Here is a 72,089-nt window from a genome sequence, read left to right on the forward strand (position 1 = left end):
TCCTCTATCCTAATTGTTCATACACCTGGCACGCCACATTCTCTCCAGAAACTCTTTCACCGCCTCAATCATCCTTTCATTCGCCTCTCTACACAGTCCTAGCAACAACACCATCCACTCTTTTCCCGTCTTCTCCACTCTTTAATTCCTATCATGCCCTAACTCAGTCAGTATCACTTGCATCATCTCATTCCTGTCTCTGGCATACTTCACACACTCCAGCACCACATGTTCCACCGTCTCATCCTCTCCCATGTCACACATCTGGCACACTTTGCTGCGGGACTCAGACCACCTGTAACTCCTTGCATTCACATCCATACACTGTGCCCTCGCTCGGAAGAGAAGATCACCATCCAGGCTTCCATCATACCACCTTTCATACCTCGGGGCCTCTTTCTCCTTGTACCATTCCAAGGTCTTCTTTCTTTCCATCTCATTCTTCCATTCATTCAATCCCACACATTTCACTTCTTTGTCTATCTCATTCTTCCATTTTCTCACATCCCATTCGGCTCCCACTCTGCCTCCTCTTGTTACCACCCATTCACGCTCATTTTGATTCCTACCAGCCATTCTTATCGCCCACACAACTTGCAATCCATTCCTGTCTGTCATTCTCATGCATCTCTTCCTCCATTTGCTTCCACTTTCATTCCACAGGTATACCTTCCTTGCTATTCTTGCATCATCCATTCTCTCAAGCCTAATCTTGTACCTAAGTGTGGCTTTTGTGAGTCTTTCTCTAAAGGTGCTCCATCCCATGTCACCTCTCAAGGCTTCAACTGCTGTGCACCTCGGTGCACTCAGTGCCATCCTTGCTCCTCTATTCTGGCCCACTTCTAACTTATCAATTTCACTTTCATTCCATGCAATCACATCCATACCATGCATTATACATGGCACAGCCACACTCTTCCACACTTCTCTCAACACATCAAACTTACTTGCTCTCATCCTTGCTGCGCCTCCCAATCGACCTACACACTGGTTTACCATACTTATCTTTTCATTCTTTCCCTTTGCACACCCACTAGGACTCATCCACATCCCTAAGTACTTGTATTCTTGCACCTGTCTCAACTCATTCTCTCCAAGTCTCTATACCACATTACTTTCATCCTCTGACCTATTCACAATCATTACTTTACTTTTCTCACTGCTAAACCTTAATCCAAAGTCTTTACCATAGCCATCCACTACATCCAACAAACTTTGAAGCTCACCTGTTGATTCACTCATAACAACTATGTCATCTGCATAAAGGAGCACACATACTTTATCATTCCCCACACTTACCCTTACATTCATTCTTCTCATCCTGGCTGCTAGCTCCTCTGTATACAGTCTAAAAAGGGTTGGTGACAATATACAGCCCTGCCTAACTCCTCTCTCACTCTTCACCCAGTCTGTTTCTATGTCTCCTAGTCTGTATCTAGCTCTTGTGTCCACATACATATTTTGCACTATGTTAACTATCTTTGCACTCAATCCAATCTTTTCTAAGACTCTGCCTAGCATTTCTCTGTTCACTCTATCATAAGCTTTCTCTATATCCAGAAAACCTAGGTACAATTTACTCCCATCCTTCTTTTTATTCTCAGTCATTTCATTCACCACAAACATATTGTCCTCAGCTCTCCTATCCACACAAAAACCATTCTGTTCTTCACCCAGCACTCCAGCTCTCTCAATCCATTTACACAGTCTCTCATTCAACACTACACTGAAAACTTTACCTATTGTACTCACTAATGCAATTGGCCTGTAGTTCTTCAGCTCATTCTTACTCTTAAATCCCCCCTTATGGAACAGACACACTCGGCTCTCATTCCACTTTCTTGGCACTCTCTCTTCATCCCACACTCGGTTGAATAACTCAGTCATTCTGTCTATCACTACCTCCCCACCATTCTTGTAGAGCTCATAGGGTATATCATCTGGACCTGCTGCCTTGCCATTCTTCTGCCTTCTCACACACCTCTCCACTTCATCCCTACTGATTCTTTCATCCAGTTCATCTGCATTCTTCCTTTCCAGTGCTACACATCCTTCTCTCACACTAAACATCTCACCTACCCCACCTACTTCTTCCCAGAACCCTTTGATTGCCTCCCTGATTCCGCCCTTCTCTGTTATAACTACACCCACCACTTTTAGACTCTCCACACCAACACTGCCTGACATATTCTCACCTCTCATGAATTTTTACTATTCACGGCCACCTTCCATACCTTTCTCCCTTAAAGATTGAATCACACTCCTTTCACTCTTCACTTTAGCATTCATTATCATTCGTCTTGTCAACCGCTGCTGCTTCACATACGCTGCCCATGCATTCTGATACTCATTCTCTGCCTCATCGCTTTCATGCCTCTTTTTCCTCAGCCATCTACACTGTCTACTCATTCTCTTTTGCTCCTTCCTAGCCGCTCTGATTTCATCATTCCACCATGGTTTACGTACATTATTTCTTCTACCTACTCTCACAAACCCTACCTGGTTCTCAGCATCACCCCTCACGTCCTCAACCAGTTTCTCATTCAGATGCTCCACGTCATGCACACTTTCGTCTTCCCAGCTTCTCTCACTCAGATTAACCTGAAAGTTCTCCCACTCTACATCTCTCAGTCTCCACTTCTTTTTCTTACTTGCCACTTTCACTTCATTCCCACCCTGCATCAAGCACTCCACAACCAGCATGTTGTGATCAGACACAATATCAACCAAACCATTCTCATCTATCCACATATGCGACACAATTTCACGCATTCTTCCATTCACCAACACGTAGTCAATTGCCGATTCCTGTTCTCTTGCACTCCAAGTCACACGCCCCTCAGCCAAAGTAACATTCAGATTTTCCAGCTCCAGTTCATCAACAAACTCTCCAAGCATTTCACCATTCCTGTTCACCTGTTCCCCCAGTATTCCCACATGTGCATTCTTGTCACCCATAACTAGCACTCTCTCCTCTCCATGCTCTCTCACAACTTTCTTAAGTATGTCATACTTCCTCCTATTTCCCCTCTCTGCTCTTTCACCCATGACAGTCATGTATGCTACCACCAGTACCACCTTCTCTGGTCTGCCACGACCATCCATGCATTCCACACTGACTGCAAGCACATCCTCACTACTTGTACACTCCCCCACATCAATCTCCTCTACTTTCAGTCCTCTTTCTTTCTTGTAGAGTAGGGCTACGCCTCCTCTCAGTGTTTTCTGTGTCTTACACCCCTTTCCAATCATAACATACTCGCATCCCTCCATTCGTACATCATCTCTCAGGTGAGTCTCAGTGAGCCCGACTAAGTCGAACCTCCACTCCCTGAGCTCCTTGCATACATCCTCAAATTTGCCCACACCCCATCCTCTCACATTCATACAGCCAATCTTCACACATTTACTTGCCTGGTTAGTCTCTTTTCTTCCATGTTCGCTGACATCAGTGGGTCCTCCTTGTCATGCCTCGTCCACACAACACACCTGCCTCGCCCTCATCCTCTCGGCCAGTCGACGTCCTAGCCTCTCATTCCCGTTGTGGTTGAGGTGGACCCCGTCTCTCCCGAAGAATTTGTCCTGGTTGAGGATCCCATCCATGTCTAGGAAGCTCACGTTGCCCTTCTTCTCTGCCATCCATTCCATTTTGACCTTCATGAGTTCCATGCATATCTTGCGGTTCGTTTCTCTTCTGACCTCATACTGCACTCCTTCCCATGGGCGCCGCAGGACCCCCACCACAGCCACACAAATCTTCTTTTCTTCTGCTGCCCTCACTGCTTCTATCACTTCCTTTACTGTGTCTTCAGCACCTGCCTCTACTAAGTTGTTGCCTCCTTCTTGGATAACTAGCAGGCTTCTCTCTTCCATTTCTTGCACTTCTTCCTTGACTTACCTCTTGACGTCTTGGATCTTAGCACCTCCCATGCTGGTGCACTCAATTTCCCTTCTCACAAAGTCGGGAGTCTTCCTTACCATGCTGTCTCCAATGACACATACTGGGCTTTCTTGATTACCATTCTCTTCTTCCTTGGGCGTCTGTCTGTTCTGGCCACTTTTACCACTTCTTGCTGGTCTTTTCTCTCTTCAGTCTTCGTCGTCTGTGCTTCTGCCTCTTTCATCAGGTTTTCTGTCTGGGTGCTCTGCTCCACTCTCTCTTCTTTTTCCTCATCCTGGTTCCTCCACTCATTGAGGCTCTTGCTCTGGCATACCCTGCAGAGGAACACCAGAAGCTCGAACCCCAGCGCCTTCATGTTGGCCTCCTTCATGCCCACACAGGTTACATGGAACCAGGCCATGCATCTCTCGCATGCCACAGCCCTTTGCCTGTTCGCCACACTCTCCACGCATGAACCACACACGCTCATCACCATTTTCAGGGTATTTCAGCACACAGGCAAGGGAAAATAAACCATAAAACTCAGAGAAAACTCAGAGAGCAAGGCAAAGCCACTTGTACACACCGCCACTGCTCGATCTTGATCTTGATGGTACAGGTGGCACGGGATCACTCCTGAGCCAGGCCTTTGGATCGGCAACTCCTGTAGAAGGGAAAAAAAAGAGAAACGAACAGCATCCTCTATCCTAATTGTTCATACACCTGGCACGCCACATTCTCTCCAGAAACTCTTTCACCACCTCAATCATCCTTTCATTCGCCTCTCTACACAGTCCCAGCAACAACACCATCCACTCTTTTCCCGTCTTCTCCACTCTTTAATTCCTATCATGCCCTAACTCAGTCAGTATCACTTGCATCATCTCATTCCTGTCTCTGGCATACTTCACACACTCCAGCACCACATGTTCCACCGTCTCATCCTCTCCCATGTCACACATCTGGCACACTTTGCTGCGGGACTCAGACCACCTGTAACTCCTTGCATTTGTAGTGCTGGGAAATTAATTATGTATATTTCTACTTTTTTTCCTAGACTAAGACCCATGGAGTGTGCGAGGGTGACCAGAATCTCAGTACCATGTGACTAACCCCTCCCCTTCCCCTCCTCTCCTCAGTGTCCTTTTGTCCTTGCTTTCCCCCCCCCCCTCTCAGCGTCACTGTGTTGACCACTTCTATAACAAATTTACCCCGTGAATAAACGTAATTTCTCCTGCTTGGCCAGGTTATAGAGGCGAATTTTTCACCTAATCCCAGAGAATGGGGATCCCTTAATACGATAAAATTAGTTCTATAATGGTAAGGTCTTAAACCAGCTCAAACAAATCCCAGATAATTACGCCGCGCCAATGAGGTTGACGAATCTGATAAATCTTCTTTGCTTCGCCGTCCTATCATTCCTGTTGCTACGCAAGCCGGGAAGAGATACCAGACTTTGACTAATTCCCCAATTGATTTCAAAAGTCCATTGAATTAAACTTCTTAAAGTAACAACTATAAAGTAAACAGTAACTTAATTATTCATATTTTTCATCCCTGAACTCACAACCTAGTCGCTTCCCCCCTACTAAAAACAAAATTATAACTTAATAAATTTCCCCATTGGAAACCTTTATCCTTAGTTTCCCGCCGATTCCCTCACAAGCAAAGCCAGTCTCTCTCGGATTCTCCTCAGGTGAGCATGCGGTCTGATAGTCTCCCCCTCCATTCCTGTAATATTAAGTAAGTGTTTATTTAACAATAATTTACTAAAGCAGTCTCTCTCGGATTCTCCTCAGACCCTCTTGGATTCCCCTCAGATATTCCTGTTGATAAACTATTTCTGAGTGGATAGATATTCGCATTTTTTCGTTCTTTTTTTGTTGGTTTTCTCCACGGGACTAGTGAAACCACCTGGTTCGAGATCACCGTGTGAGACTGTCCTCAGGTATATACATACTTTTTGGGTATATATTTGTTATTTATTTATTTATTCTCTGGTCTCCCCCACAACTCAGTAGTCGCGAAAATATCTCCATCGTAGTTTTTTATGTAATTGAAGAATACGCTACCATTTATTTTGTATTTCTGAATTATGTAACTGAAGAGTACGCTACCATTTATTTTGTATTTCTGAATTATGTAACTGAAGAGTACGCTACCATTTATTTTGTATTTCTGAATTCCTTTCTTTTTATTATTATTATTCGGATTATTCCATTATTTATTAAAAATCATAAAAGTGTCAGTACTTGTATTTCTCTTAATCCAGTGATAGGATTTGTAATTATCGTGTGCCACAAGGGAACATCACACTCCCTTAGAGGGCACTAAACTGGTGGCAGCGGTGGGATTTATTTCGCGATTAACCGAAAGAGGTGGAGACTGGAAATAAGTGTAAATGTTGAAGGTGGCACTTGTAGGGCATAGCCAGATTCCCCGGCATCTAGAGGTAACAAATGTGCAAATTAGGATATTCAGAGCCCCTGGAGCAAAGGCTAGGACTTTCTTTGAGGATGATCGGTTAAATCGAGTACTCGAGTGGCAACATGACTTGACCATCTTGTGGATAGGCAGCAACGACATAGAAACATCTACCAATCCCGCTAGGATTTTCTCCGATGTTAAGAACATCATCAAAGAAATCACTGCCAAATGCCAATCACTAGTGCATGTCTGCCAAATTGAACCCAGGACCAACCCTAGGGGAATATCAGTGGAGAGATATAAGAAATTCCAAGTAGGAATCAATAATAGAGTAAAGAGAGCCCTGAAGACCCCAAACATTCATTTTAATAATATTCAATTTGTACAAGAACTGAGCGAGGATGGTGTTCACTGGGACGAGAGAGGCCAAGCTCAAGTAATCAGTAAGATCAAAAGAGTTATTGAAGGTCACAGTAGCGATAGAGAGGCAGTGGAGTAGAACACATTGTCCTGGAAGAAGAAAACCTGAGCGCATACTGTGTATCGCAGGTCACCTAACAATCACCCTGAGAGGTTGTGTTCTACACCCAGTACATTAAGCTTCCATGTGAGCAAAGATGACTGATAATGTTCGCCTCCCAAGGGGTGGATTAGACCCGTGGCAGGACTTAATGGATCATAACACCAGAGAGAGCCTGGGAGCAGTTAAACATGAAAGTAAAGGGAAAGACTTGAACACTTTAGAACAGGAAGTAGAGGAACTAAAGCAAATCTTAAATCAACAAAATCAGGTAATTGGGCGCTTGGCTAACATCCCTAATTTACACAGAGCACCTAGCACTCCCACTAAACCCCGAGATATCCCAATTCTTGAACTCCACCACCTACAAGGTCTTGACTCAACTACCCAATTGCAAATTTTCATTGAACTGGTGGAGCAAAGTAGCAATGAGGACACCCGCAAAGTGCAAATTGCAAAGAGTAGGGTCAGCAGCGAGCTCGCGGCTCTCATACATAACCATCAAACCTTACATCATTGTCACACCTGGAATAGTATTAAACAATTGCTTCTATCACAATTCTCCCAAGAGGTTAACTTTGACAGGGCGTGGAGAGACATAGACGCACAGACATATGATTGGGTAGAATCTCCCCAAGCATTTGCCAACAAATTCACTTGCAAATATGCCACTCTAGAGACGAGCTTTCCAGGAGAGAAACTCCCTAAATGTAAGAAAATTATCAAAAGAAAGTTGTGGCAGGGCTTAACCCAAGAAGCAAAGGCTAGACTAGAAGATTTCCTGGATGAGGATTATCCTCTTAATAAATTTATTGACAGGGTAGAACATGAGCGCCAACTGCTCGAGGCTGCCCATACTTCCCCCATTGCTAGAATTAAACCTGAACTGGAAAAATCTAATTCAAAACTCATTGGTAGCCCTGACCCAATAACTCAAAATCCCCCAGACCTAACAAATGCAACATCCAAGGAATCAAAGGAAATTTGGGAACTTAAGCAGCAGATTAAAAGTCTCACTGATCAAGTAGGAAGGTTGAGAACCTCCCCCTCTCCAACACAACCCGCTAAATATTGCTCACACTGTCGAACCCATAGTCACACGCTGAGAGAGTGCTGGAGAAAACCTGCCCGTGGATCATGTTTTGACTGTAGACAGCATGGATGCTGGAGAGGAAATAAAAACTGCCCCGGAAAACCAAATCAGAATATATGACTCACCCAGGGATTCACATCCCCCGCTATCAATCTCATAGTTAACAAGAAAATTCTTAAAGCTGTCATTGACACTGGTAGTGGCTATACTTTAATCACAGAGGCTGCGGTAAAGAAATTAGAAGGAGCTATATCACAAAGGCGAGCAGTACCTATACTACAAGGGGTAACTGGTTCACCCTTACGAATCTTGGGGATGACCTTACTAGAGATAGGAGTAGGTGAAGAGACTATACACAAACAATGGTGCCCTGTAGTCCCGAATAGCTACCTTGACGCTGACGTCTTACTCGGGACAGACATACTTTCACAAGCTCCTTTTCAATGGAATGGTAAAACAAATACAGTAAAGTGGGGTAAAACCACATACCTTGTTAATCATATCAAAAGGCAGAAAGGCAAGGTGGAACGAGTTCACGAGGTACCTATTCTTCCTACCACTCCCAGTCAAACAGAACACATCCGTCTAACTCATACCATCAAACTCGATCCCTACCGAGCTCAGTTTCTTCCTATCTCGGTGAAAGAAAACCCAGGAGAAACTTTGTTAATCCAGCCTCAGCCATGTTTAACGCCTAATCATCACCCCTTGATTGTGACAGTAGATGAGAATAAAAAGGTCCCCCTCCCATTTATTAATGATACTAAGGGCCGGAAAACAATCAAACCAGGAACCCTATTAGGCACTTTTGAAAACATCTCCTCCCCGATGATCAGAGTCATCCACCAAAAGCAAGCCACTCCTTCCCTAGAAATCCACAATGATCTGTTGCCACACAACGACCAAACAAGGTGTCAGGAATCAAAGAGTAGGCCACAAAGACTCGAGGAGTTGATAAGACAACAGAAATGGAGTAACCTTACTAGAGAGCAGAAAACAATCTTAAAAAATATCATTCTCAATCACCATGATTTATTCATAGTAGACAAAAACGAACTTGGATTAATGAAAGGGCCTCCTGCTAAAATTAATATCTCTAATCCAGAGCCTAGTCGTGGTCCTAGGTACCGATACCCCGAGGAAGCAAAAACCCTGATATCAAACATGTTAACAGATATGGAGAACAGAGATATCATTGAAAAATCTACATCTGCATGGCTCTCTCCTATAGTATTAGTCAATAAACCAGATGGAAGTAAAAGAATGTGCCTTGACTACCGACATGTCAACAAACACCTAACTACTGATATTTACCCGCTTCCCCGCCTAGAAGAATTAGTTGAACAAGCAGCTGGCCATCAGTTCTATGCCACGCTAGATATGAGGGAGGCTTATTTTCAAATTCTATTGGAGGAAGGTAGCAGAGACCTCACAGCCTTCAGTGATGGGGTGACTCTCTATAGGTTTAAAAGGCTACCTTTTGGATTAAGCTGTTCTCCAGCTATCTTTACTAGACATATGGCCTCATTGTTAGCTCCTCTCGTGAAGAAGGGTTGGATGAAAAATTACTTAGACGACCTAATCATTTGGGCTTCAGACTTCACCACACTCAGCGAAAGACTCAGTGAAACTTTCGCTTTACTTAAAGAAAACGGAGTCAAGCTTAACTTATCTAAATGCGAAATGGCAAAGACTGAAGTTACGTTTCTTGGTCATAAAATTTCACAAGAAGGTAGTCAACCCGACCCAAAGAATGTAGAGGCAGTATTGGAAATGAAACCGCCCACTAAGGTCAAGGAAGTGAGACGATTTTTAGGTATGGCAGGATTTTATAGGAAACACATCAGTAATTTCGCTCAAATAGCCACTCCACTTACCAACCTAACGAAAAAAGATCAACCTTTCCTTTGGACAGACAAGTGTCAGGAGGCATTCGATACCTTAAAAAGATCTCTTGCCCAGGCCCCTATACTAGCGAGAGCGCAAAGTAACCAGCCGTTCATGTTAACAACTGATGCCAGTAATACCCACATAGGAGGCGTCTTAAGTCAAACTCAGGAGGATGGGTCCGTCAGACCTTTGGGCTATTTTTCAAAAAAATTAAACTCCACTGAGAATAGGTACTCAGCTACAGATAAAGAAGCCTTGGCAGTACTTCTCTCTTGTAGACACTTCCATCATTATTTGTGGGGAACTAGCTTCACTATATTCACAGATCATCAGCCCCTTACTAGTATATTCAAAAGAAAGACCAAATCTGCCAGGATGAACCGCTGGATACTAGAGATGAGAGAATACCAATACAACATCCAATATGTGAAGGGAAAGTATAACTACGTGGCCGATCAGCTCTCTCGCCCAGTGAGGATCATTCAGCGATGTCCTACTCCAAACTATTTAGGCCTGACTTTAGAACAAATCAAGATTCAACAAAGGGAAGAAATTAAGTGGAGAGACATGATAGAGTATCTGGAAGGAGGGTCTATACCTACCAAAAAGTATCATAAGAGTATATTGCACCAGTTCACTATAATTGATGAGTTGCTGTACTACGCTAAGGAAAACATTGATGGCAGCATTCATTATTCATTGGTAGTTCCTCAGGTTCTGATTCCTAAAGCTTTAGAACATGCACATGAGCTTTCTGGCCACCTGGGTCAGAAAAAGACAATTAAAAAGGCCGAAGAATTGTTTTACTGGTGTAATCTCAAGTTTGACGTAACCCAGTACGTAAAGAATTGCCTTACCTGTCAAAGATTTAAAACCTCTCCAGGGTTACAGCAGCCTTATCAGGAATTACCTTCAGTAGAGAAGCCCTTAGATAGGATAGGTATAGACCTGACGGATATGATTGCAGGCAGTGGTGGCTATCGATATGTGTTGACTATCGTAGATCACTTTAGCCGATTTGTGAAGTTCTATCCACTCAAAAACAAACTATCAGAGGGAATTGTAGAGGCGCTGCAGCAGTACATTACCGACTTCGGGACTCCTCACTCCATCGTCCTGGACAACGGGGGCGAGTTCACCTCCCAGATCTTCCAACAATTCTGCCAGCAACACCTCATCACCCTCTGTTACACCACTCCCTACCACCCGCAAGGGAACGCCATCACCGAACGACTCCATCGCACGCTCAAATCCATCTTGGCTTCCATGTGCCGAGGTTACCCGCTACGGTGGCCTCGCCTACTCCCTGTGTGTCAGGCCACTATGAATGCCGCCGTCCATACCAGTATCGCCCAACAACCTTTCTTCGCGTTTTTCTCCCGGCATGCGCCCCGAGTGGTGGGTGCCAGGCTACCCGCAGTTGATGGTGACGAGCAAGACGTGGATGTGGTCCGCCGGCTGATCCGGGAAACACACGAGAAAATGACTCGGAAATACCGTAATGCGGCCAACAGGAAACGCAAGGAGCAGAAGGTAGACATTGGGGCGTTGGTGTGGGTGAAGCGAGAAACTACAGAGTCAGGAGTGTGTAAGAAACTGTGTGTTCGTTGGGACGGCCCATATAAGGTGGTGGAAGTTTTAAGAGGAGGCGGTGGTTATGTGGTGAAAGACCCTTTCTCGGGGAAGATGGTGCAAAGAGCGGCAGAAAAGATCAAACAGTTTCACAGTGAGGAAGAGTACGTAGTTGCGGCTCAAGACACAGTGTTCCAACCTGATATAGAAACTGAAGTGTTACCGCCTAGAGTGCATAACCGTCCCAGACGCTATATTGAGGAATGTTAATGTTGCTGGAAAAACGGTATAGAAAAGAGCAGAGTGCTTGGGGTAAATAGAGTCTCCCCCTTACTTTTGCATGGTCTGGCTGGACTGGTTGTAATGAATCGTGGTATGACGGGTATGGGTACTATGTGAGAGGTGATGTAAGAATTTGAGAAGGAATAAGGAACCACTTTAATTCGCAGACTACTACTGCACTCGACAATCCGTTCGGGCCATTCTGTGGTGGATTACTTCAGGACGTGGCGAGCGCTTCGCGTAATCATCTATAGTATCTCGTGGTATGAGTGAATGTGTGGATGAGCAAATGACTGTCCGAGTGGAAGGAACCGAGTACTGGGGTGGCCGAATCTCGTTTCAGAGAGTGACGGAGTGACTTAAGGTTAAGTCCTCACACCACAAGAGGTCAAGAGGCTGGTTGGGGTGGAATTTCTTTTCTTTTTCCTTGAGATGAGAGAAAGAGCCGAGTTATGTCTCCAAGGGACATTGTGGTGATATGGCCCACAAGCCATTGTATGGGAGAGAATGTCAGAGTTATTTCCCGACAGAGATCACGTGCAGTTCGTCAGCCTGGCTTGGTTATGTGGTGGTGAGGGGAGTTTCTAATTACTCGGATGTGAAGGTGTTATGTTATTTTATTTTTTTTTTGGTAAGGAGAAAAGAGAGAGGTGAAAAATTCTAGAACGGATGAAAGGCTCGTGTAGTGCTGGGAAATTAATTATGTATATTTCTACTTTTTTTCCTAGACTAAGACCCATGGAGTGTGCGAGGGTGACCAGAATCTCAGTACCATGTGACTAACCCCTCCCCTTCCCCTCCTCTCCTCAGTGTCCTTTTGTCCTTGCTTTCCCCCCCCCCCTCTCAGCGTCACTGTGTTGACCACTTCTATAACAAATTTACCCCGTGAATAAACGTAATTTCTCCTGCTTGGCCAGGTTATAGAGGCGAATTTTTCACCTAATCCCAGAGAATGGGGAGCCCTTAATACGATAAAATTAGTTCTATAATGGTAAGGTCTTAAACCAGCTCAAACAAATCCCAGATAATTACGCCGCGCCAATGAGGTTGACGAATCTGATAAATCTTCTTTGCTTCGCCGTCCTATCATTCCTGTTGCTACGCAAGCTGGGAAGAGATACCAGACTTTGACTAATTCCCCAATTGATTTCAAAAGTCCATTGAATTAAACTTCTTAAAGTAACAACTATAAAGTAAACAGTAACTTAATTATTCATATTTTTCATCCCTGAACTCACAACCTAGTCGCTTTCCCCCTACTAAAAACAAAATTATAACTTAATAAATTTCTCCATTGGAAACCTTTATCCTTAGTTTCCCGCCGATTCCCTCACAAGCAAAGCCAGTCTCTCTCGGATTCTCCTCAGGTGAGCATGCGGTCTGATAGTCTCCCCCTCCATTCCTGTAATATTAAGTAAGTGTTTATTTAACAATAATTTACTAAAGCAGTCTCTCTCGGATTCTCCTCAGACCCTCTTGGATTCCCCTCAGATATTCCTGTTGATAAACTATTTCTGAGTGGATAGATATTCGCATTTTTTCGTTCTTTTTTTGTTGGTTTTCTCCACGGGACTAGTGAAACCACCTGGTTCGAGATCACCGTGTGAGACTGTCCTCAGGTATATACATACTTTTTGGGTATATATTTGTTATTTATTTATTTATTCTCTGGTCTCCCCCACAACTCAGTAGTCGCGAAAATATCTCCATCGTAGTTTTTTATGTAATTGAAGAATACGCTACCATTTATTTTGTATTTCTGAATTATGTAACTGAAGAGTACGCTACCATTTATTTTGTATTTCTGAATTATGTAACTGAAGAGTACGCTACCATTTATTTTGTATTTCTGAATTCCTTTCTTTTTATTATTATTATTCGGATTATTCCATTATTTATTAAAAATCATAAAAGTGTCAGTACTTGTATTTCTCTTAATCCAGTGATAGGATTTGTAATTATCGTGTGCCACAAGGGAACATCACACTCCCTTAGAGGGCACTAAACATTCACATCCATACACTGTGCCCTCGCTCGGAAGAGAAGATCACCATCCAGGCTTCCATCATACCACCTTTCATACCTCGGGGCCTCTTTCTCCTTGTACCATTCCAAGGTCTTCTTTCTTTCCATCTCATTCTTCCATTCATTCAATCCCACACATTTCACTTCTTTGTCTATCTCATTCTTCCATTTTCTCACATCCCATTCGGCTCCCACTCTGCCTCCTCTTGTTGCCACCCATTCACGCTCATTTTGATTCCTACCAGCCATTCTTATCGCCCACACAACTTGCAATCCATTCCTGTCTGTCATTCTCATGCATCTCTTCCTCCATTTGCTTCCACTTTCATTCCACAGGTACACCTTCCTTGCTATTCTTGCATCATCCATTCTCTCAAGCCTAATCTTGTACCTAAGTGTGGCTTTTGTGAGTCTTTCTCTGAAGGTGCTCCATCCCATGTCACCTCTCAAGGCTTCAACTGCTGTGCACCTCGGTGCACTCAGTGCCATCCTTGCTACTCTATTCTGGCCCACTTCTAACTTATCAATTTCACTTTCATTCCATGCAATCACATCCATACCATACATTATACATGGCACAGCCACACTCTTCCACACTTCTCTCAACACATCATACTTACTTGCTCTCATCCTTGCCGCACTTCCCAATCGACCTACCCACTGGTTTTGCATACCTATCTTTTCATTCTTTGCCTTTGCACACCCACTAGGACTCATCCACATCCCTAAGTACTCGTATTCTTGCACCTGTCTCAACTCATTCTCTCCAAGTCTCCAAACCACATTACTTTCATCCTCTGACCTATTCACAATCATTACTTTACTTTTCTCACTGCTAAACCTTACTCGAAAGTCTCTACCATAGCCATCCACTACATCCAACAAACTTTGAAGCTCATCTGCCGATTCACTCATAACAACTACATCATCTGCATAAAGGAGCACACATACTTTATACTCCACAGAAACACCTTTCTCACTAGTCTCGCATCATCCATTCGCTCTAATCTAGCTTTGTACCTCAAGGTTGTTTTTGTATGTCTCTCTCCAAAAGTACTCCAACCCATGTCCCCTCTCAAGGCCTCTATCGCTGCATACCTTGTTGCATTAAGTGCCATCCTTGCTATTCTATTCTGTCCTACTTCTAACTTTTCTAATTTATTCTCATTCCACACAATTACATCCATACAATACATAATGCTCAGAACAGCCACACTCTTCCAAACTTCTCACAGCACGTCATATTTACTCACTCTCATCCTTGCTGCACTTCCTAGACGACCCACCCACTGGTTCACCATGCTTATCTTTTCATTCTTTGCTTTTACACAGCCATTCGGACTCATCCACATTTCCAGGTACTTGTATTCATCTGCCTGTTGCAACACATTTCCTCCCAGTCTCCACACTGAATTTCTCTCATCCTCTGACCTGTTCACAATCATGGCCTTGCTTTTCTCACTGCTAAATCTCACACCAAAGTCCCTTCCATACCCATCTATAAGCTTTGAAGCTCATCTGCCGATTCACTCATAACCACTACATCATCTGCATAAAAAAGCACACATATCTTATCATTCCTCACACTCACTCCCATATTAATTCTTCTCAGTCTGGCTTCTAACTCCCCTGTATACAAGATAAAAAGGGTTGGTGACAAAATACAACCTTGCCTAACTCCTCTCTCACTCCTTACCCAATCTGTTTCTATATTTCTTAGTCTGTATCTAGCTCTTAGTGTCCACATACATACTTCGCACTATGTTAACTATCTTTGCACTCAACCCAATCTTTTCTAAGACTCTACATAACATTTCTCTATTCACTCTATCATAAGCTTTCTCTATGTCTAGAAAACCCAAAGTTTTACATCCTTCTTCTTTCTTTCAATAATTTTATTCACCACAAACAAGTTATCTTCTGCTCTTCTGCCCACACAAAACCCATTCTGTTCATCACCTAACACTCCTGCTCTCTCAATCCACTTACACAATCTCTCATTTAACACTGCACTGAAAACTTTACCTACTGTGTTCACTAATCCAATCGGCCTGTAATTTTTCAACTAATTTTTACTCTTGTATCCTCCTTTATGCAGCAGAGTCACCCTGCATTCATTCCACATTCTCGGCACTCACTCCTCCCACATCTGGTTAAATAACTCAGTCACTCTATCAATCACAACTTCCCCTCCATTTTTGTACATCTCATAAGATATTTCATCTGGCCCTGCTGCCTTCCCATTTTTCTGCCTATTCACACATTTCTCCACTCCCTCCCTGCTGATTCTTTCATTCAACTCCTCTGCATCCTTCCTCTTCAGTGTCATACACCCTTCTCTCACATCACCTACCTCACCTACACCTCCAATCTCTTCCCAGAACTCTTTTATTGCCTTTCTCATTTCTTCCCTATCTGTCACCACTGTTCCATTCACCTTCAGAGTTTCCACATTCTCACTGCCAGGCATTCCCTCACCCCTCTGGAATCTATACCATTCCCGGCCACCTTCAACACCTTTCTCTCTTAGGGACTGAATCATACTTCACTCACACCTAAGTTTAGCATTCATTAGTTTTCACTTTGTCACTTCCTGCTGACTCACATACACTCCCACTGTAGTGGGAGCATTTCTGCTTTTGATCTTGATGGTACAGGTGGTCTACTGCGTCGATGTGTTGTCTCCTACACTCGAAGCATAAAAGGTTTGCTCACACTCTTATGTTGTGAAATATATCAGTTACCACCAGACTGTCACACATATCACAAGCTTTTTTGTCCTGGAAATTATCATCCATGGCAAGTTCATCAACTATTTATCTATACTACTGCATACAAGCTACAAGCTGTACGATATGCCATAGAACATGGTAACATAACTGAGAGTAGTGATGATTCTGCAGATGAAAGTTTAGAGCTTTTACATGAATCCAGCAGTGACGAGTAAAATTTCTTTTATTGTTATATCTTTACATTCATATTTTTTTAAATTTTAAAATAATTTTTTGAAAATAAAACCACCCATGGACAATGAAAGATGTATAGTACATTTACTAATCACCAACCAGCTTGTCATCACCATACAAACAAAATTGGACAAGTGATTAATGTAAACAAGACATGCCACCAGTATGAGGGGGATGCACTGCTTCACTGTGTGTATTTACATATGGTAGTTTTATTTACAAAGCTGTACTTGTATTTGTATTGAGTGCTCCAGCAAATTTGTGATGAGTGCTGAGACAATAGATAGTTATATGAAAAGGTTAGATAAATTCATGGATAACGATGATAGATGGTCAAATATAAGTTTACAGGAGCTGCCTTGTGTAGGTCAACCAGCCTCTTGAAGACTTTTTGCTCCTTGTGTTTTTATTCTCCATGGTCAGGTATATGGTGAATGTGTTCTTGTACGAGAATGACTTTTATTTTTCTTAGAAATTTCTTTCCAATATTAGGGTGTGTCTTCCAAGATGCAGTGTCTTGTAAGCTGTAAAATATGGTACAAATATAAATTGTTTGGTGTCAAGCCTATTGGGACTTAAAGACTACCCAAAGAACAATAAACCAGATGTGATATATTTAAAGGAAACTAAACTAAAAGAGGAAATAAAAGTGAGATTTGCAAATGAAGGTTATAGCATAGAGAGAGGACAGAAAAGGAAAAGGAGGAAGGGGAGTGATGATATTGGTAAAAGAGGATATTGTTGTTGAGGAAGTGGAATATGGTGATGTAATGGTGGAAACTTTAAGTGGAATATGGTGATGTAATGGTGGAAACTTTAAGTGTTGTTATTAAGATAAAAGGAAGCAAAAAAAGTTGTCAAGTACATACCACCAAAAACTAATGCATGGGAGACCAACAGATATAAAACTATGCAACTAGAAACAAGCAATAACAAAGAGGAAATGATAAGCAAAATTAAAGTGCTTTTAGTAGGCGACTTCAACACTAAAAGGGAGGAGATGGAAGTGAAAGAAAATGTCGTGTCATGGAGCGAAGAATTTATGCAAATCATGAGGGTGAATACAATGAGACAATGGGTGAATGAACCTACAAGATGCAGAGAAAAACCATCATAGTTGGACTAAGTGTTTGCAAACCCCCCAGAAAATAGGCCAAGTATACACTGAGTCCACTGGGAAGAAGTGATCATGTGACAATAGAAATAGTACTACAAGAGGAAAAAAATGTTACACAGGGATAAACAATTTACAAATGGGAGACAGAACTATGCTAAAGGAAACTTTGCAGAGCTTGATCATTTTTATGGAAGAAATTAACTAGAAAGAGCTAGTTGAAGGTAAAGTAGTGCAAGAAAAACATGAGGTATTTTTGAGAAAGTATGGAGAGGAGGTGCAACAGGTTCTGCCAAGTTATAAAGCAAAAATTGGAAAAGATGAATGGTATAATGCCAGGTATGTAGAAACAAAAAAAGAAAAAAGACAGGGCATGGAGAAAAATTATATAAGAAAAAATAACACAAATATAAAGAGCTGGAAGTTAGAAAAGCTATGGAACCAGATCAAGTAGATGGATGGATACTAAAAGAATGCAAAGAACAAATGGAGGAACCCATATGGGATATAATTAACAGCTTGTTGAAGGAAGGAAAAGTGCCAAGGGAATGGAAAAGAGTTACCTTAGTCTCAATATATAAAGGGGGAAATAAAATGGAACCATAAAATTACAGACCAGTGTCACTAACAATTATTGTAAGCAAGCTTTGTGAAATAGTAATAGATAAAGATAGTAATAGTTTGCTCCAATATGTGGGAGGTTGTCCAAAGAATATAGTAAGCCTCATAGGTGTGTGTCCTTTGCCCTAGCTGTGCCTCCTTTAGCATGTTGTTTGCAATTTTTTCTGAGCATATTGAAGTTTATTTGGCATTTTTTATATTCCCTTCTTGGTCAGTGGGTTAAACTGAGTGGCAATCTCAGAGGTTTGATAGCTGTGGAGGACCAGTAGGTGCCTGGATTCATCGTGTTTATGCCCACAATAGGCTAGAGGGAGCTAGTCTAGGAAAAGCTGCCTCAAGTATTTACTTAGTTGTATTGTACAGGGCACAAACCAAAGTTAATTTGTGAAAGCGCTTGTCGTCAAAATGTGACAACGTACGTTTTCGCATACGAGTGGTACAAATTTGTCCTTTCACATTCCTGATATTATAGCAATCCACCATCCCACATGCGACATTATTAAGTGTTTCCCTATACTGCTGATGCAATATATTTTGCTGAAGGTGAGTTGGAATGCCTTTACCTCGAGATACTTGCTTGTCATCTTCCAACAGCAGCGAATACATCTTTGGCTTTAATATAATCACCTCTTTGATGAGCGTGGATCCGGTTTCAGATTTCAGCAACCCTAGTTGACCCTTCCGCTCCCCATTAAAACACGGGTGATCTGAAGCAAAGTTACTGGTGTTGAGAAAATTTGCCATGGGTCCATGTTTCAGTTCATCATTTAAGTTTGTAGGTATGTGCAGACTGAAAATGAAACTGTCAGTATCTTCATAAGCTAATTTAGCTCTCTCCCCATAATTAGCTTTGATGACACGATACCAAAAGTTGTACATGTACTTCTTTGCCACTTCTAAAATATGGTATCCCAAGTAATTTGGCTGCCTGATTTTAATCGTATTCTTACTGTTGACACATATGACTCGGTCCTCGCCTAATTGGTGGACCCTTTTAAAGGATGGATTTCTTGCATACTTCAGGAAAGACTTTCTTTTTGTCACTAATTTCTGTTGGAGGCCATACTTCACTTCAGATAACATGGATCTACCATAAACTGCGTTTGACATCAGTTTGCAAATGCGATTTTTAATGGCGCACGTCTCATTTTTACGCTGAGCGACGTTCCTTTCTATGAAAGGTTTCAGGTATGGAGCCTGTCTGAAGCTATATATAGCATGAACACATTGTATTTCCAGTCCAAGTGAGAGTAAAAGTTGCAGCAATTCCAGACTGATGAGATGATCTTTCAGTCCCTTATGACTGGCCACGAGTTTACGATTTTTCCTCCCCAGCTTACGACCCTCAGCTTCTAAGTCTTTTACTGTACGGCGAGATGTCATCTTCTGTAATAGTCATGTGTGCAAGGCACAGAGGGAACTCGTCTGTGATCCGAGCCACGTCGGGGGAAACGTCACAGCTGTCCAAATGCAGCCAGTAACTGACGTCACCATCTGTCGCATGATTCTGGATGCCAACTTCAAAAAAATCATCCATCTCTGACTGAGAAAGTTTTTTGATGTCACCCATAGGCAGGGGGGAACACATAACGCTTGCATATAATGAATTATAGTCCAGATAGAACACATAGGTGCCGGGTCCACCGTCGGGTTCGTGGCTTGACTGCAGGTGTGGCCTGACGCAAGTTACAAAGCCTCCTCGTACATTTCTTTTGATCAGGTGATACATGTTAGGGTCGTAAGGTGGATCAAGTTGAACGCCTGTCGACTTTAAAAAAGCGTCATAAGCATAAGAAGACAGTGACACGTAATGTGCCACGTCCAGCCCGTAAAATTCATGCAGGTATGATCTATATTTGAGATATGTGTCAGCTAATAATCCCACATCAATCTCACAATACAGTCTTATGTAATCGCCTAAAGTGTGGCAGGATGTCATACTCCACACGCTTTGAACGTGTTCATATTCTCCAGGTGACAGAGCCTTCCCCTTGAGCGTGTCATAAAATGCCTCGCGAGGTGGCAATTGTCGATCTTCTAAGCGGCCAAGGTCGGTGATGTACTCATAACAAAGAAACTGTTTTTGAGTGCAAATTACACGCCTTACATCCTCGGGGAGGTAATTCACCATTTCCTGGGCGTAACGCGTGCTATAACCCACATGCACGTGACTCTGAGCGAGATGACCGAGGCCGGAATTCATAATGGAAAGCGTGTCCTGAAACTGCAATTCCTTAATCCTTACTTTCAATAAATGTGATTCTGACTTGGCAAGTATGTCCACGTGCGACTCTGGCAAGTGAAGGTCTTTTATGATTAAGGAGACGTCAAAGCTCATATTATGTGCCAGAGTGATGAGATATTTCCTCATGTCATGACACTGGAGGTTGCATCGCGCGCACAATGCCCCCTTGTAATTATTTTGTGGTAATGAGTGGTCGTGATGTTTATGAGGTGGGGTTTTCACATTAAAGGGTTGATGGCAGAGCTCGCAGTGACGCTGACGTTTGAAGTGGTCTTCATCCTCCGCAGACATGATAATTAGATAGCTAACTACACTTTCCTTGATGATTCGCCAAGCTTCGGATAGGCTATCAATGAAATTATTCACGGGATCTTCACCGAAATAACTTCTCTTTTCCACGACATCTCCATGCCTATTGATGATGAGATACGAGTATCCAATTGGGTCATGTTCAGCTATCACACTCCTATTCTCCTTAGGTTTTATCATAGTTTCAAAATCAAAAAATGCTAAGTAGGCAGGCTGATAGGTGTAGGCAAAATTTTTTAATTTTACTTTTTCGCCGTCACCTGGAAAGAGAAGAGTTTGAGTGAAGTCGCAGTGACACTCGTGATCGCTCAAACTGACAGACTTGGGAACTGAGCTGAAACATATTTTGCAAAACTGATGACCCTCTGGGGTGGGGCAGCTTCTCGTGAATTTCCGGTGCAGCTTCTCCACGTCTTTAATGAGCGTCATATGTCTTCCGCCTAGTAAAAGGAGTGAGACTACAGTTTTATACTTCCGTGAGCCTTTTCTTGATAATGTTAAATAGTATATCTCACCGCTTTTGGTCAGTGTATAAACATCCAGAGACAGGCGATTTAACCTTTCTAACTGACTCAAGTTCTCCCAAGTCACTGGACTGTCTACTTTTCCGCGCGTGACGTATTTCTCTCCGCCATGCCGTCTCCGTAATATTTTTGGAATTCTTTTCCAAGGTACACCTCGAGCATGAAGTCTGAAAGCCGCCAAACACTGAATAACACAGGATGAATGTCGGCCATCAGGATTGAAAATTTTATTCCCACCTCGTACGCCTCTAGGATAAGCAACATAATCTCCTATGCCACTACATGCGACGTGTAAGCAATAGTTGATGAAAAAATTCTGTACTCTTGAAATGATAAAACCAGATCCTTCAGTCTCGCTGGTAAGGCTTTCCAGCCGACTGTTCAGCTGATGGATCCATAAATCAACAAGGTCAGGCACATCTTGATAGGTGATCAGTCGTGCTCTAAAAGCAATATGAATGACTCGATGTTCATCCTCGCCTAAGGTAGAGAATTTCACTAGTAACAGAGAAATGTGTGAAAATATTTTCAGGGTGGGGGGGAATGGCGAGCCGTGTGACGTGAAATATGATCTAATTTCCCGTATAAAGAACTCCCTGCATTCGGTAAGTAGACCGAGTGGATCTCTGCTTACATGATCAGGTATGTCATATTGATGTCTGGTGAAGCTCCTCATAAAATTTTCCCTCGAGTCAATTAACCGCGGTTCTTCCGGCATCCCGCACTCGTCAAGGTCTGCATCCGCCGACTCTCCCGCCATCCTGCACTCATCGTGGTCTGCCTCCGCTTGTGGCGTGTCTGGGAAGAAAAAAATAGAAGTAGCAGCGGCAGTTTATTATTATTATTATTATTATTATTATTATTATTATTATTATTATTATTATTATTATCATTATTGAATTGATATTTACCTTGTGTAGGTAGTGAAGGACTTGAAGTCTCGGAAGAATTGAATACGTTCCCCGATAATCCACTCAGTCCAGGCCGTGGCAAGTCTTAAAAAAAAAAATATTAGTAGTGGCGGCGGCACCGTATTTATTGGTTTATTATTTGTAGTATTTTTTTTTTTCTCACCTCTTCCCCCGCCTCCGCGTGGGATGCTGCCTTGTGACGTCCGCCGACGTGTGCCTTCTACGCCGCCGTTCTGCTCAATCTCAATCGAGTGTGAGCCTGTACAGGAAGATGTGCTCAGAGCTCAAACTTGTAAAGATTGACAGTCATTTCATCTTTATTATTATACATTCCCGCCAAAATAAGTAATAATGCTTACCAGAAGAAGCAGGATTGCCAACTTCGCAGGTGTGTTCTGGTGGTGGATGTGGAAACAGAAGTCCACACCGCTCGCATAAATCACACTGGTCTTCCACACATGAGGGGCAGGATGGATTAGTGCGCCATCTCCCACACACTTCACATAAAAGCCGCGCCTCTGCTGTTCCACAGTGAACACCCATTTTCTTTTCTTTTTTTTTCTATAACATTGTCAACACTTTTGTCCCGGCCGCCATGCCGCGCGGGGAAACACTGAAGCTTCCCGCTCAGATGGTCGCGAGACGCGTGACTTGTCTCGGAAGTAGGCAACACCTGCCTATTTCATTATCCTCCACTCCACCCATTATCCCACCTTGATCGATTCTCTTCAAAACTTTACATCCGAGACGCAAAGTTAACGTGGTCTTATATGTAACACGCAAGTAACACTGTTTTCCCCATCTTCAAACTGAATAGGTTTGCCTCTTTGATTAGCAATTTTGATGGCCACACTCTCTATAGTTGATACAGAAAGTGGTTTATACGTAATTGAATTCGCACCTTTACTGGTGCTGTCGCCAGGGAATGGTATGACGTCTAATATATTAACTAGCTGGTTACCAAATCGCGTGGGGGAAATGATGTCGGTATAAACGTACATATAATCCGTCCCTGCATCAGCTCGCGGTACGTATTGAGCGAATAATTTTATGGGTGATGAGGAAGCTTCGCTCGCGCTGGAAGATGAAATGACATCGCCAGATCTTTGAAAGTAGACGGTGTAGCGAAAATTTGGATTGAAACCCAGAATGCGAGCTATATGCGATGCAAATTTTATACTTATATCACTGTAAATACGATCGTCATTAGGAGGGACAATCGCGTTATTCACAACGACCCGCTCCAAGTCGTGGTCATAATAAATGATATCCGAGTAAGGGAAATAGATCTTAAAGGAGTCATTCATGATTGCTTGAAGTTCTCTCACTATCTGTCCATTAATCGCCTTAGTTATGGCCGGTATGTTCTTATCGGTAAAATTGGAGATGATATTCCTTTCCGGTAGATAGGTATACATATTATATTCATACATATCAAAGTCTGACTGCTTAACCCGACCATAGAACGATATACTGGAATTTGGATCCCCTTCCGTAATGCAGTAGAAATATTTAGGGAATAAAATATTACACAGGCCGACTTCATAATCCCTGCCGGTGTCTAAATGAATGGGTAAGATTCTGTTTTCAAATTCTGTTGTTGTGTTTTTGGGAAATGACCTACCACCTGCAAGAGAAGATAGGTATACGTATATATCATCACTATCTCTCAATGACATATTTTTTAAACCCTGTCAACTAACAGACTGACTTTAAACTTTACTTTTTCATGACATATATACGTCGACAGACTGGAGATTATAGCGGTACAGCGTGGATAGTCGCGACGACCTTGACTATAGGGGAATGTACTGAGATATCGGAGGGAACACGTGCCGGCTATAATAATAATAATAGTAATAATAATAATAATAATAATAATAATAATGATAATAATAATAATAATAATAATAAGGCGACCATCCGGCATAAGTATTACGTCAGCCATGCCGCTGGTGGTCGGAGAAAGTGGAAGAGGCAACTGCCCCGCTCCGGCTATCCACGGACGCCTCGTCCAGGTAAAAGGATGACAGGTAACGGGATCACGTGGGGCGGCCGCGACGACCTTGACCATAGGGGGGAATGTACTGAGATGTCGGAGGGTACAGACCGTCCAGGACCCGTGACCGCCCATTCTATAGCCCTCAACTTTCAGTGAAAGTGCGAGGCAGCCGCCGCCCGCTCCGGCCATCCACAGACGCTTCCTCCAGGTAAAAAGGATGGGCAGGTAACGGGACCTCGTGGGGCAGTCGCGACGACCTTGACCATATGGGGGTGTACTGAGATGGCGGAGGGAACACGTGAGTGAAAGGGCGACTTCCATGGCAGCGCCGTCAGAGTCCCCTAACCACGCGTGTGTGGTGGGCGGCTTCCACGTCTGGCCGCCAGTCCCCCCCCACCCTCCCCCCCCTTTCACTCAATTATTTTCCACCCACCATCATTGATTCATTTAGTCATTCCATCGTCGCCGAAGGATAAGGACGCACGCCCCCCACCTCTCCGTCAGTGTCGCCATCACCGTCCCGCTCCCCCCCTTCCCCCCCTCCCCCCCTGGTGTTGCCGTCGTGAATCACCCCCCTCCCCTTCCCAAGCCTGGGTCTCCATCCTGAAATGAACTGCCACTGAAGTCTACGGAAAATTGCTGCCAGTTTTCCCATTTGCAGCTTGATCAGGTCCCCACTCGCAATATGGCATGCCATCAGAGTCGCTCTTCCCCCCCTCCCCTCTCCCATCCCCCAACACCCTATTTGCAGCCAGGGTCTCCATCCTGAAATGGATCGCCACTCCGGGTAATTGCCAGGGGGGTCGACGATCCTTATATGGCAAGCCATGACGGCCCCCCATGAAATGGGGGCCGTCATGGCTTGCCATATAAGGATGGGCGACCCCCATGGCAATTTCCCAACTACTTGCTGCAAGGGAGGCTGGCGCCTGGCTCTCTGTGGCAGCCGCCACTTGACTCCTGCTGAACAAGGGTATGCACCTATGGAAGGTGAGGCACTGGCGGTTGCATACTGCTTCCACAAGGCCCGCCTTTTCCTTCTAGGCTGTCCCAATCTCCTCCTGGTGACTGATCACCGTCCTCTGGTGGGCCTGTTGGGTGACAAAGCTCTCACGGATGTCGCCAACCCAAGGCTGTTCAGGTTGAAGGAGCAGACGCTGCAATTCAAGTTCACGATCCGCTACCTCCCGGGAAAGAAGAATTGCGCGGCCGACTTTCTGTCTAGGTATCCATCCATGAAGGCAGCCCCTGGTGCCCTGGAGGAGGAACAGGATGAGGAGCTGTCAGCGGCCATGGCCATCGCCACTGTTGCAGCGCTGGAACTTCAGGACAGCCTCACCCTCGACGAGGACGTGGTGCTGCAGGCATCAAGAAACGATCCCATGTACCAACTGCTGCTGGCCAGGGTGTTGGCTGGTGACTGGCACCCACAGAAGTCCCAGAAGCTGGTGTGCTTGTGCCCCTTCTACAGCATTAGGGAGAGGCTGGGTGTGTCGTGAGGCCTGGTGACGTACACTTTCCACAGCAACCATCCTCGCCTGTCTATGCAGACAGGCTCACGGGTTGGCTGGAGGTGTCTCACCTGCCTGATGGCACAGAATCAGGCAGAATTAAGGATGTGCTGCGTCACCACTTCTCGAAATGGGGTGCCCCAGAGCAGCTCTCCATGGACGGAGGTACCAATCTAGGAAGTGAGAAGATGAAAAGTTTCCTCCAGAAGTGGAGGGTAGGAGTTCGGGTGTCCTCGGCGCACTTCCCACAGTCAAACGGAAGGGCAGAGGTGGCCGTGAAGTCCGCCAAGAGGATACTACGGGGAAACATTGGAGCTGATGGCAGTCTCAACAACGATAAGATCTCTCTTCAACACACCTCTACGGGACATCAATAGGTCACCGGCTCAGCTGGCAACGAGCTGCCAGCTACGGGATGGAGTACCATCAGTGAAACGGAAGCTTGAGGTGGACAATTTTGGGGGGAGGACGCTGCGGCAGCGGGAACGTCAGATGGCGGACCACCACGACAGTGGTGGCTGACAGGAACGTCACACGCTCCCGAGTGCCTCTTGCGCCTGGTGACAGGGTTCTCGTCCAGGACCACCAACACGGCAGGAGATGGAACAGAGCAGGTATCGTCATAGAAGCAAGGGACCACAGGCAGTATCTTGTCAGACTCGACGGTAGTGGCCGCATCTCCCTCAGAACGCGGCAACATCTGAGGCTGGCACCAGAAGTGCCTCAAGCCTCCGACACTGAAGACCTGGCACCACCGACTCCACTACCTCCACTATCCCCTCCCTCCCCAGCGCCCCAAATGGATGGTGAAGGCAGGCGCGCCAGGCGGCCCCCGAGGTGGCTGAAGGGCTATGTGCAGTAAAGGACAGAAGGAGTACAAGCAGTGCTATCAAATGTTGGGTTATTGTCATTTATTTATGTTTTCTTTTGTTTCTTTGCTGTTCCCATGTTATTTGTTTACTTCACTTAAGAACACTGTCACTGCATTAGCCAGGGTTCTTAGCTTATGGGGGGGGGAGTTGTAGGATGCCGACCTCTGGCATCTTGGGAGCAACGCGGGAAATCTTGCTTTCCCCAGCTTGGCGCCACTCAGTCTTCTGGGTAGTCGCCTAGCTGTGAGGACGTGTCGGACCTGTACCTTAGTTGACTCACCAGTAAAGACATAAAGACGGTCCCTGTGTTTCTCAAGCACCCTTTAGAAGGTAAGGCCACTAACTCATATACAACTCTATCCAATTCGCACCCCCCAGACTGTAAGGATATAACCCTATTTTGTACCAACCCTCCTCCTTACATCAGTGCATCCACTATGCTTGTTCATGTCCAACCAACTGGCTAACAAAGGGATCAAACCACACTCCCCCCTGTGCTGCACACCTCTCTCCTGGTGGAAGAAAGTCACATGACAAAGGAGGAGGAGGCTACAAGAGAAGAGACAAGGGGGAGGGGTGACATACACACCCCACCCCCATGCTAGCTTGCACAATAGGAATGGTTATCTTTTAAAAATAACTGTGGTCAAACTATAGGGACTGGATATAATCTGATTACTTGATAGGTAAGACGAATTGTTCAACTAAATAATATGTGGAGCTCAATATGAAAGAAAAACTGGAAGCAGGGGAAATTAAATGAGGAAGGGGAGAGACTGTAGACTGAGAGTTTTACATTAAACTCTGTGTGGAGCAGTCAGGCAGTCATCACACATCGGGCATCTGCATCTTTCATTTCCACCCCCCCTCTCTCTCTCTCTCTCTCTCTCTCTCTCTCTCTCTCTCTCTCTCTCTCTCTCTCTCTCTCTCTCTCTCTCTCTCTCTCTCTCTCTCTCTCTCTCTCTCTCTCTCTCTCATCTCCTTCCTTCCTCTCATTATTCTCATCTTTTATTTCTCTGCTATTTATGCAGTACATAACAATATATATATATATATATATATATATATATATATATATATATATATATATATATATATATATATATATATATATATATATATATATATATATATATATATATATATATATATAAATACTCACACCTCTGTACTACAGAGGGGAACATCAGTCTGATGAAACCGACTGTCCACAGGTACCAGCAGAGTGAATCCACAGTTTTTTCATACGATTATGTTCCAAAGGCACCGATGAAATGCTAAAATCTACATTATATTCACAATAACTCTAAAATGCTTATTTATTGCTTATATTAAAAAGAAAAATCAATACAGATACTCACTGATGATAGATGAGATGAATAAAGATGATGAAGCAGTTGTGCAGCAAAATATGACAAACATATTATATATATATATATATATATATATATATATATATATATATATATATATATATATATATATATATATATATATATATATATATATATATATATATATATATATATATATATATATATATATATATATTATACAGAGAGAGAGAGAGAGAGAGAGAGAGAGAGAGAGAGAGAGAGAGAGAGAGAGAGAGATGAATTGTGTCTGTGTGATGGCCATATATATATATATATATATATATATATATATATATATATATATATATATATATATATATATATATATATATATATATATATATATATATATATATATATATATATATATATATATATATATATATATATATATATATATATATATATATATATATATATATATATATATATATATATATATATATATATATATATATATATATTATAAGTATGTAAAAAACATTTACCTGCAACTTGTCATGGGACAAAATAGCAATTAGGAAAAGTCAAAGAAAAAAAAAAGGGAAAAGATACCATTCAAATAATAATAATCCCATGAAATAAATGTTATAGTCTAAAGAAACAGTCGTAAATATAAAAATTTACTTCTTTTCTTTGATATGTTAACAAAATTTTGAGTATACTTTTGGAATCAGTAAAACTTTAGTACAAGAAAATCAAATGAAATTGTAAGCTACAAACGTTAAATTAGTTGTTGATATTTGGAGATGGTATGGAGTAATATCCCTTGGTTTATAAGGCAACTGGAAAATAACCATATTTCCAGGTTCTTCTGGGCTAATCACATGAAAAATCTCTATCACAAAACATTTTAAGTTAAAAGAAAATTTGCCAGAACTGATAATATTGTGTATTTTGATATAAATTGTTTGGTAATATTTAGATCCAAAAATATTAATAGACAGTGTTAGAATCCAGGAGTGCATGACACCATTAGCAAAAATGTTCAAAAATAATTTATGAATGTAGAAGAAGGGGTCTAAACTATTAAGGATATTGCAAAATTATGGCTTATTGTCACCGCTCCAACCTGTTTGAAACCCTCACCGTGTCAGTGTTGATATTCACTCACTGCATCAGCCCAAGAGGGACTGGCCCCCTCATGTGTTGCAAGACATGTTCATGACTAAATTGTCGAAGTACCCCCACGTTCAGGCTATTCATGTTTATTGTAATGGTTCGGTCAATGGCAGCAGGTCCGGATGTGGGCTGTTCATCCACAACTACATTTATGCCAATCACCACACTGACACTGAGGTGTACAAGCGGTTCCCTGCACACAATAATATTATATATTTAGTCATGTTCTTCACTAGGGCAGAACTGTATGCTGTTCTGGAGGCGCTCCATATTGTGGCGCCTCTCTGTAAGGATGTATTCTTCTTTGTCGACAGTCAGGCTGCACTGTATGCTCTTCAGTCTACCTCCCCCATGGACATGTCTAGTTAATAAATGTCTTGATCTCATCCACGCCCTAGGTGCTGGTGCCATGGTCCACTTCACCTGGATATCCTCTCATGTGGATATCCCGCTTAATGAAGAGGCAGACCGCCTGGCTCAATGTGCCCTTCAGGACAACACAGTGGACCCTGGCGCTGAGTACACTCTGGGCTATTTTAAGAGTTGCATTAAGGACTTTGCACATAGTAGCTTCTAGACAGGGTGGAATCAAAAGCTTTTCATCTCATCAACTCCTCTCCTCTAACTGACTGTCTTCAGTCTCTCATCGCCGCAATGTTGCATCTCTAGCTGTCTTCTACCGCTATTTTCATGCTAACTGCTCTTCTGATCTTGCTAACTGCATGCCTCCCCTCCTCCTGCAGCCTCGCTGCACAAGACTTTCTTCTTTCTCTCACCCCTATTCTGTCCACCTCTCTAACACAAGAGTTAACCAGTATTCTCAGTCATTCATCCCTTTCTCTGGTAAACTCTGGAACTCCTTGCCTGCTTCTGTATTTCCACCTTTCTATGACTTGAATTCCTTCAAGAGGGAGGTTTCAAGACACTTATCCTTCAATTTTTGACTACTGCTTTGGACCCTTTTATGGGACTGGCATTTCAGTGGGCTTTTTTTTTTTTTTATTGGATTTTTGTTACCCTTGGCCAGTGTCCTTCCTACATGAAAAAAAAAAAAAAAACAAGCATTAGTGATCAGTTGGAACTTTGTTGCCATAGGAAAAGTGGCAGTAGTCTTCACTATGTATGTGTCTCCCAGAGCTGTGCTTACACCTATGGGAGACACACTGCATCATATGATAAGGTGGCAATGAGGCTCAGATTAGGCTATAAATACTTTTGGGAAGTCAGTGTTTCTCCTGGTGTATGCTGTGTGTTGTGTGCTGCACCCAGGAGACACACTTTGCGTCATTATGTCATGGAATGTACCCTCATTGCTAACTTTAGGCTGCAAGGTCGACATGACTTGCATACTCTCATTGACCATTTCTTAGACTCAGCCACTCTCAGGGCTATACTCAAGGAGTATCCTACGTTTGCTCCCAGACTGTAGGATATTTATGCAATAAGGTGTGCAATATCTGTATTTATTTATTTACTTATATTCTTGTAATGTATTCTATATTTTTATATTTTTGATACTCTAACCTTAAGTCTTTGCCCAGTGGGTGGGTTGCAAGGTCCATCCTCCTCCTTTGTTGTATTTCATTATTAATGCAACAATAAATGTATCAATCAATCAATCATGTCTTATCATTAGGTGGAGGTCTAGTTCTGGGGAGGGGGAAGGGATTAAGGCAGCCACTATAATCATAAGCCTGGACGCAAGATTTCGGCATCAGAGCCTAATTGAGATTGTTGTCCACAGGTACGCTCATCAGGATTGTTTAATGGTGGTTCATATGAAAATAACTATTTTTGTATCCATATGTATTAATTATTTGTGTGAGAGCCTAACTGATATCGTTGTCCACAAAGAGAAGAAGGATGTAAAATTCCCTTTGCCAGTTATTTGTTTATTTATTTATTTTATTTATTTTTATTTATTTATTTATTTATTTATTTTATTTATTTATTTATTTATTTATTTTTTTTTGAGGGATGGGGAAACAAAATTTAGAATGTAAACAGATTAGGGTAAATTGTCCTTGATGAGGTAGTAGCTAAATACCAGTGATATACACACAATTGAATGTAACACTTTGTTAAGATGTTTTCTATCAGAAATCAAGGTAAACCCCTGAGGCACCAATTATTTGTTATAACATATTCATTTGAATTATTATTATTATTATGAACTGATTAGTTACCATAGTCTCTGTTATCAGAGGTACCACAACTAATTTCTAAAAATATCATTGTGAATCAGGAGAGAAAAATAATTTGAAACACTTATTTGTTACTTATAAACTAACTCCAATAAAACTCAATTTGGTTGTCATGGAGTTTTCCAGTGCCTTATAGACCTCTGGACAAAATGCTACTGCATAAAGCAAGGTCAAAATTATTTGGCAGAAACTGACTGGTGGCAGCTAATCTAGTATTTTTATGTATATTAACAACAGCTAAAATCAAACCTAAATTGAACAATGAACTAAATCAAAGCAAAACTATTTAAATACCTTATTAGGGTCGAAAGTGGATTCAGAAGCCAGCAGCAGTAATGTCTGTTTATTGGTGAGAGCCACTACAAACGTTTCTCCTACAGAGAGGGCGGAACGGCACTAACTCCTCTCGCCAGCGCTGATGCCCACGGTGCTTGGGGAAAACATATCGTATTCTGATTGAAATCCCTACACTCTCCCCCCAATTACACGAAATGGTGTAATGACAAATTTGCTAACTGAAAATGTGATGAAAGAAATCGTGTCCTTTTGATGTATACGAGTGCATTAGCTCGCCTTGCCCAGGGAGTTTACAACATAATCATCAAGATGCCTTGGGGCACACCGGTTGTGTGACGGTCTTGGCAAGACGGCACGGGTTGCTGTAATCACTGGGGCATCGTCTCCAGGCTGCCCCTGCTGCGTCTCCTGCGGCTCGGTGGTGAGTGGCTGGAGGTGTTGCCTGTTATGTATGGTAGCTCTGCCGCTGCCATCTGTTCGTAGCAAGTACTGCCTGGGTGCAGACAGCTCCAACATGGTTCCTGAGCGGTCCCAGCGCCCGTTAGCTGGGTTTTGCATGCATACACGCTGTCTGGGTTCCAGGGGGCCTAAGGTGTGGGCTCGCATATCATGCCATCGTGAGGAGCACGCCGCCGTGCTGATCATGGTGCGTTCCCTGTCTCGCAGAGTTCTTCCCCAATGGTCATTGATGAGGTAGCGAGAGCTTTCCGCTGGTACAGCGTCACGAAACTGCATGCCGGTCAGCAGCTGGGCGGGAGAGGCGCCAGAATCGTGGAGGGGTGTGTTGAGGTATTGCAGGAGCGCCCGGGCTATGCCATCTGTGTCTATAGAGCCCCCGTGGGTGACATTGCCGTGCAACAACCTCTTGGCCAACTTGACGGCTGCCTCTTCACGTCTGTTAGACTGGGCGTAGTGGGAGGATGAGATTCTCAGATTGACACACCAGTCGCTGAAGAATCGCTGGGCCTCGTGGCTGGTGAGATTCGTGCCTCCATCACATGACAGCTCCATGGGGATGCCAAAACGTGTGAACCACCGTTGAAAGGATGTGATGAGGCGGGTACTGGTAGCTTCACCTGGTATGTGTTCCACTTCAAACCAGCCCGTCAGCCTGTCAGTGTATGTGATGTAGGTGTGGCCTTCTAGTTGGAATAAGTCGGTTGCTACCTGCTGGAAAGGGAACTGGGTGGGAGGGCTGTTCAGGAGTGGCTCGGCAGGCTGAGAGGGTGTGTTTGCCTCGCACACCTGGCATTGGCGTCATTTCTACTCAACCTCTGCGTCGATGCCAGGCCAGTACACCGACTGTCTAGCTCTGCGTAGCATGGAATCCCTTCCCTGGTGGCCAGTGTGGAGATTGCTGAGCACAGTGCGCCTCAGGTTGGATGGGATAACAAGGCGTGGGAACCGCTCATCATTGGTGTACAGCATGACGTCCCCTTGGCACGACAGGTGGCACCTCATCTTGAAGTAAGGCCAGAGTGCCTCATGCTCGCCCTCCTCCTGTTCTGCTGAACCATTGTTGGCGACACATTCACGTAGAACCTGGTATTCCTCATCCCGGCGAGCATCCTCTTCTACCTGCTGCATGTCTACCATGTGACCCACCTCGTCTTCTGTTGCTTCTGCAGCAGCGGCGGTCATGGCTGCACATATAGCTTCGTCATCTACTTCATCGAAATCTTCCGGGGCGCTTGTGAGGGCTGGGTAGCGTGAGAGGGCGTCTACAGCACAGTTGGTTTTGCCTTTGATGTATTTGATACAGAAGCTGTACATAAGAGTTCTTTCCTTCAGGTGGAGGATGTGGGGGTTGTTGATGTCTTTGAGTTCTTTGTTGCCGAAGATTTTCGTTAGCGCTTTGTGGTCTGTGATGAAGGTCAGGTTTCTGCAGCCTAGGAGGAATAAACGGGCTTTCCTGAGGCACCATGCAATTGCGAGTGCTTCTCCCTCCAGAGTGCTGTAGTTTTTTTTCCTCCGCTGTCAGGTGTCGGCTGCCGCAGAGGACTAGTTTCCATCCGGTTGTACAGCACGCAGGGGGCCTCCAGGGAGATGCATTGGCAATATTGTTGCATGACTAGGAATCCTATGCCTTGGTGGCTGTAGTCTGTTAACACGGCGGTGGGGGAAGAGGTGTCGTAGTACCTGAAACCCTCAGCTGCCAGATTCTCGATTGTCTTCTTGGCTGACGTAAAGATTGCCTCCAGCATGTCGTCCCAGTACACCGTCTTTCTGGAGGGCTTCTTCAGGAGCTCTCTGAAGGGCTCCATGATGAGGGCTACTGCTAGAAACGGGACCACCTGGTTTACAAGGCCAAACCACGAACGTATATCGGTGAGGGATGGGTTGGGGAGCATTGAAAAGTCTGTGATGGTTTTGATCAGGTCATGGCTAGGCTTGTACTCCTCCCAGCCAAGGAGGTACCCAGCAAAGGTGATGTTCCTCCTGCAGAAGCTGAATTTGTCAGGCTGAAGAGTTATGCCATTGTCGAGGCACCATTGAAGAAAGTCGTAAGTGTGCCAGAAAGCCTCTGACACACTGTCATTATGCAGGAGTGTGTCATCGACGCACTTCAGCTTCCTGGGAATGTTGACGATGTCATCATCGAACCGTTTTGTGAAGGCATCTTGCACAGAGCAGTGCCCCATGGGAGTCCTGCAGTAGTGGAACCGCCCCCAAAGGTGTGATGAAGGTAGTCAGCCTGTGACTTTCACCGTTGAGTGGTACTTGATGGTAGCCAGAGTAGGTGTCAGCCATGGTCTTGAATGTGTGCTTGGGAACGCTCATGATGAGGTTAAAAGGAGGACGGGTGTGATGGGTTTCACATAGACAGGCTTGATTGAGCTTCTGAAAGTCCACAGTTCGATGTGGCTTTCCATTCTTCTTGGGTACAACTACCATGCGAGTGCACCATTCTGTCACCTCCCCAGCAGGAACAGCCTCTATGATGCTCTTGGCGATGTCGTTGTCGAGCCGACGTTGCACCTCATCATAGAAGTGGTGGAGAACTGTAGCGAGGACATGTACGGCGTGCGGGTGTGTGCCTAGCTGGAGGTGGATATGGTGGGGCAGCCCATGCATCTCAAGAAGGAGACTGCATTCTGTGGAGAATACTGTGCACCCGAACTGTTGCAGGAACCATTTTCTCCAGGCGCTCCACGTTTTCCTCCGCCAGCTCGAAAGGGGGGGAGTAGCGGGGCGGGTGGGAGCCTGTGGTGCTTCTGGTGTTGTGACGGTGCTAACTTGTGCTGTGGGCCTGTAGAAGTTGTGTGGCACTAGCTCCAGAGCCTTACAGGCTTCGAGGGACAGATAGAGGCGCTGCACTCCCACTGCTATATGCACAAATGCTGAAGTGGTGGCAGGCCTGGCGGTCACCACACAGTGCAGGCTGCCCAGAAGTTTCACTCCACCGCCAGCGACGTAGCTGATAGTCCTCGTTGGGGGCTGGAGCTGCCATGACGAGAGTCCCAAATCTTTCAGCAGGTAACAGCCCACGATGCACACCTAAGCCCCTGTATCCGCTATCGCCATAGTACTGCACTCTGTCTTGTGGTGAGGGTGGGAGACACTGACAGACAGACCTGCCACTTCATCCACGCTCCCTACCATTACAGCATTGGACAAAAGGGTGTTCTCCCCGCTCGGTTTGAGGGAGCGGCACAGACGTTACTGCTGCAGGAACTGTCTCCATAGTTCCGGCAATGCCTCTAGGTGTGGCCCGGGTTCTGCCTGCCTCGGGTGACACACTGCCCGGCGTGGCATTGGTGGCTTGCCGCAGCGATTTCCGTTTCCAAGGTGTGGGAATGGGCAGGAGGGGGCGGAGCTTGATCGGTGTTTGGTCGTGCGTCCGCCACAGGTTCAACATTTGCCGCAGGGCGGTCGCCTGCCACCCTGTCCGTGGCCTCGATTATTTTGCACTGATTTACCACATCACTGACTGATATGAGACGTGAGAAACACCGCAACACTTCCGCTTTCATACTGCGGTTGCTTGGGCCCATTACTACTTATCTACTTAGCACGTACTCCATGAGGGGCTTATCGCTCTCAGGGCACTGAAAACTGCACTCTGCCACCAAGGCACGGTACCTAGACACGTACGCATCAACATTGTCCCCGGGCGTCTGGGAGTAACGAAAGAAATCGGACCATGCTCCCACTCACGACGCGGCCTGATAACGACACTTCGCACCTCATCTATTGCTGCCGACGTTGGGAGCTGGTGGAAATCCTGCCGGAGGAAGCGTGCGTTGATCCTCTGCTGTAGGTCGCTGCTGCATAGGAACCTCACGTATGAAGAAGCCAGGGGTGGAGCCCAGCCACTGATGACTCCGTAGTCTTCCACGCTCACTGCCCACGCTTCGAAAACGGCAGGTGACATGCCCTGAGTCACCGTGCCTGGCCCAGACAGGGATTGCGGTGAGTGCTGTAGCTTCGTCAGCCTCCACCTGCTCGGTGCCAGCGCCGAGGAGCTCTGAGCCATGCCCCATGGCATATGTTGCTAGACGGGTGCTGTTGGGGTGAAGGGTGTGGTGAAGAGTGGCTGTGGAGGTGTCTGGACTGCTGTGCGTGGGACCCTCAGGTGGCGTCCAGCCAGCAAGTTGGTTATCACCTCTTCCAAGGGCTCTTTCCCCGCGGAAAGCGGTGCTCTGCTACTTCCTGGCACCTTGTCCCAGTTGATACGACACTGTGCCACGTTGCCATGTTAGGGTCGGAAGTGGAGTCAGAAGCCAGCAACAGTAATGTCCGTTTATTGATGAGAGCCACTACAAACATTTATCCTAGAGAGAGGGTGGAACATCACTAACTCCCCTCGCCGGCGCTGATACCCACGGTGCTTGGGGAAAACATATTGATTGATTGATTGAAACCCCTACATACCTACTTTAAAATAAATACCCCGAAATTCATTTAAAACAAAAGTTAACATCAAACATCAACCTTAACTCCACTAAACTACTAAGTGCTACTTGGTATTAAGGACCTCACTTTAATAGATTCAAGAAGCAGCGAACAAAATCTGGAGCAGCCAACTCAATTTAAAAGTTCTGCACAGTATGGATGAGCTATGGTAACACTGGACACGAGCCGCTTGTTGCAGGCAGTCCATTTGTTTACATCAGTGTTACATGTGTAGCTCATTGTTCCATGGTTTTTGCCTTCCCCCTTTTTTTTTGTTGTGCTTGAATGATCATAATTTTCTATAACCATGCTGTCTGGAGGGAAAGTAGAAAAGACACCCAGTGCAATGCATTCTCTCTCTCTCTCTCTCTCTCTCTCTCTCTCTCTCTCTCTCTCTCTCTCTCTCTGTGTGTGTGTGTGTGTGTGTGTGTGTGTGTGTGTGTGTGTGTTAACTTATCTAAGAGAGAGAGAGAGAGAGAGAGAGAGAGAGAGAGAGAGAGAGAGAGAGAGAGAGAGAGAGAGAGAGAGAGAGAGAGAGAGAGAGAGAGCGCTGCGCCACCGGCCACTGTCAAGGTCACTGGCCATCACACAGCCACATTTCATCTCTCTCTCACTCTTTTTCCTCATATATGTTCGTTATATCAAGCTGCACAGCTACTCCATCATCTTCATTCATCTCATCCATCATCAATGAGTACCTGTACTGATTTTTCTTAATGACAGAGAAAATGGATAAGCACATTATGGGTAGCATCAATATATATATATATATATATATATATATATATATATATATATATATATATATATATATATATATATATATATATATATATATAATTCACGAGTGCCTTCAAAACATAACCCCATGGAAAACTGCGGGGTTCACTGTACTGTATTTATTTCTCACTTTCATAATATAATTATGTCCCTGGGTCAGACTGCTCTTCTGGTATCGACCCTAAGTGTCTTGATACCCCCTCAACTTTTTCTTCATTAACTTCTGCAACATTTGCGGTCTTAGATCTAATTTTCAATCGGTAGAACACCACATTTTCTCTACTAAAACTCATCTTCTTCTCCTCACTAAAACACAGGTGTCTAAGTCAACTGACAGTAGCCCCTTTTCTGTTCCCTACTACTTTTTTATCCTCATTTTTAATCCAAAGCTGGATGTTGCATTTGTGTGTGCAACAACTTAACCTACTCTCAGGCCCTCGCTCTTGAATGTTCCGAGTTATCCACCATCTGGCTATGATTACAGAGTCACTTTCAATCTAAATTTATCTGTGTTGTATACCTCTCACTAATTCCTCTGACTATAAAAAAAAAATTCACTGACTACATAACTTCCAAAGTGGAGCACATTCTGACTCTCTTCCCTTTTGCAGATATCTCCATTCTTGGAGACTTCAATGATCATCATCAGCTTTGGCTTTCCTCTCCCTTCACTGACCATCTTGATGAACTAGCCTTCAACTTTGCTATCCTCCACGACTTAGAGCAATTGGTGCAATACCCTACTCGTATTCCTGACTGTCTTGGAGATACGCCCAACATTCTTGACTTTTTCGTAACCTTTAATCCTTCTGCTTATGCTGTCACCCTCTCTTCTCCATTAGATACTTCTGATCACAATCTCATATCTGTATCTTGTCCTATCACTCCAGTCCCTCCTGAGGATTCCCCTAGGCGGAGATGCCTCTGGCATTTTGCATCTGCTAGTTTGGGGGACCTGAGGAGGTATTTTACTGATTTTCCTTGGAACGACTACTGCTTCCATGTCATAGACCCATCCCTGTGTGACAAGCACATAATAGAGGTAATAGTGTCTGGCATAGAGGCGTACATTCCTCACTCTTTTTTTCGACCTAAACCTTCCAAACCTTGGTTTAACATAGCCTGTTTTTGTACTGTATGTGATAGAGAGGTGGCCCATAAAAATTACTTGAGCCTTCCATCACTAGAATCTCATGGGCTTCATATTTCTACCAGAACCATGCCAAGACTGTTCCCCAACTAGCCAAAAACTCCTTTTTGAATAGAAATTGTTAAAATCTTTCAAGATCTAACTCCCCTCGTGACTTCTGGCATCTAGCCAAAAATCTCCAATAATTTGTTTCTCCTTCTTTCCCTCCTTTATTTCAATCAGATGGCACCACTATCACATCTATCTCTAAAGCTGAAATCTTTGCTCAAGCCTTTGTTAAAAACCTATCTTGGATGATCCAGGGCTTGTTCCTCCCTCTCCTCCAACCTCTGACTACTTCATGCTGCCTGATAAAATTCTTCGCAATGAGGCTTTTCTTGACCTCGCTGGCCTAAACCTGTGGAAGGCTTATGGACATGATGGGGTCCCTCCTATTGTTCTCCAAAACTGTACCTCTGTGCTCGCACCTTGCCAATTAGAGACGTCGCAGTGAGCGTTTTGATACCAGATAGCGCCAGAATTTTAAATTCTCGCCGGAAAATAAATACTTTTTGGGGCAAGGTTTTACAAGCTTACAAAGGTGTATCATTGCACAGTAATGCGTCTGAATTTTAAGTCAATTAATTTCGTGATAACTGACAGCATATGACATTGCTTGAGCCTCTATTCATAATTTCAGATGATATTCTTAAAAGAGCCTATAAGTGTATCAAGGCAGGCAATCTGTAATTTTCTACTGACCTGAATGGAAGTATACTAATATATACTTGCATTTTCATGTACTAAACAACAGGAAAATCCATTTAATGTAAAGAAAATATAATGTTGTATCAGAGACTTTATTTTTGCGGTACGATCACTATCCTCGGGTACTTGGGCAGCGAGCAAACCAAAACACAGGACCACGCTTACTCGACTACCCTGCACAATGGATACATCACCGCCACAATCATGGATTACAGCGGAATTAAGAAATTTCCTGAAAGAACGAGCTATACCCTATTCTGGATATAGTAAAGCAAAGTAAAGGCCTTTGTATCGGCAGAACTGAGAGGCTATTGTTTACACTCTACAGTCTACACTCCTTCCTAACGGCGCGCGGCGCTTTCTTTAACTGAAGAATCATGATCAAGATAAGTACGTCGTACGTCCGCCAGCGGTGCCGTTCTTTTTTTTATTTCACTGATTACTTTCATATACAGGATGTGTCAGTGATATCTGATATTTTTCAACATTCCCAGATAAAATGCACAAGCCGAAATCAACATCCTTTTATTTCTACTGTTCATACTTACTTAAAAAAAAAAATCATTACCTATTTTTAGTTTTATCTTAAAATTCAATTAACAAAGCCTTATCATACACCAGTAAGTATGAATATTAATATTAAGGGTTATGTTTTTAATTTTAAATACACTTGTGCAGCAATTCATGCTGTATTTTTCCTGCACATCGATTTCAAATTTACCTAAGATACCCCTTTGCCCCAGGAAATCGGAGACAATTAAAAATGCTGGCGCTGATAGGTATCTACCAGCCTCACTGCGACGTCTCTAATTCAAACTCTTTCAACACTGTCAACATCTACCTTTCCTTCTTGCTTGAAGTTTCCCTACATTCAGCCTGTTCTTTAAAAGGATGACTGTTCTAATCCCTCAAACTACCATCCTATTGCTTTAATTCCCATTCTATCTAAAGTTTTTGAATCTATCCTCAACAGGAAGATTCTTAAACGTCTATCACTTCACAACCTTCTATCTGATCGCCAGTATGGGTTCCGTCAAGGCCGTTCTACTGGTGATCTGGCTTTCCTTACTGAGTCTTGATCATTCTCTTTTAGAGATTTTGGTGAAACTTTTGCTGTTGCCTTAGATATATCAAAACCTTTTGATACAGTCTGGCACAAAGCTTTGATTTCCAAACTACCCTCCTAAAGCTTTTATCCTTCTCTATGTAACTTCATCTCAAGCTTCCATTCTAATGGCTCTATTGCTGCTGTGGTAGACGGTCACTGTTCTCTTAAATCTATTAACAGTGCTGTTTCTCAGGATTCTGTCCTGTCACCCACTCTCTTCCTATTATTTATGAATGATTTTCTAAACCAAACTTCTTGTCCTATCTACTCCTACGGCAATGATACCACCCTGCACTTTTCCACGTCTTTTCATAATGTCCAATCCTTCAGGAAGTAAACATTTCACGCAGAGAAGCCACAGAAAACCTGACTTCTGATCTTTCTAAAATTTCTGATTGGGACAGAGCAAACTTGGTATTGTTCATTATCTCAAAAACTCAGTTCTTCCATCTATCAACTCAACACAGCCTTCCAGATAACTATCTTCTTTTCTTCAGTGACATTCAACTGTACCCCTCTTCTACACTGAAAATCCTTGGTCTGTCCTTCTCTTATAATCTAAATTGGAAACTTCACACCTCATCTCTAGCTAAAACAGCTTCTATGAAGTTAGGTGTTCTGAGATGTCTCTGCCAGTTTTTCTTACCTCCCATCTGCTAACTGTACAAGGTTCTTATCCGTCCATGTATGGAGTATGCTTCACATGTCTGAAAGGGTTTCTCTAATACCGCTCTTTTGGACAGGGTGGAATCAAAGGATTTTTGTCTTATCAATTCCTCTCCTCTAACTGACTGTCTTCAGCCTCTTTCTCATTGCTGTAATGTTGCATCTTTAGTCATCTAGTGCCGCTATTTTCATGGTAACTGCTCTTCTGACTTTGCTAGCTGCATGCTTTCCCCCTTCCTGCAGCCCTACTGCACAAGACTTTCTTATTTCTCTCACCCCTATTCTGTCCACCTCTCTAATGCAAGAGTTAACCAGTATTCTCAATCATTCATCCCTTTCTCTGGTAATCTCTGAAACTCCTTGCCTGTTTTTGTATTTCCACCTTCCTATGCCTTGAATTCCTTCAGGAGGGAGGTTTCAAGACATTTACCCTTCAATTTTTGAGTACCACTACGGACCCTGTTTGAGGACCAGCATCTCAGTTTTTTTTTTTTTCCTCATTGTATTTTTGTTGTCCTTGGCCAGTGTCCTTCATAAAAAAAAAAAAAGAAAATCATATTAGCCTCATCTAACATAACCTAATTCTTAGTGTCTGTACATAGGGACAATCAACTTCATTCGACTGACATTCCCTCTTTTAGTCTGCAGTATCAAGGAATGAGTGTTATTATTATTATTATTATTATTATTATTTTTATTATTATTATTATTACTATTAATATGTACATACTATATTTATAATTGGAACATTATATTTTATTCTATTATATTTTCTATTATTTCTACTTATTATTATTATTATTATTATTATTATTACGATTATCATTATTACTATATACAGTAAAATCCCTCTTATCCGGCATCAACGGCACCGCCGACATGCCGGATACCAGAAGTTGCCGGATTTAGAGTGAGCTCCTTCTAGCACTACAGCAGGTGAAGGAAACTCAGGAGGTGTTGTTTGTAGGTCCTTAATCCGTAAAGCAACACAGGAGAGGAGAAATACAAGGGTGGTATAATCCTGCGTCTAACTGGAGTACAGGTCTCGCTGCTACTGCTGAAGTCGGCGGCGTGTCCTGAGGGGAACACGGCTGAGTTGCCACATACTAATAAGTACCCTACTCTAGCTAACATTAGTAGGTATACCCGTACATAATATCAAATATATACACCTCCCTCCTCCCTCCACGCTCGTAGTCTCATTCTCGAGCGGACGGTCTGCTTTGAAGCTTCTTGGAGCGACGCAACTCTGCAGGTGGTCCATCACTAGGGGCTTCACACTGAGGAGGATCGTCGGTATTGCGGACTGGGCGCAAGAAGCGGCGGTTGCGCCAGTACACACGACCACTGGGGACACGCACTTCGTAGGTCCTGGCTTTGCCACGCTCATGACAACGCCGACCTTGTCCCAGCGGTGGGTCTTCGGGTCCTGTAGCCTGACTTGCTGTCCGACCTGCAGCTTGGGAAGTTCGCGTGCCTGGTTGTCATACTGGACTGCAACATTTTCAGTATGGGTAGCCGCACGATGATCGCAATCCTCAGCTTTGGACTGCCACTCCATGGAGAAAGAGTCGGGGTGGGCAGGAACGCAGGACCGGAGAGGGTGGCCGTAGAGCACCTGAGCTGGGGAACGGCCGGTGAAGTTGGGAGTGTTCCGAAGTTCCAGCAAACCTCAGTCGAACTCCTCGCAATCTATGTCACCTGAGGGAGCCACCTTGTGGATGAGGTGCTTGATGGATTTCACAGCGGCCTCAGCATGACCATTAGCTTGCGGGTAGTGAGGTAATGTGACGATATGTTGCACACCCCATCGCTCTGCGAAGCTCCGGAATTCCTGGCTGGTGAACTGGGGGCCTCCATCCGTTCGCAGGCGAAGGGGAACACCAATCTCACGGAAGTAGCGACAAAACATCCGGACGGTGTTGGACGATGTTGTATCACCTTTGCAAGGGACGACCACAGGCCAGCCAGAGAGTCTGTCGACGATAACCAGGAATGACTTCCCAGCGACAGAGAAGAAATCTGCTGACACAGACTCGAAGGGCCTCGTTGGATGGTCATCGTTGAGTAGGGGTTCCTTCTGCTGGCTAGGTTGGAGAGTCTGGCAAGGCTCACAAGCTTGGACCATGTTCGCAATGTCCGAGTTGATACCTGGCCAGAAGTCAGTTTGACCTGCCCGACGTTTTGTCGCCTCAACACTCCGATGGCTATCATGAAGATGGGCTAGGATGCGGCGACGCAGGACAGCAGGAACCACAATTCTTATACCGTAGAGAACTAGGTCACCATCAGCATAAAGATTGTCCCGAATCTTCCAGTAAGGGAGCAAGGACTTGTGAAGGGCATAACGGTCCAAGGGGAATCCGGAGGTCATGCAGTTGAGTAACCGGACATATTCTGGGTCAGCCTTTGCTGCGTCACGCAACTCTTCCAGGATCCTGTCGTCATCCACCTTGGTCCCTGTCACAGCCCGCACGGTTGCTACGGTATGGAGGGATGCAGTGGACTCAGCACAGAGTGTGTAGTCTTCCGGTAGTGGGTGGCTTACTGGAGCACGGGATAAGGCGTCGGGAATGCGGAGATCCTTTCCGGCACGCCACACTGCCGTGAAGATGTATGGAGATGTCTTCTCTTTGAGACGCTGGAGGCGTGGATTTTCCACTGCGTCCAAAGTATAGCTGTTTAAGATGGGCACCAGGGGCCAATGATCAGTCACCAACGTAAAGTTCTGCAGTCCCACCAAGTAAAATTTGCACTTGAACATTGCCCAGACAGCAGCGAGCAATTCCAGCTCGATGGTGGCGTACCTGCTTTCTGCCTCTGTCAAGAAACGGGAACCGCACTGTACGAGGCGTAGCTGTCCACCGCCATGGTCTTGCAGTAATGCAAACCCGATTCCGTTGAGCCGAGAGGCATCCGTCTGGAGGATAGTTGGCCGGGCTGGATCAAATGAGGTGAGGACTGGAGGTTGTGAGAGTGCTGCCTTGATTTGTTGAAAGGCCGCATCATGATCCGGTGTCCACAGGAACTGTCTCTTTGGGCTCATCAGGGGTCGGAGGGGTTGAGCGGCCGCAGAGATCTCAGGGGAAAACTCAGCTAACTGGTTGACAAGCCCTATAAAGGATCTGAGGTCTGTCAGATTTGCTGGAGTTGGGAAATCCCTGATAGCAGCCACTTTACCTGGGTCAGCAGCAATGCCAGCCATTGATAGTGTGAATCCGCAGAAATCTACCTGGGGTGCTGCGACTACAAATTTTTCCCTGTTGAGGATGATGCCAAATTCGCAACATCTGGTGAGAACTTGGTGGATGCGGCTCAGGTGAGTGGTGTAGTCGCCGTCATACAGTAAGATGTCGTCAACCACTTTCACACAATTCTTGATGCCTTGTAGAGCTGCATCACCTCGCAAGCAATAGGCATCACCTGTCGCTGCGAATCCCATCGGTCCCCTGCAGTACTGGAACCTACCATGTGGTGTTATGAAGGTGGTAAGGTGTCTGTCTTCCTCAGCAAGCTCGATCTGCCAGTAACCGCAGAGAGCATCCATCGTCGAGAAGTAACGGGCTGTGGCATCCACGCTACGAACAGCGGCAAAGGGTGTAGGCGATGGATGAGCTGGTCGGGCAATTTGTGAGTTGAGTTTGGTCAGATCTGTCGTGATCCTTACACCTCCCTTAGGTTTAGCCACGGCGACCAGTGGGTGACACCACTCGGAGGGTTCATCACCTGCAGGTCGAATGATCCCTTGAGATACCATGGATTCGAGCTCTTCTTGAACTTGACCTCTGAAAGCCAGGGGGATCTGCCGGGCAGTATGGATGGCAAAAGGCACTGCACCATCCTTGAGATGGATTCTCATAGGTGAACCCACCATAGGTTTGAGTGGTGTGGACTCTAAGGCTGCCTTGTCCACAAGAACGTCCTGGAACTCCTTCAAAAAGTACGCCTTAGCTTCTGAAGGTGGTGTGTTGCTAGAGACCGGGAGCTCCACGCACTTCTTGGCATGCTTTACTTCCAAGATTGGCTTGGGGAAGTCCTTGGAGATGATGGCCAACACTTGACAGTGGCCGCGGAAGAGAAGTGGAGTCTGGATATCCTTGTGTACCCGGATTTCAGCTAAACACGACTTCTCGCCTAGAGTTAGAGTGGCCGTGAGCATTCCGAGGGCGGGAGCCATTTCAGAACCGTCAGCTGTGAGTGTAGTGGTTTCTGGGGGGGTCTGTAGCTGGCTCGAAGGAATCTGAAGACTCCTCAGGTGTTGTGGGCCGATCATAGTGATATCAGCGCCGGTGTCAGACATCATCCGCAAGTGCGACGACTTACCACCATGGGTGACAAGAACACTGACGTGTTGAGGTACTGCCAGGCTGGGAGATATCACGCGACGGCAGGAGAGCTGCTTGGATTTTTGTTGCGAAGGGGTGGGAGCACCATCAGTACTACCTCGCTTGTGGTTCTGACGGGATACCTTCTTGCAACAACTATCAAAGTGGCCGATACGGGAGCAGAGACGGCACTGAGCTTTGCTGGCGGGGCACTTGACAGTGGATGCGAAGTGGCCTTGGCGACCAGTTACGACAGGTGACCTGGGCTGCAGGGCAGGCCCCTGTCTCATGGTACCTTGCACAGCACTGGCACAGTTCTGCTGTCTTCGCTGTCGACTGTTGCGGAGGTTGCTTATCGAGATTCTTCTGTTTCTTACTCTTCTGGTGCTGGGTTAAGGCTCTCACCTGTGTAGGCTGGGCATGGATGTCAGACGTGGCGCATCTGGCTGCCTTGTAGGAGCGGCAGGCCATGACCATCTCCTGTAGGGAGCACTTGTCGTCCAAGGATATGAGTCGCTGGATTAACTCATCATCCCGGACACCCATAAGAATCACCGATTTAAGCTGAGTCTCCTCGCATACCGACGACTTACCAGGACAGATGTCGATCTCCTCGGCGCGGCGTCGCAACCTTACGTAAAAGTCGGCGAATGTTTCACCTTCCATCTGTCTGCAGCTGAAGAGCTCTCTTCTGCATAATGCCTCGTTCCGCAAACCCTTGATGTGTAGCTCCAGAGCGTCCACCACCTCATCGACAGTCTTATCTGTGGTGGGAGGAATTTGTAAGGTGTGCTCTAAGACACGTTGAGTCTCAAGGGTGAGACACATACGCAGCTGGATGAGCTGCTTCTCCTGTGTTAAGCTGGACAGGTCCACCATTGTTGCATAGTCCTGCCAGCGTCGCTTCCATTCACGAAACAGTTGGTAGGTAGCGTCAGGCTTCAGTGGCGGTGGAATCTGAGCTGCAGGCTTCTGAGTGGAAGGAGTCCGTGGCTGTTGGGGCTGGCGGCGGGTGGGGTTCTCGGGGTCCTCGCCGTCGTCCTCATGGGGGACTTGAGGGGTTTGCTGTTGAGCAGCAAGCATGCTGATCAGAGCCTCAAACCTGGCATTATCCTCTTGCCTTCTGCTTTCCTCTGCTTCTCTTCGTCGTTCCTCATCTCTGAGCCTAGTCTCCTCCATCCATTTCATGAGAGACACGATATCAGCTGGTGGTGGTGAGGTTGCAGTATGTCGCCAATCGCCGGCGACGGCTTGGTCCTCCTCCTCACCGACACGGCATTCGTGCTCACCAGAGCGAGTGAGAGGCATTGCGTCACACAAGATTTATTCTGCAGTATTAATAAATCTCATGAGAAAGTTTGATGAAAGTCAGCAGGGTGTGTGTGAGTGCGTGATTCAGTGGGTATATGTGTGGCAGTGTTTGGCATCTATGTATGGCGGGACGAAAGGTGAGCGAGGCATCACCGCAGACTGTGGTTCCAGCCCGAGGCAGTCACCCGAGAGACATGCGAGTGAGGGTATGTACGCCGCTCGCTGTGCCGTCCTCCTGTTTAACCAGCCACTACACTTCTTATGCCTCTGAATGACACGGAAGTATAATAACACTGCACTATACACATCACTGAGCACAAAAGCACTGCACAACACACTGTGAGTCACTCGGTTCACTACACTGCCCATGAGATGGAGTACACTGGGCAGCGGGCAGCAGCTAGGTCCAGCGTGGTGTAAAACTCCTCGCTGGTTTACGGGGTTATCACTGCGCCATCTAGAGTGAGCTCCTAGCACTACAGCAGGTGAAGGAAACTCAGGAGGTGTTGTTTGTAGGTCCTTAATCCGTAAAGCAGCACAGGAGAGAAGAAATACAAGGGTGGTATAATCCTGCGTCTAACTGGAGTACAGGTCTCGCTGCTACTGCTGAAGTCGGCGGCGTGTCCTGAGGGGAACACGGCTGAGTTGCCACATACTGATAAGTACCCTACTCTAGCTAACATTAGTAGGTATACCCGTACATAATATCAAATATATACACCGGATACTTGAATAGAAGTGAAATTATGTCCACAATCACCATCCTACACTCACCATAACAAAGATCAGCTGATTGCCGTGCCGCGGGTCGCCACCCGCGCTGCCACAACACGCTTCCTCTTTTCTACAACTTTAGGCATGATGAAGGCGTCAGGCGATAAACAGTGCACACACGGGACTGAGTCACTGAGTAAACACAGTGCAGTGGGCCGTGGGTGCCCGAAGCAGTGTGCTCTGGTGGCGAGGGGACAAAGTATGCCTCGCGCGGGAATTTCAATCGATTTTATGAGTACACATTGATTTTTTATTGATTTTAAGGCTCGGGGAAAAATGTGCCGGATACTTGAAGCTGCCACATACTCGAATGCCGGATGAGAGGGATTTTACTGTGTGTATATATATATATATATATATATATATATATATATATATATATATATATATATATATATATATATATATATATATATATATTTATACTTGGAACTTTATATTTTATTCCATTATATTTTCTATAAATTTTGTTTATTTATATATTTTCTTCAGATTTAAAATGGATTTATTTTCTATATGGGTATGTATTCATAATATTGTAGATTTAAGTTCATGCCCAAGAAGCTATGTTTATACATGGGCTGTCTGCCAGTCTTTCTGTACGGAATAATCATTTAATTTTATAGGCAGGCATAATAGTGTTTAAAGTGTTTGTGTTGGAAGGGATGAGGATGGTAGGTACTGCAGGTTGGGTTGTCACCTGAGTAATAGATCTGAAGGAAAACCCTAAGTGACATGTTTCAAGGTGGGCTTCTGTTAGTGTCACAAAGTTTGAATGTAAGTATTGGTACTTTTGCCTTGAAACAACAGACTGAGCCTCAATAAAAAAAAAAAAAAAATGTCATGGCTTACAGGAAGAGGAAGTAGACACATGCTGAAACGATAATTACTCCCAGTGAGGTTTAAAGCAGTATTCAGGGGGTGCTGTGAACTTATCATTAAACCCAGCTGTGACCTCACTGAACGTTTCCCTTTGTGTCTCACAACACAAGGGGGCAATCACAGCCTGCCCTCTAAAGACAACTCTCTTCCTCCACACAAAAGTACAAGCACCTAATAACACACACACCCTTCACTCAAAAATTTCAAAATCATCATGGTGACTCCTACACCAGCCTCGGAGTCCCCATCTGGGGAGGGGACCATAAATGTCCCCAGGTCGGACTGCCTTTCTGTCTATGAACCTAAGTGTCTTGACAACCCCCCCAACTTTTTCTTCATTAACTTCTACAACATTCGCAGTCTAAGATCTAATTTTCAGTCTGTAGAACACCACCTCTCCTCTCCTAAAAATCATCTTCTTTTCCTCACTGAAACTCAGGTGTCTGAGGCAACTGACAGTAGCCCCTTTTCTGTTCCTTCCTACTTTCTCTATCCTCATTTTCGATCCAAATCTAGATGTTGCGTTTATGTGCGCAAAGACTTAACCAGCTCTCGTGCCCACGCTCTTAAATCTTCTGAGTTTTCCACCATCTGGCTACAACTACAGAGTCACTCTCAAATTAAATTTATCTGTGCTGTATACCTCTCACCTAACTATAGAACACCACCTCTCCTCTTCTAAAAATCATCTTTTCCTCACTGAAACTCAGGTGTCTGAGGCAACTAACAGTAGCCCTTTTTCTGTTCCCTCCTACTTTCTCTATCCTCATTTTCAATCCAAATCTGGATGTTGTGTTTATGTGCACAAAGACTCAACCTGCTCTCTTGCCCACGCTCTTAAATCTTCTGAGTTTTCCACCATCTGGCTACAACTAAAGAGTCACTCTCAAATTAAATTTATCTGTGCTGTATACTTCTCACCTAACTCCTCTAACTAAAGAAATTCTTTGACTACTTAACCTCCAGAGTGGAGCACATTCTGACTCTCTTCCCTTTTGCGGAGATCTCCATTCTTGGAGAATTCAATATTCACCACCAGCTTTGGCTTTCCTCTCCCTTCACTGACCATCCTGGTGAACTAGCCTTCAACTTTGCTATCCTCCATGACCTAGAGCAATTGGTGCAACACCCTACTCGTATTCCTGACCGTCTTGGAGATACGCCCAACATTCTTGACCTTTTTCTGTCCTCTAATCCTTCTGCTTATGCTGTCACCCTTTCTTCTCCGTTGGGCTCCTCCGATCACAATTTCATATCTGTATCTTGTCGTATTGCTCCAATCCCTCCTGAGGATCCCCCTAAGTGAAGGTGCCTCTGGCGTTTTGCCTCTGCTAGTTGGGGGGACCTGAGGAGGTATTTTGCTGATTTTCCTTGGAATGACTACTGCTTCCGTGTCAGAGACCTGTATTTGTGTGCTGAGCACATAACAGAGGTGATAGTGTCTCGCATGGAGGCATACATTCCTCACTCTTTTTCTCGACCTAAACCTTCCAAACCTCGATTTAACACAGCTTGTTCTCATGCTATACATGATAGAGAGGTGGCCCACAAAAGGTACTTAAACCTTCCATCACCAGAATCTCATGCATTTTATATTTCTACCCAGAACCATGCTAAATCTGTTCTCCAACTAGCCAAAACCTTCATTAATAGAAAGTGTCAAAACCTTTCAAGATCTAACTCCCTTCGTGACTTCTGGCATCTAGCCAAAAATATCTCCAATAACTTTGCTTCTTCTTTCCCTCCTTTATTTCAACCAGATGGCACCACTGCTATCACATCTATTTCTAAAGCTGAACTCTTCACTCAAACCTTTGCTAAAAACTCTACCTTGGACGATTCTTGGCTTCTTCCTTCCTCTCCTCCACCCTCTGACTACTTCATGCTACCTATTAAAATTCTTTGCAATAATGTTTTCCATACCCTTGCTGGCCTAAACCCTCGGAAGGCTTATGGACCTGATGGGTTCCCTCCTATTGTTCTCCGAAACTGCCTCCTTGCTCGCACCTTGCCTAGTCAAACTCTTTCAAGTCTGTCTATCAACATCTACTTTTCCTTCTTGCTGGAAGTTTGCCTACATTCAGCCTGTTCCTAAAAAGGGTGACCGTTCTAATCCCTCAAACTACCGTCCTATTGCTTTAATTTCCTGTCTACCTAAAGTTTTTTAAACTATCCTCAACAGGAAGATTCTTAAACATCTCTTACTTCACAACCTTCTATTTGATCGTCAATATGGGTTCCGTCAAGGATGCTCTACTGGTGATGATCTGGCTTTTCTTACTGAGTCTTGGTCATCCTCTTTTAGAGATTTTGGTGAAACTTTTGCTGTTGCCTTGTACATATCAAAAGCTTTTGATAGAGTCTGGCACAAAGCTTTCATTTCCAAACAACCCTCCTACAGCTTCTATCCTTCTCACTGTAACTTTATCTGAAATTTCCTTTCTTACCATTCTATTGCTGCTGTGGTAGATGGTCACTGTTCTTCTCCTAAATCTATTAACAGTGGTGTTCCTCAGGGTTCTGTCCTGTCTCCCAATCTCTTCTTATATTATTCATTAATGATCTTCTAAACCAAACTTCTTGTCCTATCCACTTCTACGCTGATAATACCACCCTGCACTTTTCCATGTCTTTTCATATACGTCGAACCCTTTAGGAGGTAAACATTTCACGCAGGGAAGCCACAGAACACTTGACTTCTGATCTTTCTAAAATTTCTGATTGGGGCAGAGCAAACTTGGTATTGTTCAATGCCTCAAAAACTCAATTCCTCCATCTATCAACTCGACACAACTTTCCAGACAATTATCCCCTCTTCTTCAATGACACTTAACTGTCCCCCTCTTCTACACTGAACATCCTCGGTCTATCCTTTACTTATAATCTGAACTGAAAACTTCACATGTCATCCCTAGCTAAAACAGCTTCTATGGTTAGGTGTTCTGAGACGTCTCCACCAGTTTTTCTCACCCCCCCAGCTGTTAACTCTGTACAAGGGCCTTATCCATCCATGTATGGAGTATGCTTCACATGTCTGGGGGGTTCCACTTATACTGCTCTTCTAGACAGGGTGGAATTAATAGCTTTTCGTCTCATCAACTCCTCTCCTCTTAACTGACTGTCTTCAGCCTCTCTCTCACCGCTGCAATGTTGCATCTCTAGCTATCTTCTACCGGTATTTTTATGCTAACTGCTCTTCTGATCTTGCTAACTGCATGCCTCCCGTCCTCCCGCGGCCTCGCTGCACAAGACTTTCTTCTTTCTCTCACCCCTATTCTGTTCACCTCTCTAATGCAAGCATTAACCAGTATTCTCAATCATTCATTCCTTTCTCTGGTAAACTCTGGAACTCCCTGCCTGCTTCTGTATTTCCACCTTCCTATGACTTGAATTGCTTCAAGAAGGAGGTTTCAAGACACTTATCTATCAATTTTTTACTACTGCTTTGACCCTTTTATGGGACTGGCATTTCAGTGGGCATTTTTTTATTGTATTTTTGTTGCTCTTGGCCAGTGTCCTTCCTACATAAAAAAAAAAGAAAATAAAATAAAGTACACATAGTGGGCAACAGGATGATGACCGATGGTATTTTGCAGAGTGACCAAAGCCTTAATAATTTTAGCATTGACAAGCAGAGGGTGATATGGTCTTACAGGGCATTATTCTCCACCAACATAAACAGACATGGGGAGCTTGTGCCTTTTGAAAGTGATGCGGACAATAAAGTTTGGGAATTTACAGTGTCCACAAGGTGGGAAGGTGTAGCAAAAAACTGAGACGGCATCATATTCTTTCAGTGGGGGTAAGAGGTCTTCGCCACAATTGCTTCAATTCACTTGATCTTTAGGGCAAGTAGGGGAGAGGAAAATAGTTCCTACATGTGAGTTAAGGTTAGTATCAGGTACTACTGGAATGGAATGGTCAGTAAGAGAAGTCAGTGAGAATATGGCTAGTGACTGTTTCTCAGTATTGACACATACTGGGCAAGATCAGTTTGGGTAAGTTTAGAAAGGTACCTTTCCAACATATTGTTGGAGGCAACATTGGAGGCAGAGAGTATTGTTAGAACGTAGGTGGTATGATAAAAAAAAAAGTGATCTGTCTTTGCCAGACTATATATAGTTTGTTTTATGGAATCAGAGGAAAAGGTGGATGGACATGGGCAGGAGGAAGAAGTAATGACATGAAGGGTGTTCTTCCTAGGAGGGCAGTATAGCCATAAGGTAATAATGGCAGAAGGGGAAGGCATGGGCTGGACAGATCGAGTGGAAGACATAACTGGTATGGATGTGAGGATGGTGGAATGTGATACAGGGATTATACAGTATCCTCTTGAGTCCTGCACTTCCTCTCTTCCTGAGGAAAGTGCGAAACTTGATGATCGCAAAACTAGGGGTATTGAAAACACTGAAAAAGCGCTTATTCATTCTGGCTCATTTAGAAGCTGACCCTCTTCCTCCTCTTTACTCCCTATCTCAAAATACATAGGTACCTTTAAATTGATAGTTGTGTTGCAATTTCAGTGAAAAATGCTCGTATAAAGACAAAAAATGGGATACAGACTTTATTAAATGGGAAAAAAAAAGAGAAAAGAAATTACAAGAATATTAAGATTTCATAGCTTCACTCACGAGCATAATCAGCTAATAGGAAACTCAAATTCATTGACCAAAACCTTGGAGGCTACATTATCATACACAAGCAGATCATCATCCTTTTGAGTAATAACAGCAGGTGGTGCCTCTTCTTGCTTGTCACAGTAAAAAAGATCATCATCATCCTTTTCAGAAACAGCAGCAGGTGATGCCTCTTGATGCTTGTCACAGTTACTGAAGTATCTTTTGGTCAAGGCTTGTTGTCAGTTTTTCCTTTGAGTTTTGTACATCTGTTTCTATTTATTTAATCTTTTATGAACTGCCTTGATGCATGTCTCATGTCAGTCAGAATTTGAATCAAAATTATGAATGGGCTCCTTTAAATTTTGTTATTGCAAATATTTCTGTAAATTAGGGAACTGTTGGCTCATCTTTTTCCTCTCCTTTCTCTTCCTTCTCTTCAATAATGTCTTCTGCACTAGGTTTGGCAACTCTTTCTCCAAAGAGGTCTTCCATATCTGCAACACTGACAGTATCATACCCACTGATGGGGAATGTTCTGGCCATCTGAAGCAGTGAATCCATAGCTGCCACTAAACTCTCTCTTATGTTGTACTGAGCTCACTGTCACTTGTTTTTGCCTCGAATTACATGACAACCCTCCTCCACCCATGCTTCATTGTAGCAATACTGACATAATCCCAACATTCCAACATTAAGATCTCCATTCGTGGAGACTTCAATGCTTACCACCAGCTTTGGCTTTCCTCTCCATTCACAGACCATCCTGATGAAGTAGCCTTTAACTTTCCTATCCTCCATGACCTAAAGCAACTGCAACATATTACTCATATTCCTGACTGCCCTGGAGAAACGGTCATTGTCGAATATTATATAGTCATTAGTATATTTGGCTTCCGTTTAGCTTAGTTAGGCCTTAGATAGAATCAGCTGACGCCGTTTTCCTTTCAGGTTCCAACATTTCTTCAGCTTTGGTATTGACATTTATTGTACCATTTATAATGTCTTAAGTGAGTATTTCTAGGGGTAAAAGGACATTGTTATATTTATTTCTGTATTTTGGGTAAACACATGAAGCTGATGTGAACTGTAGCACAACATGATGTTGTGCGGGTTTTGTGAAGTGTTGAGAGAGACATTAGAAGCGCACTACACAGACGGGTTGTCTTTTTCTTGGCCTTCTCTTTTCAAGATTCCTAGCAAGGAAATGTCCCATTTCGACATTTTGGTGCCCAGACCCGGGATACACAGTGCCCAAGGACTGCTACATTAACAAGTTAAGTGTCTCCAGCCCTGCATTTTAGAAGAAGATGGAGAAGTTAGAGAAGGCCCGAGCAGCTTGTCAAGGATGGCTGTCAAGAGTGTGTGTCAAGATGGACGGACTCCTAGCCAAGAGCCCCCCAGCAACCTCCAGTGAGTTAGTAGAAGTTCTGGAAGAGTTTGATAAGAGGCTTAACAAGTTAGAAGAAGTGCAGTCAGAGATAGAATTGGAGATAAGTCCTGAGGCACTAGAGGAGTACTTGGACAAGGCAGATGCAGTCAGACAGCAAGCCAGGCAGAAGAGATTGTTGTGTGCTGACAAGCTTAAGAAACTGGCTGAGGGTGATAAGGACAAGTCGGATTCTTCAAGTACCACAGCCCCTCTCCATGCAAAACTTCCCAAGCTAGAACTACCTAGATTTGACGGTGACCTGAAGCAGTGGCAGAGTTTTTGGGAACAGTTCTCCTCACACATAGACGACACTGAGCTGCCCACCATTAGTAAGCTAACCTATCTACTGTCACTACTAGACGGCACTGCTAAGGACGTGGTGGAAGGAGTGCCGCACACCTGCGCCAGCTACAAGACCGTCGTCGACCTGCTGAAGCAACGGTTTGGCAAGTCGGAGTGCATCATCCACGCCCACGTCCAGGCTCTCCTTGATCTACAAGTTCCGGTCCACCAAGGCAAGACCTACATCCTACAGCTGTGGAGACTTCGGGACGAGGTGGTCAAGCACACGAGGAGTCTAGAAGCCCAAGGAGTTACAGGCAAGCAATGTGAAGTGCTACTAACCCCCATGATTGTTTCCAGACTGCCCACAGAGTTAAGGTTAAACTGGTCAAGGGATTGTAGTGGACATGAAAGTGATCTTGAGTGGCTTCTTAGTTGGCTTCAAAGGGAGATTGAAGTGATAGAAAGGAGTGAAATGTATAAGGGCAATGTTAAGAGTTTAGAAGGAAGGAAGGGTAGTAAGGATAGTAAAGAAGTACATAAGGGAAACAAGGAAAAATTGTTCACAGCCTCGGCTTTACATGTGACTTCCCCGCCTGAAAGATCAGATTGTGTGTTTTGTAGTAAGAGAAACCACAAGTCTGAGAAGTGCTACAAGTTTCTGGTGTTGGATGGGCAGCAGAGGTTTGACAAGATAAGGGAATTGGGTGTGTGTTTTAGATGTTTAAATAGTGGTCATAAGTCTAGAAGTTGTAAGGCCAAATGTTCCAAGTGTCGTGGTGACCACAATAGTACCATGTGTGGTGTTAAGTTGAGTGTGGTCCCTAAGGCCGAAGTAGAGGAGAGTAAACAGACGGGCACCCAAACCCTTGCGATGTTGTCAGGCCACTACAGGAACAAGACTGTGTTACAAACAGCTAAGGTAAAGGTAGTGAACCATAAGGGGGATATTGTTACTGCAAGGCTGATGTTTGACAATGGCTGTGATAGGTCATATGTTACCAATAAGTTTGTAGGAAGATGTAAACCTGAATGGGTCACCAATACAGAAGTCCCTTATAGTTCCTTTGGTGGCCATAGCTCAAGCAAGTGTGTACAAAGTAGTCTATACAAGTTGAAGCTTTTAGATGATAAGGGTGATTTGTTTTCCCTTGTGTTGGCAGGCATTCCCATTATATGTGAACCGCTAATTAGGCCAGTAGTACCAGAACACATTTTAAGTGCCTTTAATCATTTAAAGTTTGCAGATGACTTTGACCATAGTTCTCCTTTAGACTTAGATATCCTTATTGGTCTGGACTACTACTGGAGCCTAGTAACGCCTAGTGATGCAGTTCAAGTGGGGTTGACAGTTGCCCTGAAATCAGTGTTTGGCTGGACCTTGAGTGGAAACACTGGTAAATTTTCTGACACTACAGGTGTGCCTTTACTGCCAACCTTTAAACCTTCGTCACCTCAACTCTTGTGCATCTCTAAAGTCACTGATGCTGATATGTCTAACTTTTGGGATTTGGAGACTATTGGCATAAGTAGTAGCAAGGAAAGTAAGGAAGACGTTAGAGATAAGATTGTTCAAGAATATAGTGATAAGATCAAGTTTGTAGATGGTAGATATGAAGTCCACTTGCCGTGGAAGGACAACCCTAAGAAGGATACTTTGATGAGTAATGAAGTTCAAGCTAAGAAGAGATTAAATAAGCTTTTGGTGAAGTTGGATAAGGACGAAGACTTAAAGGCTGAGTACATGAAGGTATTTGCCGAGTATGAGCATTTAGGAATCATTGAAGAGGTGCCGGTAGAGGAAATTGTACACCCTGGCCCTGTTTACTACATGCCTCACAGGCCAGTTGTCAGACTCAGCAGCAGCACCACAAAGGTACGACCAGTCTTTGATGCGTCTGCCAAGGGTCCTAACGGGATTTCTCTCAATGACTGTATGACAACGGGTCCGTCTCTCAACCCAGACCTAGTAGAGATATTAATTAGATACAGACGCTGGCCCTATGTAGTTACTGCTGATATTGTTAAAGCTTTTTTGCAAATAAGTGTACAGAGCCAAGATAGAAATGTTCATAGATTTTTTATGCCAGCCGAAGGTGGAGTTAGACACATGAGGTTTACTAGAGTTGTTTTTGGCAATACATCAAGTCCTTTCCTTCTTAATGCTACGATTAAGACACATTTGAGTAAGTACTCTGAGTGTGAAGTAATTCAGGATCTTCAGAGAGACATGTATGTAGACAACTGGTTCAGTGGGGCTGATAGTGAAGTAGAGGCAGTAAGGAAGTACACCACAGCCTACAACATTATGTCTGAAGCCAACATGTCTCTTGAGAAGCTTGTATCCAATAGTTTAGTAATTGCATCAAAATGTAATGACAAGGTTCACTGTGTACAGGACGATGAAGTTAACAGTGTACTAGGTTTGAAGTGGTCTAAGGACAGTGATGTTTTTTCTTATTGTGGTCTAGACCTGGATTTCCCTTTGGAATTAGCATGTACCAAGAGGACAGTATTAAGTTTAATAGCTAAGATTTTTGATCCATGTGGATTTATCAGCCCATTTACCATGTATGCTAAGATACTTTTCCAAGATATTTGGAAGTCAGGTGTGTCCTGGGATGACAAGTTGTCACAAGATTTAGAAGTAAGATTTGAAAAATGGGTAAGGAGTACCAGACATTTGAGTCCATTAGTTATAGGTAGACATTATTTTCTCCATGTACCTTGGAAAAGTATTGAGTTTATTGAGATTCATGGGTTTGGGGATGCCTCGGAAAAAGGTTATGGGGCGTGTGTATACCTAAGGCTATGTCTTGACAGTGCATGTAACACTTCATTGGTTGTATCCAAGAGTAGAGTGGCACCAATCAAGAAATTAACCCTGCCTAAGCTAGAACTGTTGGGAGCATTGCTTTGTGCCAGATTGGTGGTGTTTGTGAAGAAGGCTCTGTATCTTAAGATTAAGACCCAAGTGACGTGTTGGACTGATTCCACTATTGCATTGGGATGGATAAGGAATGATCCAAGTTTAAAGGATGTATATGTCAACAACAGAGTTAGAGAGATTCAGCACCTGACACCTCCAAGTAACTGGTATCATTGCAAGGGGACAGAAAATCCTGTCGACTTGATAACCCGAGGGTTACTAGCAGAGAGCCTTCTTGGAAATGATCTGTGGTTTAGCGGTCCTAAGTATTTGTCTGACCCCACATTTAGAGTCCAGGAAAGAGATGCTTTAACTGCCAGCATTAACACTGTGAATGTTGTACTTGAGAATAATTTAGCATGTTTAGCTGTTCAGACTAGGACACCCATTTTTGACCTTGAGAGATATAATGATCTTGCTAAGTCACTAAGAATTGTTGGGTATGTTTTGAGATTCATAAATAATTGTAAAAGTAAAAGGTTGGGATGTGAGTTGGAAACTTGTAGATTTACAACTGAAGAACTAGAGTTTGCCGAATTAAAATTAATCTATGTAGAGCAGAGACAAGCCTTCCCAGATGAAATCAAAGCCATATCCAGTGAGCGGTCTCTTCCTAAGCATTCCAAGCTAAGCAAATTAAACCCATTTCTTGATCAAGAGGGTATTCTAAGAATCAAGGGTAGATTACAATTTTCTAGTCTGGGTTATAACTCAAAACATCCCATCATTCTTCCTAAGGGTCACTTTTCTAAGTTGTTAGTACAATTTCAACATAAGTTCATGAAGCATGCAGGTGTAAACAGCATTGTGTCATCATTAAGAACTAGTTTTTGGGTGATTGGGTTAAGAAGAATGGCAAAGACGGTGGTTAGAGAGTGTTTGAGTTGTCGGAGGCACGACAGCCGTCCTTGCAGTCAACCTGTTGCCCCTTTACCTGACCTGCGAGTCAACCCTGCACCTCCGTTTGCAGTTACAGGTTTAGATTTCACTGGCCCTTTATTTAGTGCTGATCATCCAGGGAAAAAATTGTATGTGTTACTTTTTACCTGTGCTGTTATTAGAGCTGTACATCTAGAACTCACAGAGTCCATGTCATTGGTCGATTGTATGCGGGCCATAAGGAGATTTGTTGCTCGTAGAGGGATTCCTAATGTTTTCTATTCCGACAATGCAAAAACATTTGTTGCAGCCTCCACAGAAGTACAGAAGGTGTTTGGTCATCTAGCCCCAAGGTGGAAGTTTAATGTACCAAGGTCCCCATGGTGGGGCGGGTGGTTTGAGAGGCTCATTGGTTCAGTCAAGCTAGCTTTAAGGAAGTCTTTGGGAGTTAAGTATGTAAGCCAGTCTGAGTTAGAAACAATTCTTATAGAAATTGAGTCGTGCATTAACTCTCGACCATTGACCTTTGTGAGTGATGACCCAGATTTTGATCATTATCTAACTCCATCACACTTTATTCTTGGTAGGAACAGCACATGTACACCTTCTGATGTTGATGAATCCCCTATTATAAGCCCTGAAGACTTGTACATTAGAAAGAATATAAGAAATCAGAGGTTGGAACATTTTTGGAAGGTGTGGAGAGAAGATTATATAGCTAATTTGCCCCCTGTAGTAAAAGGTTTCAACCAGAAATGTAAAGTGGATGTTGGTAGTGTTGTACTCATTAGAGGAGACAATGTACCCAGACAACGGTGGCCCATGGGTGTGATTGTTAATGTGTATCCCGGTAGAGACGGTGTGATTCGCAGTGTTGATGTTAAGACAGGAAAAGGCATTTTCAACCGGACTATTCAAACCCTGCATGATTTAGAGATAAATCCTCATTTAGACACTGATGTGATAACTCCTCAACCAGTACTTCATGATCAGGCAGTACAAGATGATGTAACTTCAAGTGTAGCTAATGATGACTCTGTACAAGATTGTGATCCTGAGGAGGAGGAGGAGGAGGAGGAGGTAGCTGTTTATACTTCAAGGGGTCGGCTCGTTAAAAGGCCTCACAGATTAGATTTATAAGTTGTACATTTATTATGTATGGTGGTAGGTCATGTGTTGTGTTTGTTTATGGGAACTATTGGGTTATGGTATGATATGGTATGATGTTAGATACTTATTGTACGAGGTATTTGTTTGGATAAGTTGCTTCGCCCCTTATGGTGGGGAGGATGTCGAATATTATATAGTCATTAGTATATTTGGCTTCCGTTTAGCTTAGTTAGGCCTTAGATAGAATCAGCTGACGCCGTTTTCCTTTCAGGTTCCAACATTTCTTCAGCTTTGGTATTGACATTTATTGTACCATTTATAATGTCTTAAGTGAGTATTTCTAGGGGTAAAAGGACATTGTTATATTTATTTCTGTATTTTGGGTAAACACATGAAGCTGATGTGAACTGTAGCACAACATGATGTTGTGCGGGTTTTGTGAAGTGTTGAGAGAGACATTAGAAGCGCACTACACAGACGGGTTGTCTTTTTCTTGGCCTTCTCTTTTCAAGATTCCTAGCAAGGAAATGTCCCATTTCGACAGTCATCATTTCTTACCTTTTCCTAACCTCTAATCCTCCTGCTTATGCTATCACCCTATCTTCTCCATTGGGCTCCTCCGATCACAATCTCATATCTGTATCTTGTCCTATCACTCCAGTCAGGTTCCCAAAAAGCAGAGGTATCTCTGGCATTTTGCCTCTGCTAAATGGTAGGATTTGAGGAGGTATTATTCAGATATTCCTTGAAATGACTACTGCTTCCGAGTCAGAGACCCATCTCTGTGCTGAGTGCATAACAGAGATGACAGTGCTCAGCAAGGAGGCACATATTTCTCACTCCTTCTTTCGACTTAAACCTTCCAAACCTTGGTTTAACACAGCCTGTCCTCATACTATACACAATAGAGGTTGCCCATAAAAGGTACCTGAGTCTTTTGTCATCTGAATCTCATGCACTTTATAATTCTGTCCAGAATCATGTCAAGTCTGTTCTCCAACTAACCAATAACTCCTTCATTAATAAAGTGTCAATATCTTTCAAGATCTAACTTCCCTTGTGATTTAGGGCACCTAGCCAAAAACACCTCCAATAATTTTGCTTCTTCATCTTTCCTTCCTTTACTTCAACCTGATGGCACCACTGCCATCTTATCTATTTCTGAAGCTGAAGTCTTCACTCAAACATTTGCTTTAAAACTCTCCCTTAGATGATTCAGGGCTTGTTCTTCCCTTTCCTCCACACTCTGACTACTTCATCCTACTTATTAAGATCCTTCACTGATATTTTCCATGCCCTCACTGGCCTTAACCCTTGAAAAGCTTATGGACCTGATGGGGTCCTTCCTATTGTTCTCTGAAACTGTGCCTCCATGGTAGTGCCTTGCTTAATCTAAATCTTTTCAATTCTACCAATATCTACCTTTCCTTCTTGCTGGAAGTTTGTCTACATTTAGTCTGTTCATAAAAAAAGGTGACTGGTCTAATTTCTCAAATTAATGTCCTACTACATACTTTAATTTTCTGCCTCTATCCTTTATCCTCAACAGGAAGATTTTTAAACATCTATCACTTCACAACCTTCTATCTGATCACTAGTATTGGTTCTGCTGAGATAGCTTTACTGATCTGGCTTTTCTTACTGACTCTTAATCATCCTCTTATAGGGATTTTGGTGAAACTTTTGCTCTTGCCTTAAACATATCAAAAGTTTTTGATAGAGTCTGGCACAAATCCTTGATTTCCAAACCACCCTCCTACAGCTTCTATCCTTATGTCTATAATTTCATCTCAAGTTTCCTTTCTGACCATTCTATTGCTGCTGTGGTAGACAGTCACTGTTCTCCTAAATCTATTGACAGTGGTGTTCCTCAGGGTTCTGTCCTGTCAGCCACTCTCTTCCTATTATTCATCAATGATCTGCTGAACCAAACTTCCTGTCCTATCCACTCCTCCATTGATGATACCACCCTGCAGTTTTCCATGACTTTTTGAAGATGTCTAACTGTTCAAGAAGTAAACATCTTATGGAGGGAACCCACTGAATGCCTGACTTCTCTAAAATTTCTGATTGGGGCAGAGCAAACTTAGTATTGTTCAATACCTCAAAAAACTCAATTCATCCATCTATCAACTGGACACAACCTTCCAGATAACTATCCTCTCTTCTCCAATGACACTCAACTGTTCCCCTCTTTTACACTGCACATTCAATGTCTGATACTTACTTATAATCTATACTGGAAACTTCACATTTCATCTCTAGCTAAAACAGCTTTTATGAAGTTAGATGTTATGAGTATCTCTGCCAATTTTTCTCACTGCCCAAGCTGTTAACACTGTAATTGGGCCTTATCAGTCCATGTATGGAGTATGCTTCACATGTATGGGGGGGGGTTCCACTCATACTGCTCTTTTAGATAATGGAATGAAAAGCTTTTTGTCATATCAACTCCTCTCCTCTAACTGTATTCAGTCTCTCTCTCAGTACTGTAATGTTGCATCTCTTGCTTATCTTCTGCTATTTTCATGCTAACTGCTCTTCTGATTTTGATAACTCTATGCTTCTCCTCCACCCTCGGACTCACTGCATAAGACTCTTCTTTCCTTCACCCCTGTTCTGTCCATCTCTCTGATGGAAAAGTTAACCAGTATTCTCAGTCATTTATCCCTTTCTCTGGTAAACTCTGGAATTCCCTTCATGTATCAGTATTTCCTCCTTCCTATGACTTGGACTCTCAAGAGTTTCAAGGCAATTATCCTGTTATTTGATCATTCTATTTCATCTTACTTTGGGAGCTGGTTTTGGAGAGGGCATTTTTTTAAAGAAATTTTTATTCCCCTTGGCCAGTGGCCTTCTTACATAAGAAGAAAGTCTACAACTTTTTTTTGTATCAAAATTATATAAGAAATTCTGTGCTGTCATAATATGATTGGGTCTGGCTGGTGCTGGTAATGCTGCTCACCTGTTTGATGATGCACTGGTCATGAGTGATGCGGGACTCCGACCTCTGGTGCAGCATTCAGTAACACTGGTAACTGAAATACATGAAAAATAAACAATGACAGGTAGATCTAACTGTGAAAGAAAACACCTGAAAGAGTGTCGATAGTATAAAAATATGAGTTATGCAATAAATATTTTCCCCAACTTATCAGTTCATTGGTATTGCCAATACTTTTAGTTTTGGAACATGAGCATGGTGAAATTTTAAACTTTCAAACCCAAATGTAGCTATTTTACAGTATTTTCATTAGTGAAGAGACAGGATAGATATTAAATTTGAATTTATTCTAAGATTTTTTTAAAGTTTTCTAAGATAGAAAAAAAAAAAAAAAATAGAGATTTGGATTTATCAACTTTTTTATTCAAAATATTAATTTTGTTATTGCTAGTATCAGTATTTTGGGTTTATTGATTTATTGGTTATTGGTTATTGGGTGATGAATTTATCGCCAATTATTGATTATCATTTATCGCCGAAATGGTTATCATTATTGATTTTTTTTCATTATCGCACCCAGCAATGATTTATACAACAATCTTGCCTTTTTTCTTAAAACCTCCCTGCACCTCACTGACCCTCCCATTAGTTACACCAAGCAAGCCTATCTCCCTAACTGTTACACTAACTGTTCAACAGTTGTGCTGCCCAGCAGTGACATCACACATGACTGATGGCATGATCCCAGTATTCAGTATTTGGTGTGTGCTTCTAGTTGTTCAGACATGGCCTTTTCCTGCTGGCCATCAAATAGCATTGCAACTTGTTATTACATATGGTGGTTTTCTGGGGTGTCTTGAGCTGCACAGTGGTGTGGAGGACATAGGATTGTTGATGTCATCATTATATGCTCTATGAAACACGCATGGAATGTGACAGTAACAGTGGAAGATATCAGGGCTGCTTCGGTTTCAAGGTACTTGCTCAAGGCGACTGTGTGGCTGCCTGTGTTTTGTAAATTCCTCAAAATCCCTGTTCAGGGTGGTATGTATAATTATTACTATTATTTTATTCTCAATTTTGAATACCTTGCACCATAATACTTTGCCTTACATGACACATGTTGTCAAAAAGCGTGCATTTTTGTCACGCAAGTTACTGTCTCTTCCCCAGAAAACAATTTCTTACACATAGTAGGGTTAAATTAAGATGTCGACTGCTTGAAGGTTGGAAATATTCCCTCCAGCTTTGGGAAGAACTGTCCAGTGACCCATAGATAAGAGATGCAGTTCAGGGAAGAAATTTGTTTTCATTTAATGACTTCCCTTCACAAAGCTGTAAACCTCCTCCATTACATTTTTCTAATGATGATAAACAAAGCGTTGATATCACCATGGCTAGCTTTATTCATGTACACACGGTTGAGGAAGCTCATGATGTTTCCTCAGGTTTTTGCTCACATATTTTTCCTAGGCAGAAGAAGGATGGCAGTGTTAGGATTATTCTTAACCTGAAAAGTTTGAATGAGTATGTGGAATGTTCATTTCAAGATGGAAACTCTTGTATGTGGAATGTTCATTTCAGGATGGCAACCCTTAAGAGTGTTTTACATTTAGTTACAAAAGATTGTTTCTTTCCATCCACTGACTTAAAACATGCATATTTTCCAGTATCAGTTTGTGAAAAGGATTGGGCCAGGTAGAAATTTAAATGGAATGGAAAACTTTTTCGGTTTACCTGTTTACCTCAGGGATTTTCTTCATCACCTAGAGTTTTTACAAAGTTATTGAAAATACCTTTTTCACATTTTCAGACCTTTGGAATTTTGACAATGATTTACATAGATGATTGCCTGGTGACAGCAAATGCACAGGAAAAATTAATAGATGTAAAGTACATTACCTCAACATTGGATCAATTACGTTTCACCATTGATTTGGAGAAGTCAGAATCTGTGCCCAGTCATGAAATAAAGTTCTTGGATTTTATAATAAATTCTACAAATATGACAATACAACTCACCAAAGAGAATCAGACAAGATCAAAAGATTAGGATTCCAATTATTACAAAAGAATGAAATTACAATTAGAGATTTAGCTGGTTTCACTGGCAATGTGGTTGCAGCAAGAGAAGCAGTACCTTGGGCACCTTTGAAATATAAATATTTAGAAGTTTTAAGAAATGATGCACACAAAAACAAATGTGGTGATTTTGATGATTTACTATTTTTGGATGAAAGGGCAAACTTCTTCATAGGATGGTGCATAAATAACATTCATTCTTGCCTTAGGTCACTGGAAGCATTACAATTACAATTTTGAGCTTAAATCTGTTCTTCTTGGCCTTAAGGCTCTTTTCCATGATGTGATCTGGAAACATGTTCAAATAAAATCAGATAATAAAACAGTTATAGCAAACATTAACAATTATGAAATTTGCTGATGTAGTTGAGAAAATTTTTGAATGTGCTCTTGAAAGAGAGAGAATTATCAGCTGAATTCATTCACGATTCTCTGAATGTGGCAGCAGATTTGGCTTTACATGAGAAGGTATTCAATAAAGAATGGAGATTAATACCTAACATTTTTTTCAAGGTATTTGTAAGATTTATGGAAAATTCTCTGTCAATCTGTTTGCAACTCACATTAACATGCAGTTGCCCTTTTCTATTTTTGGAGGCCAGATTCTGAGGTTTTAGGTACAGTTGCTTCATCAATTCCATGAAATAATGGTTCTTTTCTTTATATTATCTCTCCCTTTAGGATCATAAAAGACATCATTTGTAAATTGAAGAAGGAAAAGGCATCAATATTAGCAATACTTCCAGTGTGGTGAACTCAACTATGGTTTGCAGAGGCTCTCTGTCTGATGGAAAGAACACCTCAACCTCTAGGCAAATGATTATACCTGCATCAAGATCCACATCAGATCCATCCAATGAGAAATTTACAATTGGCAGTATAGCTTTTGTTGGGGAATATTTTCACAGTTCAGGACTTTTAGATGGGGTTACAAATTTTCTGTTTAAAGCATGGAATGAGAAAACACTTTTGGCATATTGGGGGCATATCAAAGTATGAAATGAGTTTTGTTTGTGAGAGAAAGTTGATTGATTCTTGCCCCTTTTAAATAAACTATTGGATCACTTACTCAGTTTATTTAATAATTAAAGACAGATGGCTCTGGATACAGCTTTAGTAGCCTCAATGCAGCCAGATCAGCTAATTACTGAAAGTCAAAATGAGGTAGTGTGTTTGTTTATGAGGTCAGTAGCAAAACAGCATTCTCATTTGCCTAGATGTGACATCACATGAAATCCTGACTTTATTTTGAACATATTCAAAGCTTCAGAAAACAAAGACAAATTGTCTTATCAACCTTGTTGAAGGAGGTGGAAACTTTGATTATGATGTTATCTGGACAAAGGTTGCAAACCATGATTGTTTAGAAATAAGGAATATGTTGCTTTCTAAAGATATAATAATTTTTAAGATTGGTGATCCACTAAAAACATCCAATATCAGGCATCATTTACAGGAAAGTTTTCATTATAATTCCACTGGACAAGAAATTATGTATTGTTAATACCATTAGAATTTACTTACAGCTGACTAATAAATTGCAAGTCAGACCAGACCAGACAAAGTTTTGGTTAACAACCAGGAGGCCTTATTAATCATGCATTTAAGGCCACAATTACTAGATGGGTTAGAGATATAATAAGAGAATCTGGTATTACTGAAGATTTGTTTCATGTGGTCAGCACTTAGCGCTAAAGTATTCAAAGCAGGAATGGCCTGGGAAAGCATAAAGAAAGAAAAAGATTGGAGACAGGAATTTTATAACAAGATCATTTTGCATTTAGGTACATTTGATCAAAAAGTCTGAATTCAAATACAGGAAAGCAGTAATTGTGTATTTGTGTTTATGGATTTTTCTTTGATTTGACTGAATGTAATGTAAATTCCCAGTTGGGGATGAGGCTATGAGTAGTCATGCTGCTGGGCAGCACAGCTGTAGAAGAATTATAAGACCATTGCAACTTAGCTTCCTTGGTAAGAGTGCAATGACAAGAATTGTAAGACCATTGCAACTTACCTTCCTCGGTAAGTGTTGCAATGACTGGAGTTTTTCCTGGGCTGTGCTGCCCAGCTTTGCATGATCATGTGTACCCTTGCATCCCATTTCAATTAAGTCCCTAGGTTTTTGCTGGGACTGTAAAGAATATATATATATATATATATATATATATATATATATATATATATATATATATATATATATATATATATATATATATATATATATATATATATATATATATATATATATATATATATATATATATATATATATTATCTATTTTATTTTTTTATGTAGCAGGGACACTGGCCATGAGCAACAAGAATCCAATAAAAAAAAAAAAAGCCCACTGAGATGCCAGTCCCAGAAAAGGGTCCAAAGCAGTAGTCAAAAACTGAAGGGTAAGTGTCTTGAAACCTCCCCTCTTCAAGGAATTCAAGTCATAGGAAACTGGAAATACAGAAGCAGGCAGGGAGTTCCAGAGTTTACCAGAGAAAGGCATGAATGACTGAGAATACTGGTTAACTCTTGCATTAGAGAGGTGGACAGAATAGGAGTGAGAGAAACAAGAAACTTGTGCAGCAAGGCCACAGGAAAAGGGGAGGCATGCAGTTAGCAAGATCAGAAGAGCAGTTAGCATGAAAACAGTGGTAGAAGACAGCTAGAGATGTAACATTGCAGTGATGAGAGACGGGCTGAAGACAGTCAGTTAGAGGAGAGGCATTGATGTGACGAAAAGCTTTTGATTCCATCCTATCTAGAAGAATGGTTTGAGTGGAATCCCCCCCAGATATGTGAACCATACTCTATATATGGATGGATAAGGCCCTTGTACAGAATTAGCGGCTGGGGGTGAGAAATTTGGTGGAGATGTCTCAGAACGCCTAACTTCATAGAAGCTGTTTTAGCTAAAGATGATATGTGAAATTTCCAGTTCAGATTATAAGTAAAGGACCGACCAAAAATGTTCAGTGTAGAAGAGGGGGATAGTTGAGTGTCATTGAAGAAGAGGGGATAGTTGTCTGGAAGGTTGTGTCGAGTTGATAGATGGAGGAATTGAGTTTTTGAGGCACTGAACAATACCAAGTTTGCTCTATCCCAATCAGAAATTTTAGAAAGATCAGAAATCAGGCGTTCTGTGGCTTCTCTCTGTGAAATGTTTACTTCCTGAAGGATTGGACATCTATGAAAAGACGTGGAAAGGTGCAGGGTGGTATCATCATCGTAGGAGTGGATAGGACAAAAAGTTTAGTTTATAGGGTCACTGAGGAATAATAAAAAGAGAGTGGGTGACAGAACCCTGAGGAACACCACTGTTAATAGATTTAGGAGAAGAACAGTGACTGTCTACCACAGCAGCAATAGAACAGTCATAAAGGAAACTTGAGATGAAGTTACAGAGAGAAGGATAGAAGCCGTAGGAGGGTAGTTTGGAAATCAACGCTTTGTGCCAGACTCTATCAAAAGCTTTTGATATATCCAAGGCAATAACAAAAGTTTCACCAAAATCTCTAAAAGAGGATGACCAAGACTCAGTATGGAAAGCCAGGAGATCACCAGTAGAGCGGCCTTGATGGAACCCTCACTGGTGATCAGACAAAAGGCTGTGAAGTGATAGATGTTTAAGAATCTTCCTGTTGAGGACAGACTCAAAAACTTTAGATAGGCAGGAAATTGAAGCAATTGGATGGTAGTTTGAGGGATTAAAATGGTCACCCTTTTTTGGAACAGGCTGAATGTAGGCAAAGTTCCAGCAAGAAGAAAAGGTAGATGTTGATTGACAGAGCTGAAAGAGTTTGACTAGGCAAGGTGCAAGCACAGAGGCACAGTTTCGGTGAACAATAAGAGGTAACCCATCAGGTCCATAAGCCTTCCGAGGGTTTAGGCCAGCGAGGGCATGGAAAACATCATTGCAAAGAATTTTAATAGGTAGCATGAAGTAGTCAGGGGGCAGAGGAGAGGGAGGAACAAGCCCTGAATCTTCCATGGTAGAGTTTTTAGCAAAGATTTGAGCAAAGAGTTCAGCTTTAGAAATAGATGTAATAGTATTGGTGCCATCTGGTTGAAATAAAGGTGGGAAAGAAGACGAAGCAAAGTTATTGGAGATATTTTCAGTTAGATGTCAGAAGTCATGAGGGGAGTTAGATCTTGAAAGATTTTGACACTTTCTGTTAATGAAGGAGTTTTTGGTTAGTTGGAGAACAGAACATGGTTCTGGACAGAAATATAAAGTGCATGAGATTCTGGTGATGGAAGGCTTAACTACCTTTTGTGGGCACGAGAACAAGCTGTGTTAAACCAAGGTTTGGAAGGTTTAGGTCAAGAAAAAGAGTGAGGAATGTACACCTTCATGCCAGACACTATCACCTCTGTTATGAGTTTGGCACACAGAGATGGGTCTCTGCCATGGAAGCAGTAGTCATTCCAAGGAAAATCAGCAAAATATCTCCTCAGGTCCTTCCAACTAGCAGCGGCAAAATGCCAGAGGCACCTTCACTTAGGGGGATCCTGCGGAGGGATTGGAGCGATAGGACAAGATACAGATATGAGATTGTGAATGGAGGAACCCAATGGAGAAGAGAGGGTGACAGCATAAGCAGAAGGATTAGAGGTCAGGAAAAGGTCAAGAATGTTGGGTGTATCTCCATGACAGTCAGGAATATGAGTAGCATGGTGCACCAATTGCTCTAGGTCATGGAGAATAGCAAAGTTGAAGGCTAGTTCACCAGGATGGTCAGTGAAGGGAGAGGAAAGTCAAAGCTGGTGGTGAACATTAAAGTCTCCAAAAATGGAGATCTCTGGAAAAGGGAAGAGAGTCAGAATGTGCTCCACTTTGGAAGTTAAGAAGTCAAAGAATTTCTTATAGTCAGAGGAGTTAGGTGAGAGGTATACAGCACAGATAAATTTAGTTTGAGAGTGACTCTAGTCATAGCCAAATGGTGGAAAACTCATTAGATTAAAGAGCGTGGGCGCGAGAGCAGGTTAAGTCGATGCACACATAAACGCAACATCGAGCTTTGGATTGAAAATGAGGATAGAAAAGGTAGGAGAGGACAGAAAAGGGGCTACTGTCAGTTGCCTCAGACACCTGAGTTTCAGTGAGGAAGAGAAGATGAAGTTTAGAAGAGGAGAGGTGGTGTTCTACAGATTAAAAAATAGATCTTAGACCACAAATGTTGCAGAAGTTAATGAAGAGAAGTTGAGGGGGGCGTGAAGACACTTAAGGTCATTGTCAGAAAGGCAGTTTGACTTGGGGACACTCCAAGGCTGGTGTAGGTGTCACCATGATAGTTTTGAAATTTTGAGTGAAGGGTGTGTATGTTATTAGGTGCTTGTAGTTTTGTGTGGAGAAAGAGAGTTGTCTTTAGAGGGCAGGATGTGACTTTGTGTTGTGAGACACAAAGGGAAACGTTCAGTGAGGTCACAGCTGGGTTTAATGATAAATTCACAGCACCCCTTGATCCAGTGCTTTAGACCTCACTGGGAGTAATTATCATTTTGGCAGGTGCCTACTGCCTCCTCCCTGTAAAGGGGTCTCCCTATTAGTACAAGTACAGTCAGCGACATTTGTGATTAGAACTCCTACCAACGTGTGTTACATTGCACAATGTGGCAACTTGCTCTTCCTCGGCCTGAAAAAATCTCCTGCGAGTATATAACTACATGGCTACTTAGGTTTGTCCCTCATATGTTTTTGAAAGCATAGATTAACAAGATTCAGTGTTTGACATATCAACATAAGGGAAAGTTATCTTTTGTGACCACTCCTTGCTTCAGCTAACAAAAAGTGTTGTACTGTGGTGATGTATGATGCTTAGAAAATATACAGACCATGATTATGTAATACAAGTGTTAGAGATTCACTAGAGTGGTGAAACAAATAGAAAAAGTAAGCCTTATATTATTGCAGTGAGAAGACTGTAAGTGCATTGGTGAAGAAATGGAGTGATGAGGGATGCAAGGATGTGCTTCACCAAACACGTTGGTAGGCTGCCCAAAAATGTTTGATTTTTTAGTTGTTGCTGTAAGCTGAGAATATCACCTTTGTCTCTTGATACTATGTAAGGTGTTATCAAACATTTTGGGGTGTCCCACCACCATGTGATTAGTGAGAAACATCCTTCTGTCCCTCACTGCTTTATTTTTTCACCAACACACGCAGTCTTTTAACTCCATGGTTTAGTTTTTCTACACTACCCTCCAGAGTTTCACACATTTTTATTATTCCGAGTTTTGCACATTATCACCCCAAGTTTCGTGCTGCTTTGACAAGTATCAGTCACATTTACTACTAATGGTGTCATCATGCATACACAGATAGTAAACTCAGCCTACCCCACCTAAATTGGAGATCTGTCTCTCTCTTCCCATTCCCTGCCCTCCTCCCCCTTTTCTCTCTCTTTGCCTCTGCCTCTCTCTGACTGTCTCTCTCTCTCTCTGTGAAAGTAAGAACAATCCTGAGGTTTGCTAAATAGAACGTGACTGATTGTAAATGAAAGTGGAATTATATGAGTGAGAAAGAGTGAGAAAGGGTGAAGCAAAAATAACAAGGAATGAATGAGGGGGAGATAGTGAGGTATTACTCCCTTCTCCCTTAACTGACAGTCAAGGGAGAAGAGAGAGAGAGAGAGAGAGAGAGAGAGAGAGAGAGAGAGAGAGAGAGAGAGAGAGAGAGAGAGAGAGAGAGAGAGAGAGAGAGAGAGAGAGAGAGAGAGAGAGAAGGAGGGTGGGAGAGAAGAGTAAGAGGGCAAGGAATGAACAAGGGAACAAGGGGAACTGTACCCCCTCCAGTCTCTCTCCCCTGTTGGAAAGGGATATAGGATAAAGAGAAGGATAGGGAGATATGGGAGATAAGGGAAGGACCATAGGTGGAAACTATGATGTAAGGCTCTGCCATTGAGACTTCCTAATTCTGGACAGAGGGTGGGGCATGGGATAACTCATTTACATGACTGATGGGAACAAGGAAGATGGGAGGAGAAACAGAACCTCAAAGACATATTACTGAGACTGTCAAGACAAGTCATGGCAGGATACGGAATCGCTTTTTGACAACTAAAATAAAATCCAACTGTGACGCCTACATGGGCATCATTGTATTGAAGGGGTTAACCATCCCCAACTGTGAATTCAGTGTGAATACTGGGATTGTCACACTGTCAGCCACACGTCCACATGCAAAGCTGGTCAACAAAGCCAAGGAAGAACTCCAATCATCACACACTTACCAAAGTAAGTTATGATGACCTTATAATTTTTACGCTCCACATTAACGCACCTTTATAACAACTACATTCATCAGTTACATATTTTTCTCAGGCTCTGCTTCTGCCATCTCAAGTTGTGTCCCTTGGGTATATGATGCCAGGGGTAGATATGCCCACTGGTATATGTGAGATGTCTAAACAGGG

At 43.2% G+C, this 72,089-nt stretch overlaps 2 protein-coding genes across 8 annotated transcripts in view; both read right to left on the reverse strand.

The window, feature by feature from the left end:
- Positions 1-16,626: 16,626 nt before the first annotated feature.
- LOC135091610 (uncharacterized) lies at positions 16,627-24,759 on the reverse strand. Of its 2 annotated transcripts, XM_063989370.1 has the most exons (6): positions 22,739-24,759; positions 22,543-22,638; positions 22,380-22,463; positions 22,103-22,266; positions 19,018-19,097; positions 16,627-17,179 (listed from the first exon to the last, which is right to left on the reverse strand). In XM_063989370.1, the coding sequence occupies exons 1-5, from the start codon at positions 22,920-22,922 to the stop codon at positions 19,059-19,061; spliced, it is 567 nt and encodes a 188-aa protein (XP_063845440.1). In that variant the 5' UTR covers positions 22,923-24,759; the 3' UTR covers positions 16,627-17,179; positions 19,018-19,058. The 2 variants fall into 2 exon arrangements, with proteins under 2 accessions (XP_063845440.1, XP_063845441.1); XM_063989371.1 differs by lacking the exon at positions 19,018-19,097.
- Positions 24,760-58,157: 33,398 nt separating this feature from the next.
- The window catches only part of LOC135091611 (tRNA-dihydrouridine(20a/20b) synthase [NAD(P)+]-like), a 202,055-nt gene continuing 188,123 nt past the window's right edge, over positions 58,158-72,089 (reverse strand). For all 6 annotated transcript variants that reach the window (XM_063989372.1, XM_063989376.1, XM_063989374.1 and 3 more), the window contains one exon: positions 58,158-62,688. The gene's annotated coding sequence lies outside the window, so the exon portion shown is untranslated. The remainder of the gene's footprint in view (positions 62,689-72,089) is intronic.

Source organism: Scylla paramamosain, chromosome 38 (genome assembly GCF_035594125.1).
Source record: "Scylla paramamosain isolate STU-SP2022 chromosome 38, ASM3559412v1, whole genome shotgun sequence".
Lineage (NCBI taxonomy): Eukaryota > Metazoa > Arthropoda > Malacostraca > Decapoda > Portunidae > Scylla > Scylla paramamosain.

Excerpts from the sequence above, each read along its gene's own strand:
- LOC135091610 (XM_063989370.1), bottom strand. The coding sequence starts at position 22,922 with ATGGGTGTTCACTGTGGAACAGCAGAGGCGCGGCTTTTATGTGAAGTG. Across the intron at positions 22,639-22,738 it reads TGGCAATCCTGCTTCTTCTG|GCTCACACTCGATTGAGATT; the intron begins GTAAGCATTATT and ends CTTCCTGTACAG. Across the intron at positions 22,464-22,542 it reads ACGCGGAGGCGGGGGAAGAG|ACTTGCCACGGCCTGGACTG; the intron begins GTGAGAAAAAAA and ends TTTTTTTTTAAG.